The sequence below is a fragment of the Solanum dulcamara genome, chromosome 4 (assembly GCF_947179165.1).
Source record: "Solanum dulcamara chromosome 4, daSolDulc1.2, whole genome shotgun sequence".
Taxonomy (NCBI): domain Eukaryota; kingdom Viridiplantae; phylum Streptophyta; class Magnoliopsida; order Solanales; family Solanaceae; genus Solanum; species Solanum dulcamara.
The window spans coordinates 7974545-8045171 of record NC_077240.1 but is presented as its reverse complement, the minus strand read 5'-3'; the positions used below and the strand labels follow the sequence as shown (position 1 = coordinate 8045171).

Genomic DNA, 70627 nt, shown 5'->3' with positions numbered 1-70627 from the left:
AAACAATTTAATCTTTGGGAAGAGCACTTGAGAGTTCACCAGCAACCCACTTCTCTATATATTCAAAGCTGTACATATAAACAAATGTATACTACCTTTTAATAGATAAAATTCCTCTTAATAATAATAATAATATTTTGTGTGGTGAAGGTCAACCTATTCTTTCACATTCACAAAGCATTCTTTTTGCAAATTCTTCACATGTCAAACAAGAAATAAATAAAAAGTGTCAAAGGTGGATTCAACTTTTCATCTACTTTCTGCACCAAAAATATGGGCTTTTTTTGGCCATTTATTTCTAGGACTTTTACAGGAAGACCTCTAAATATGTTATCCAATAAAATTCCCTCTAAACATATATTATTTAAAATAAATATTTTGAGATAATTTATTTTTTTGTCGTATGAATGTTCAGTTTATTTTCCCATTACATGTTTGGTTGACTCGTGCATGTTACGTGTTATATTTGGAATTGGAAGTCAATAGTAACGTCTGGATCGGAGATTCTAAATATGAAACTTATTATATCATTTTTATATGAAAAATATTATTTTAAGAGTACGTATATATGACAAAAATGCATCCAATATTTATAAAAAAAAAAAAATTAAAAGGAGATTAAATAAGTTATTTGCTATTACTTTAATTTACAGGATTTGACTAGGTATTTCAGAATAGGAATTGAGAAATATTTCATTACTTTGTGAGTATATTATAAACCTAATCATGTTTCTTTTGTATACTTTTTGAAGTTGTTAATTGTCCTTTTAAAGTATTCTTCATTTTCAATGTTTTATTTTTTGGGAATAAATAAAGGGATTATATAGACAACCTCCCTATCAATTTTAGTTTCCGATTCCAATTAATTTTGTAATTGTAAATTCTTAATTGATTTCTTTTTCTCTCCTTTTCTTTTGTTAATCTTTATCGAATAAAGGGTGTGTCCAGAAATATTTTTTCTGTTTTCTCAGATTTTGTTGTCAATATTTTTTTAAAATATTTTCTTTAGAAAAATGGCTTTCCTAACGAAAACAGTGAAAACAAGTTTCTCGATAGAATTCTAAATTGATTGTCATCTCGTCTTCATCCTCACTCCGTAGACAAAAAAAAAAGGTTATGAACTATCAAGATCCTTTTCTTTTCAACAAGCCTAAAAGATCCTTTTCTTTTCAAGAAAAAAAAAAGGTTATGAACTATCAATTTCATGGGTGGGTACTAGAAAACTTTAGTACTAGGAAATTAGGGGAGTGATTTTGACAATACGTATTATTATGTTGAGAGAAAAAGATCAATTTTTGATTCATGTGATTTTGTTTTAATTTTATTTGGGTGACTGCATATTATTAGTACAAATTTAATTAGTGCCTTTGTAGACGTATGTAGAGTGTTCTATATATATATATATATATATATATATATATATATATATATATATATATATATATATATATATATTTGAGAGGAAGTATCTAGCCACCCAAATAGCTTTATATGATACAACAGTACTATGTACTGTACAAATAGGATTGTGCACATAGTTCAGAAATAATAATGCATATAATTTTGGTCAATATCATTCTCAATTGGTTTTTTCTTTTTAGTCTTTTTCTTTTCAAAGGGTGTCCAGATCTTATGGATCTTGTTTGGTACAATATTTTTACTTTTTAAGAATCTCATATGCACTCAAAATTCTTCGTAACACCTTCGTTTGTCTAAATCTTTTTTGGCTGCTAATGTTACCATAAAAATATATAATATGAAATTTCAGACAGTACTAAAAAGATCACTTGACTATATAATTATAATGAAATATTATTATAAAAAATGATTGTTATATATATAAGTGAATGGTTACTTAGCTAATTTTCCATAACTTTAGAAAGTGCAAAGTATAGCTAAGGTCTATGCACGTGACATGTCTAGAAAATAATCTGAATTTTTTTATATATACCTCCAATCCCTTCAAAAAGTAGAAGGGACTTTCTTATATATGTGTTAAAAAATAAAATCTTTGAAATTTCTAAACCGCAATTAATTAACCAGTTAAAATTAAAGATGATAAGTAAAACCTAATCTCCATTATGACATTAATTGATCTTAATTTGAGATCAAAATTTATAGTGTTAGTTGCTTCTTATAATTCAGCTAGTATTATGTGTCAAATAGCCCATGAACCCTATTCTTAACTTGGATACAAGTAAACTCAACTGATATAAATATGTAAGGAGTCAGTTGTCACAAATTAAAATTCATTTTATAATATAAATAGATACATTTTTACACTGACAAATATGTATAACTTACATTCTAGAATATAATGTCAATTTCACAGCCATTGATATTGATTTCCTTCCCTCTTATCAAGGAATTGGTGGGATCTTCAACATGGAAGTAATGTCACAAAAAAATATTCTTAGTGTAGCACAAAGTATTAGTGATGTTGCATTTAATTACATACACAAGGTGAGGTTGAAGTGAAAGCTTATGTTTTGAGTACATTTTGTTGTTCCCTTTTGTAACAATTTGTTCCGTCGTTATGAATAAGTCAATGGAGAAGAAAATTGGGCCAAAAAACTTTTGAATAATGACTTGAAAATATTGAGCCTAGGGCAGACTTAGACGAAATCTGAGTCGGTTGAGGTCTAGGGTAATCCTGTAATAGATGGGGGATTGAATTTTTTGTTTGATCATTGGAATTGATAGCCAAGACAATAGGAAGCCTGTACGAATTTACGGAATCGTATTCTGGCCAGTAGAACTTCGGTAATTGAACTTGGCGTGAAATATTGATTTTAAAACATCATGGGTTAAGGGTGTGTTGCAAAGGGGATCTTGGAACTCAAATACCAAGCATTTTATCTCCATGCATCCCGTCAGGGTGAGGCCGCTATGGTGGGATGGGGCCCACTGTGGTGGGCCGGGAAAAAAATGGAGGAAAACCCCAAAAACGCCATTATTTTGCAAAAACTATTTTCAAGAGATAAGAAATGACCTAGGGAAGTTCTCCATCGATTTTCCATGAATTTTCGCGCCAAAGGTAAGTTAATTACTCCCCTAATCCGTATTTCGATTCTTAGAACTTAGAGTCGTGCTTGTTTATCATTCGAAGGAGGGTTTGGCCTGAAATTAATGAGAAAATCCTTAGTTGGGCATTAGGATCATGGGTTTGGCCAAGGGTTGGTATTTTGTTATAATTCGAATAAGTTAAGTCATTTTATTGATCTTTTGCATATGTATGACTGTTTTTAGATCAAGAACAAATCGAAAGGCTTCGGAAAGAAAAAGCTCCAGCAGTTTAGAGTTTTCAAAGCTTGATTTTGAGGTAGGTGATGGTTTGTCTTTCCGTATGCATCACATAGGCTTGTTAACTGTTCCATTATATGCATATATGTATGTGAATAGGGAAAGATGAAATGAACCAAATGAAATGATGGTTTATGATCAATTGCATGCACTAAACCTCTTACTTGGTGTTTGTAACTTTTTGAGATTATTCATTGTGATTGTGTTCAGTTTGATTGGATCGGGTATCACGTTCCGACACATAATTGGATTGAATTTCACATTCCGACATATATTTGGATCGGGTGTCACGTTCTGACATAATATTGGACCTCGACATACTAATAGGGGAGTGTGGGTTCCATTAGAATACCATTCTTTGACTGTTGCATTGAAACTTAGACTGTTGACCTGTGTATAAGTATATGTACTATTATGAGATGACAAACGACAAAGTATTCTATATATGTGTGCTTACTGTGTTGTGGTTACCTATTATATATTTCACTTACTCGAATAGCCGCGTGATCCTACCAGTAAACCGTTATTTTGTGTATTGATACTGCATTTGCTCTTTCTTTGTTGAGTATAGGGCATCTTCAGGAGGGTGTTGAGAGGCCTCGAATAGTGGATCGCTGAGTTTACAGAATTCAAGGGTGAGTAGTTCTTTCAGGCTACCATGTGTTCTTCTCAATCTTGGTCCCTCATTTTCAGACTTAGATTTTTTAGACGTTATTTATTTTATGACTTTTTGGGTTGAATTTCCTTTCTTTATACTTGTTGTTTCATAAGAATTTTGGTACAATGACTTTCAGATTCTAGGGATATTTTCGCATGTTTTTAGTTTGAATTGGTTGAGTTTATGGGGAGTCAACACCTTTTTCTTATTTAACATTTTTTCACATCTTAAATTGTCTATTTTCTTATTATTATTGATTAGTCTGGGTTATAATAGTGGTTCTCTCATCGGAGAATTAGAGTGGGTGTCAATCACGGCGGGTCAGGAGAGTGACACTTTTAAATTAATTAAGGTTATAAAAAATAAAAAAGGAAAGTCAATATATGATACTCCCTCCGTGCATTTTTACTTGTCTATATACTAAAAATTAAATAAATATTCCCTTTTACTTGTTTAATTGGAAAATTAAGAGATAATTGACCATCTCATACCTATTTTACCCTATTATACTACTTCCTCTGTTTCCACGTGACATGTTAAAGACCACAAGTTTAAGGATATTTTAATATATTTGACATATCTTTAATTTAAAACCACAACATTTCAAAAGTATTCTTTACTTTCTTAAATTTTGTATCATGTCAAAACCAGACAAACCAATTGAAACATAGGGAGTAATTATTTTCAATCTTTTCTCAATGAGTGAATGACATATTATAATAATTAGGAATGATATAGTAAAATTACTTTTTCATTTACTGCTCATGAAAGAATGTGTCGAGTGAAACATGAACAAGTAACATGGGTGTTCATGGTTCGGTTTGGGTCGGTTATTGATTATAATCATAACCAAATCAATTTAATCGGTTTTTAAATGTCTAAAATCATAATCAAACAAAGTAAAATAATAACCACCGATTTGGTTATTGTCGGTTTGATTCGGTTTTTCGGTTTATGACTAGCCGGGACAATTCAAATATTCTCTCTCTACATTCTTCAAATTTCTTATTAAGTTCGTTTTTCCTCACGGCCCACAAGGGCGAACTTTGCTGCATATTGAGGGAAAGACATGCTAATGGCAAATCAGGTGGACCAAACTTGCAACGCAGTTTAGATTTAAAAGAACAAGTCAAACAGAGGTTTCAAAATACAAACAACTTTGTTCATTAAAGTAAAAAAAATTACATATTTAAACTAAACTAACTAGAGAATCCATAATATAATCAAAAGTACTTCGATCATCTTAAATTAATAATTAAAAGGTATAAAATATCTTTAATTATTTATGAAAAGCTAATATTATACATATAAATAATTATAAATTTTATGTATCTAATTATCGGTTTGGTTCGGTTATTTATTCGGTTATTTTTTATTATAACCATAATCAAATTAAATATTATCGGTTTTTCAAATTTAATACCAAACAAAATCAAATGTCGATTTTTTTATTCGATTTGGTTAAATTTTCGATTTGGTTTTGATTTTAACCAAAACTGTGAACAGTCATACAAGTAACTATTCACGGAGCTAGAGTATATAGTAAGTGATTTTTATGGAATTTAAGAAATTCCTCTTCATATATCCACCATATTATTTGCCACCTCTTGGATAGTTGGATTGGCCATTGCTTTTCTTGGTTGAAATATAATTTCAATCTATAATGCCCTGTAGTAGTAAAAATTCTTAATGACATCAAGACCTTGTTTTGACTTTTAACATTTCAATTCCTTCCTTTTTCGTCTTCCAAATTAATGCAAGTTTGACTTAAACATGAGGTTATAAATAATACAACTTCTTTCACAATAATATCCCCTTCAAAATATTTACCATAATGAGATGATTTTTACAACCTTATAATCATACTTTATAATGCATGTATGATGATTATCGAGGAGATTTTGTTTCGTAGTCCATTACAAATAATGCTATTTTAGTTATATGATCCTTTTTATAGATGTTCAATAAAAATTAATAGTATAAGAGATTTTTTCTGAAATAACGGAAATTTTTATAAAAATACCTTCTTCTATTTAAATTATAAGCAGGTACAAGATATCATTTGCTCGACCAATTGAAGCTAGGAGGTCTACAACAACAATAATTCAGTGAAATCTCACAACGTGGGGTCTGGAGAAGGTAAAGTGTACGCAGACCTTACTCCTACCAAGGTAGAACGGTTGTTTCCGAGAGACCCTCGACTCAAAAGAAACTAGGAGGTCTAGTTGTGCTATTATAAGGGTATGTTAATTCATGAATATACTAACGTAATCTTTTTCGTATGATATGACATTGGATTAATGCAATAATAAAACAAATCCCAGATATGACAAGATTATAATAAGTCAATATAAATATAAATCCACTGAAGAATATTTCCCATCAACACAATTGTTACAGTAAATTTAAATGCAAAACAAAATAAGAAATGATGAAAAGCATATATATGCATGTAGTGCAGGTACAACAAGATTTGCACTATGTACAAATCCCAGAAATTAATGACAAGATCTAATGTCTATTCAGAATATTCACTGATTCCCAATAGAACACAATTGTTACAGTAAAAATGATGAAATGCATATAATAGTGCACGAATTATTATATATGAGATCATAATGGAAATAGTTTGCGTAAATGTGGTGTCCACGTGTGTGTGCTCTTTTATTTTATTTTTAAAAAGTCATTGTTCGAAAAGGATTGCACCTCTTGAGAGTAATGTATATGATCTATTTTAATATAAATATTACTAGCTGTTTTCACGGCTTAAATATGTGACTAATACGTCAGAGAGAAAGACAAATTTATCTTTATCTTTATTTATTTATTTATTTCTCAAATATTTTGGTCAATGTCAACGTATCCTTGTCGGTAAATTGAGGGGGGAAGTAAGCACTGTTAGATTATATAAATCTTGTTCCATTAATACACTTTTTGAGGAATGTAGAAAAAATCCCATAAATTTTTTAAGATTAATGGAGACTTATATCATATTACTTGAAAAACAGGTGTTATATTAATTAGTGGAATTTTGGCTCATGGACTTTGGAATTGTAATGATTACTACTGCTATACAAGCAATTAGAGAAGCCTTCATTTTAAAGTAAAAGCTTTTTCTAAGTACAAATTATATAATAATGACTATTTAAAATTTGAATGCTTCAATGTGCGTATATTCAACAATTAAGTAGAAAGAGATGGAAGTGAGTGGAACGAAACCCAAAAAAAGAAAAAAAACAAAGGAGATTTTATATGTATTTTATAGTCTAATTAATTTCAATTTATGCCACAAAGCCTTGTTTTGAAAGTAAAACGTACCTAGATACACCATTACATAAATGATATTAACTAATTTATATAATTTTTAATCTTATTTCCCTCGTAAAATAAATATTACAATCTATGACATCTGCAAGTTTCACATTTAACTAATTAATACTTTCTTTAGTAGGCTAATCGTGGTAGGTCTATGAAATGTATACAAAAAGAATGATTAATCTTTATTCATATAATTTCCGCAAGCTCATAAAATACTCTATTTACCAGGCTCAAACTCACACTGATTAAATATAAAAGAATATCACCTATCAAAGCCTTTGACCTCTGAAAAATGGGAATTTGATGTGTTATATATGTTGAGTGCTTATCTAACTAACCAATTAACTTAACCTTTTTGACAATTTTGTAGCCCCAAGAGCAATATGTGAATCTATTATGAAAAGATTTGGTTGAATTGATTAAAAGTTTAAATCCATTTGCTTCATATCTGTCTTTTCCTAAAAGAAAAAAAAAATGAAACTACAAAAGTTGACTCATTGTGTATGGTGCTAATGGAATCCAAGAAAGCATCTTTATCCATTATCCAGTAATCCTTGTTTTTTTCTAAAAAACAGCAGATATGAGAAATTTCTTTTTATTTTATTCTACTTTTAAAAGTGGCAGGTAAATTCTGAAGTTTTTTAATAACATAACAAAAATAACATATCCAAATCTCACGAGTGGAGTCTGAAGAGGGTGAAATATATGCAGATTTTATCACTCCTTCATGGAGATAGAGAATTTGTTTCTGAAAGACCCTCGGCTCAAAAGTATCATCCACAAATAAGGGAGAGAGAGTAAAACCAATATATAAAGCATAACGGCAAAAACGAGCAGCACAATACAATAACAATAACAATAGCAAAGTAATGAGATAATCAGAAAGCACTAACAACACAATTATAGTGGCATAGACCTACGACCAACCCTAAACCGTCACAGGAAAAGACACTATTCTATCCCTAATAGCCTTCTACCCTAATCCGCGACCTCCACTTCTTTCTATCTAAGGTCATGTCCTCGGTGATATGCAGTAGCGCCATATCCTGTCTAATTACCTTTTCCTAATACTTTTTTCGGTCTGCCCCTACCCCTTCGCATAACCCCCAAATCCAACTACTCACACCTCCTAACTGGTGCGTTGGTACCCCTCCTCTACACATGCCCAAACCATATCAGTCTCGCTTTCCTCATCTTGTCTGCCACAGAGGCTGCTCTCACTTTTTTCCGAATAACCTCATTCTTAATCTTATCACTCTTAGTGTGTCCACACATCAATTTCAGTACTCTTATCTCTGCAACATGTACCTTCTGAACATGAGGGTTCTTGACTGATCAGCACTTTACTCCATATAACAACGCCGGTCTAACTACCATTCTGTAGAATTTACCTTTAAGTTTAGGTGGGACCTTCTTATCACACAGGAGGCAAGCCTTCATTTCTCCATGCTACCCCAATGTGATGTGTGACATCATCGTCGATGTCCCCACTACTCTGGATGATGGATCCTAGATATTTAAAGTTTTCTCTCTTGGGGATAGGTTGAATGGCAAGCCTCACTTTCATGCTCTCTTCATCCATCGCAACACTGAATTTTCACTCCAAGTATTCTATTTTGGTCCTACTCAATTTGAACCCTTTGGACTCCAGCGTTTGTCTCCAAACCTCAACCTATCATTAACACTGTTCCGAGTCTCATCAATCAAGAATATGGCATTCGTAAATAGCATACACCGTGGAACCTCCTCCTGAATAGACTGTATCAGCTCATCCATCACCAATAAGGCAAAAAGAAACGGACTAAGTACAGATCCCTAATGTAATCCCATCTCAATAGAAAAATGCTCTGAGTCACCTCCCACCCTCCTAACTTGAGTCTTAGCCCCAGCATACATGTCCTTTATCGCCCTAATATACACCAATATGACACCTTTAGCCTCCATACACCTCCAGAGAACATCCCTCGAAACTTTGTAATAAGTCTTTTTAATAAAATATCGATTGTAATTTCACAAGTGTAATCTCAGATAGTAGTGTGTACCCAGCCTTGCTTTTATCTTGTGAAAGTAGAGAAGGTGTTGTTGGTAAACCATATGCTCAAGTAAAGCATAATATCAGCAATAAATACATAATAATAAAAGCGAAGATTATGATAATAAAATTGCATACAATAGATCTTTATGGTCCGGCTTTTCTGAACCTCATGCATAGCAAAACCTTTAATGCACCAAGTCGTTTGTCCTTTTTAAATGAGATAGTAGAAAAGTAATAATAGGAACGGTATTGATACTAAGGACAACTAGTCAATGCAAGAGTACCTATTAACCCTCTATTTTAATTCTCGACCTCTATGCCCTCTTATCAAAGGTCGTGTCTTCATTAAGCTGTAAATATGAAATGTCATGTCTAATCGATCACATCTTTTCAATACTACTTCAATAGACCTATACCTCTCATCATGTTTCATGCCCATCATAGCCAAGTTCTCACGTCTCGAGAATCTCCCCAATTCTTCCTCGTGTATAAGAAATAATTTTTATAATCGTTCCGTTATAAGTAGAAGTGTGTGGCTGGTTCTGTTTGGGCTACTTTTTGTGAGAAATCTGAGAAATTGGTTATAAACTACTTATAATAAGATTATACAAAAATTTTGAGCAACATGAAAAAAGAAATTTTATTTTGTAAAAAATCTTGAGATTCTTAAATTATTATACTTGCTACACGGACACAGTAAAAACTAAAAAATCATTAAGTAAATAGAATCTCTAATCTTCAAAAGAAATTGCTATATAGTGTTAATTATACATTTCCCAAACAAGCCACGATTCTCAAGAGGTAAAGATTTCCACTTTTTTTTGTTTAATTTCATCAATTAAATCAGTTAAAGTATGCTCGTAACATCCATATATTCCATTCTCGATGTTTACGGTAAATCAAACAATTTAACTATTATTTAATCATAATTAAGCAATATATTTTACTAAAAATATTGAGTACGGGTAAATTTTTATGATACTGTTAGGTGGTAATCTTATTTGGGAGTATTCATTCAGAGGTACATAAAGAGAAGGGAATGGAAGGCTAATAAGTTAATGGGGATCTGCAGACACCACCTAAATTCAAAAGCAATGTCTCTTCCTTGTCTCCCACTGTCCCACATTGTCCAAATTTTTCCAACATTATACTGCATCATCATCATCATTCAATACCATAAAAGTTTTCAACAGATAACAATATAGGATTATAATATTTGATTACTACTTTTTGCCGACAATCCAATTGTTTATTGACAAATGTTGCCAAGAAGCTTTAATTAAGTAGGGGCTGATTTGTATTGGCTGTAATGCCGCCAAGTGTCAATTCAATTCACAATTTTCCTAAAACCTGTATGGGATATATGTAAAACATAGATACTCTAAGTTGATAATGGCATTTTCAATATTATCCCAAAGTCCACATAACCTCCCCTTCTCCTAATCAGCCCCTACCAAAAGAAAGAGATTAGCCTTTTGTGCTCAAAGGGAAGAAATAGATTGAGGGTGTTCGGCAGAAAGGAAATGTTTTCCTGAAAAATATTTTTTTAAGAAAAAATAAATTTCTTACATATTTTCTTGTGCTCAGTATGTAAACAAAAAATATTATCTTAAAAATATTTGTGTATAATCTAGAAAAATATTGTCGAAAGTAATGGTGGAGATGGAGGCTGTGGAAGTGGGGTGAAGATAGGGTGTGGAAGAGTATGGACGACATAATCAATGCGGAGTGTTAGTCGAGAAACTTGTTTTCTCTACTTCAACTAGGAAAGTCATTTTCTTTATTTTTTTTAAGATATTTTTTTCCTAGAGAAAATATTTTTTAAAAATTTTAACCAACTGAAATGAAAAAAGTGAAAACCATTCCCTACCGTACACACCCCAGGTGTTTAAATAATAAATCCATATTATACCTTCACCTTAATAGAAATACCAATAATGGCATAAAACAGCATCGAGACATGAATATGCACTTATATGGTTAAACTTAGTTGCACAAAATTGGCACCAGCATTGACACTTCACAACAAATCCTAATGAAGAGCAGTCTAAATTACAATTGCCAGCAAGAGAAAGGGAATGAAGAAACAGTCATGAGTTGTTTCTTCAAGACAATGTTCTCTTGTTGAAAGATTCAACAGTTAAATTGGCTGTGAAAGCAGGTATTGAGTTCATCCTTCGAATGAAAATTTCAACCTGCGAAAAAAAAAAGAATACCCCAACACTTTAGAAGGTTGAACACCTCTCCGCTACCCATTTTTATGTTGCTAAAAATGACAAAAGCTAGAATACACTAACTGCTCAATGATGAAAGCTGACAACGGATAAACAGAAAAGATTAATCGATCACAATTGTAGCAAACTGGAAGAATGACAATGATACTAAAAATTAGCTTCAAACAAAGGCTTTTCTAGAAATGGTTGTTAAATACCTGTTGGGATATCTCAGGCTGAGAGGTATACTTGTTCGTCTGAAAGACCAAAAAGAAGGAAAGTTTTATTATCATGCTTCTTCAAAAGTAAGAACTCAAAGGCCAACAATTGTTTAGAATATCTGTGAGTCATAACGTTTACATACTGTGCTAGCAATGTGCTGAACTAAAGCACAAAGGCATTGCATGAATGTTGAAATTGATGGTAACAAGTCTCAAATGCTTCAACCACCCTAAAGCACACAAAATGAAAACATGCATCTTACCAAAATGTTTGTGTTCCCTGATTCATATTCAAATTCAAGCTTTTCTTCATCGCTTTGAGCATAAATTGATTGAAGTATAAACCGTGTAACTGCTATTCCATCTGGACGCTGGTGATCATCCATCACAATCTAACAATATAATTCCGATTATCATTAGGTTGAGCAAAATGTGCTGAAATGATAAAAATGGTGCTAACTTTAGCTAGAAGCTTCTGCAATACATACTATAGACATTAACTCAGTACTTTTAGGTGACATTTAACTCAAACTACACCTCTTTCTGGTCCATAAGAAAGAACCCACAAGACACAAAATGCTTTTCATGAAACAATCTACCTTCTCAACCAATATTAAAGTAGAAGAAAATTATTGAGGAAGATTCACCGTGCACTTAATGAAAATGCTACTGAAGAAATTCCAACAAGATACACCCACCCTACCTCCACGCACAACCCCCAAACTTCTGTTCAAACTAGTGGAATTATAACACATTGGTTGAGATACCAACTAGACTCCGGACAATATCTAGTGGCAAAATATATTAGTTCGAAATATAGTCATAACCCAGGAGGCATGTAATACCTTATACCCAAAAAGTTCACAGCATGCCCTTCTGAAAACAGAGATCCTATCAGCAAAAACTGTCTTGTACCTGAAGAATGATTGAACTTAGTTTCCGACAAGAACAACAAATCATCGACAATACAAATGCTGAGAAATCCTGAAACGTTTACCTCTCCTCACGCTTTTCTAATGTTGCTATTTGCTCTTTCAACTGCATAATCTTTCCAGAAATATAAGAATCAACCAGTGTACCCGCATCAGCTGCATAATTGAAAGGTAATGAATTAGAAATAATAAAATATGACGAAAAGGTCTCTAAAAACTGATATGTCCCATTTGACACTTCAAATGCATTAAGCATTGGATAATACAAACTAACAAAAGGCACTAAAAATCTCAGAGTAAATAGACCAGAGAGAGCAGGAAGATAAGGGAGGCATAAAAAGAGAAAAAATACAGAATCACATTAATACTTAATACTGCTTAACAGCTCCAATGAACAGAGCATTAACCAGTGAGTTGTATACTTCTTTTGACATCTAGAAGTGTATTATGGGTGATAAATAGCTCCCTTTTACGATTCCAAACTAGTAACAAAGGATGATTAAGGATCAAGAAGAACCATCCATATTGAGTGATTCATACCTAAATCCAAAAAAAATTGGGGCTGAATATATGAACCCACTAAAACCATTCCGCTTCATAAAACTAATAACATTGTCTGCACAAATTTTTCCCAGACTAGACAGGATATTAGCACCAAAAATAAATAGAGTCCCTACATTCTCAAAACTCACAAAAGATATAGCCCTTAGTTACCTCCGGAGTTTTGGCCTAGGGGTAACAGCGAAACATGTGATGTGTGGGTTAGTCTCTCATCACGGGTTTGATAACCTACTCTAAGGAAAAGGCTCGTATTCAAGTGGAGAAGGGTTAAGGGGAAGGCCCATTTACCCACCAAGATTCGAACCGTGCTTCACTGATCTTCGAGGATTTATTTGTTATTTAAAAAAAACATAGCCCTTGGTTGCAATTTTTGAAACTGAAAATTTATTTTGAAACTGGAGTCCCTAGTTGCAATTCACCATTATAGTTTCTGAATATAAGCTATCATGTAAACTCCAGATTATTTTTTTTTTATCAGGATGTAAACTTCTTTACATATTAAGCACTAAATCCTACTGGAAGTAACCTAGAAACAGGTTGTTACTAACTTCCTATAACACAAAAAGCCTAATGTTTTAGATTTTCTCCATTATCTTTCTTCCTATCAATGTTTCAATGTCATAACTCAATTGGTGATGATATTTGGAAACATCAAATAACAATTCCTAGGGATCATATAAAATCTTTTGTTATCCAAAGATAAAAGAATTACATTTTGTCTTCTTTTCTTTTTCCTCTTCTTTAATCCTACATGTATCTTTTGTATTTCAGGAGTACTCAAAATTTTCTAACTGAAAAAGATTATTGTATGTCATTCACACACTGCAACAATGGTATGTACATTCCTAGGTATATCTATTTTTCTGAAATGACCTCTACCCCTCAATCACGAACTACTTGGTCTGCTATAAATGTCCTCAATATCCATTTGACTTGATTTGAACCTATTTCATTATAGTAATCATTTATTTATCTCTTTCTTTTTTAATAAAGAACCAGATAATTTATCTTTTGGGACAAATATAGGGTCCTCGAGATCTCTAAATTTTCTACAGAAATACAAACTCTGTAAACAAACAAAAATAACTCCTAACAAACTCCGAATAATATGTTAGCACAATTATGCCTTAATCACAACTACCTTGTACATTCTAATTGCTTTTGCTTCCATCCTGTTTTGTTCTCAGCTAAGTCTACATGGATTTGGAAATATTATGTCTTGAGACAACTTGCCATGTAAGTCTAGGTCTATTTGTGACACCTACTGGTCAATGCGTTTGGAGAGATAGCCCAACCATCTCACACAATATTCTCTCATTTTCGCTCTGAGTGCACTACTTATATTTTCTTTCACCGGTGATGATTTCTAGCAAATTCATCTTAATATCTATATTTTTACAAAAATTATCTTGTAAATATTGTTCAGCCTTGGAAATCCTAAAACTCACTAACAAAAACTGGTGTTTTCAAAATACAGATATATTATATCTCTACTTATAAGTAACAAACATCATTGTACTAAGAGTTTTAGGAGTCAACCAGCTTAAACCAGCCAAAGTAGATATATGATTTAATAAAGGGATACTTTCAAATATATACAATAAATTTATTAGTTTACAACAAATATAGCCATATTTTTATTTAGCCAAAAATCATAGGAAGTATACACTGATTATACAATATAGCTTACCTATACATGAGCTATGCTATACACTGACTATACATTATGATGCACTCAAAAGGAAGTAGTAGTGGTAGTAGTCGAATGACAACAAATCACAGGCATACATGAACTTAAAATTGAAGTTATGTGCACCTGACTGCCCTTTTAACTCTTGAACAGCCAGTAACTGCTCTTTTGTCTTCTGCAACTCATTCTGAAGAGCCTCTATTGTTTGTTTTGCCTCATTTTCAACTCCCAGGGTGTTGACCATACGCAAGACTTTAGTATTGGCTGATGAATAGTCCCCATGGCCTAACTGCAAGGGGACCAAAAGTAACCTAAGGATACTAAAAGTGGGTTACAGACTTATAACATTAAAATTATACACTCCCATACATGTGTGCATTCCATAACGGCATAAGAAATAAAAAAGAATACATTCTCAAAAAAAAAAAGAATAGAAAAGAAAGTAATTTCTGCAGCAGATTGCATCCTCATTGACGTTAAAGTTTCATTAGGTAGATAACAATGAATGCAAATGGATACTTGTAAGCATTGTACTCAAAAGCAGTTTTTGCATCGACATATATTACATAATTTCATCAGGCAAAAGGTTCACCTAGCAGTCAAGTAGACCTATAAAGCATAACAAAGAAACATAGGAGAAATGCCACTCCATCTTCAATGAAAGAGGCAAAACAAAGCGTATAATATCAGCATCATAAATGGGATTTAGCATATGATAAGATGGATATAAAACAGAAGGAAAAACAAGACATGAAAATTCTAAAATTATTTAGCAAAAAAAGATTATATTCTAACTCGCTCAAGTATATTGAGAAGTCATAAGCTGCATAACCACCAAACGCATGTACCAGTATCTCAAAAGGTCTTTAATAGATATCTAGAATATGAAATTCTTATGTGTCATGGATGAACAGCATCCCATTAGCATTTCTTGCCAGGGATTTGTCACTTGTCTGAAATATATATTTTAAGAAAAATAAAAAATACAACAGTACAAAATATGTAACCCAGTAGTAACCTTGGACTCCAAAAGAGCTATCTGAGAACGTAAGCCGTCACCCTCCCTCTCCAATGATTTTATTCTTCTAGCTTCATTATTTAGTTTCTCATTGAGAAACTTTATTTCATTGAGCTGACGAATATTAACTTCTTTTTGTCCAGATAAATAGCTCTCCAGCTCCTTTATACAGTTCTCTTTCTTGGCAAGAGATGCTTCAAGCTCCTGTAGTCAGGATATAACTACCACAATTAGATAAAGCAAAATCATAAGGTAATTTGTCAAAAGGAAAAACGGGCAGGGATCATAACCTGAAGAATAGCTCCACTGACCACTTCATGTCCACTTTCAACACTCTTCTGCTTCCTGAAGTCCTCAATGACATTTTTTAAACGGTCTGCTTCTTCAATAACAGAAGCAAGCTACAAAGAAATTTAAGATCAAATACATAAAAAGTCAAAAAAGAACACAGAAGGACAGGAAAAAGGTAAACTCTTAAACTAGAGGCATAGGATCAACAAAAGAAGGTATCCATAATTTTTATACATGCATTCCACTGTTTGGGTAGAGTAATATCAACACAAATCCTAATAAGGACTTGGTCTAACAAAACCTACTTACCTAAACTTCAAATCCATTTTTTATGGCAATACTTCCCAAGCTAGGAATCAAGAAGAAACAGAGACCACAAGGAAGAGGGAAAAGAAATTTTACAGTAACTAATTTCTGAAGTAGCAGATGCAAAATATGCTAACCTTCAACTCAATCCTCTTGATTTCTGATTTTGAAGATTCCGCCTTCTCCTTTGCAAGTACAGCCTCATTCTCTGCTTCCCTTTTCTCAAGCTCAGCAGAGTCAAGAGCCACCTCCATTTGTTTAAGTCGAGCCTGGATCTCACCAACCTTCGTCATGCTATCAAGCACTTCTCTGGTTCCCAGAAAAGGAAACAAAAACTCTTGAATACCAATTAGTTGGGGACGGAAGCAAGGGAAGAAAATCATGCAATTTCCACCCCAACACATCTGAGAGAAAGGGGATAGAAATATTTTCATCCTTTCTCCTAGTTCCTTTTTACAATAAGTCAAGCTTCAAATAAAGCAGTTGTATCTCTCAATACTAACTACTGTAACAAAAGACTAATGATAAATAAGTGTAGGAAATCAAGAAACTGAAATTATCTTTTTAAGGTGTGAAAGATGTGCATCATCTTATTACATCTATGAATGTTTCTACTCAATCTAGGTTATTTGGTGTCACTTTGCATGACAGTGCACATTATACTACTCAAGCAAAAACAACAATGACTACCCAAAGAAAAATAACAGAACTGCCAGAATTCGCTCTGTGAATTAGAATTAAACAATTAAGAGGAAGTAGTTAGACAAAACCTTTCCACATTAAAGTCAATCATAAAATCAACAAAAGCAACTCCTGATGGACCTACTATTAAGCATTAATGAGGAGCATGGAGTTAGAAACAGAGTTCATCAGTGACCATAGTTGCTTCAGAACGAGAAAAAAATTAGTTAGCACCAAAATAAAGGAAAAACTGAATCAACAGCTTACCTCTGCAGAGCGGCAAACTTGGGAGGCACATCAGCAGCACATGATGCACTAGGAATATCTTTAACCATTGATTTCCAAGCATTTAGTTCATCTTCTAACTTCTCCATATCTCCTTGAAGCGCTGCTAGTTTTAGTAGCTCCGACTCTGCCCTCTCTCTCCGGCCTTTTTCCTCAAGTATCTTTTCCTTCAACAACTCAATGTTTTCATGCGATGACTTCAGCTTTCTTGCTTCACGCACTTCAGCCTCCTGATGAGGAATCAAAATAAATCAATCAAACCTTTGCTAAACCAAAGTTAAATTTTCCGTTTTTATTTTTATTTTTGATCTATTATTTTAAGTGTATAAGTTTCAACTAGTTTACTGTTATTAGCAAAAGATGTAGAGATTTGAAGAACATAAAAGAATAAATAAGAAAAGAAGAAAGCAAAAATAACAAATAAAGTATAAGAATAATTAATTTTTTAAAAATTGAATGTAAAATGTCACATGGATGCTCTTTTTGACTTACCTTCTAGCTACCACACACTACAAAGAAAATGAAGTCATTCTCTATACCAGTTGGCACGAATGGGAGGTTTTAGATAGTATATGTTATAGTTCATGGGGTAACAGTACACCCTATAGTTTAAGCATTAAACTTGCAAAACATTGATAGTTCAGAGTGTTTTTTATGTATTAACTCTTTTTCTTTTTTGAGAAATAAACCAAATTTAAAATCCTTTATAGTAAAATGTGGCACTGAAAAGAAATGTTCTGATAACTGGTGGGATAGTAATGCGGCATGCCAGTTAGTTACTAATCCAGCATAACTAAAATATAGTAGAGCAAAATAACTTCAACAAATAAGATCAATCTTTCACCTCCTTTCATCAAAGCTAAAAGGAAAAGCTTCCTATAGTTTAGAAACTAATCCAGAAACTAGCAGGATTTACACAACTTATTGTGGAATTACTCTGTTTATAAAGTTATTTTCCCAATCATCATACAGTTAGCTTGAAACTGATTATCTTAGTCATGACACAGAAAACAGTGAACTCTCATTACTGTAAGTGCTAGTAGTAGCTCTCACTAGAACTTAAGACTCAAAGAACTAACAAAAAGCATTTAACTGCACATTGGACTATCACAAATGATGATGTAACTTACATAGCTCCTAAGTTCCTCCTGCAAATGTTTCACCAAAATGTTGCTGTCACTAGAACAACCTTCTTGAAATGTGAAACTTGACAGTTTCTTCTCTGCTTCGATTTTCTGCTGCATGCACTAGAAAAAAAAACAAGAGAAAATTGTAAGTTCATTATAATTCAATATTGCCAAAAATGATAAACTAACAGACAAAAAATGATGCAAATGACATAAAGAAAATAGACAGAAGAAAACATGCAAGACCACACTCTGATACCGCAAACAATGTAATTTATGCATGCATGCCCTTCAATTGTAAACCTACACAGGAAATACGGTATTAACCAACTACTAGGGCAAAACTTATTGACCTAGCAACTTACTATGCTGAGGAATCAACATTAAATACAGGGTAAATACATATTTAGTACATAAATTCCATATCATCATGCAAACAACTGCAACAATTCTAGGCGCATACTTTTTTTGTACATTTATCCCCTGAACAGTTTTTACACTTTATGCAAGCCAATATTTTCCAAGCAAGAAAACATGCGCGACTGCAAAAAAAAAACAAGAATCCACCATAAAAATCAAATATAAAAGACCAAGTACATCCGGTCCTACCCACTCCAAGTAATCGGGAGGAGTTATTTCGTAGAATAGTCACTCCATAACAATTAACACCTGTATTTTCTGTAAAGGTCGTTCCCATCTCCCAATTAGACCTTCACCTTTAAATGAAGCGGTAAATGTTACGTTGCAAGTCCATAGAGGATCGTCTGATGACATTCAACAACTTATGCAAGTATATTTTAAAATGTCAAAAGTCCATGAGGATCTCATTTGATGACATTCAACTTATGCAGTTATATTTTAAAATGTCAAAAAATAACTTCATCAAAAGAAACAAAAAATTGAAAAAGAATAGATAAGCCTCCACTCTCGTTGCTCCAGCATATGCTTGTGCAGACTCATGGGTGACAATTAAGACAAACAAAGCAGTAATTCTAGGATAGAAGATGCATTGACCTCATCAAGTCTCTTCCTCAGTTCTTCCAGCTGCTCCTTCAGCAGAACTGACTCTTTCTCAGCATTGGAAGCTCTGAATTCCATTATTTCAAGCTGCATAAAAGCATATTATATATTGGATATAACACCTTATTTTGGATATAACATTTCATTTCACTTAACACAGAGCAGGCTATGTATTAGTTACAAATCCAGCACTTATAGTTAATTTCACAGAACAGATTCTTACATTGTTACTTATTTTTGTGATAGAAAACTTGGATTCACTTTTGAGCTGCTCAAGATCATTCCGCAAACGACTTTTCTCTCTTTCTATGCTTTCCGACAAACTACTAAGCTTTCTCTCTAAAAGACTTGCTTTTTCTTCTGCTGCAGCAGCTGACGTCTCAGCTTTTTTACGAAGATTCATCTCGTTTTGGAACTTCACCTAGAAGACAATGAGATGGTAGATAAATAATATCATAGATGGCAAGAAGGAGATAATTAAGAGAGTTATACAGATTAAGTACTTCAAGAATTGATAAACGCTAACAAAGAAAGCCTCCAATAGAAACATGAATAACTTGAGGTATGTCCCCAACCATTCATCCAGCAATTATATGGTAAATCTCTTCCTTTGCATTTACACTCTGATGTATACTATGTTGCTATAAATTGTTGCTTAAAGAAGGAACTAACAGAAAACTCCTGTTTTCATTCTGCTTATATGTCTTTCCATACTTAAGCACTCAACTATTAGGACTTACGAACAAAGCATGACTTGTGCTGAGCATTGAGGACCAAGTCAGCACACCTCAACAAATGAGATAGATGTACACATTATTAGTCGCAAATCAGTGCCATTATCATGATAACTTGAAAATTATAGTCTCTGCTACTTTTCGTTTCTGTTGGTAAGAAAAAAAAACATGATAAAGTTTGAGATTCAGTCTAATCAGATTAAGATAACGTCTGGCTCGCTTCTTACAGGGGCCATGTTCAGTCTTGGTTGGTTCCACGACTTTGCAAGGTAAATGTGATGACTCCAGTTGTTGTGGAGCACAGAGCGCCAAAATTGACTTAGTTTCAAGATGTAGAATCTAATCAGGATCTCATTTTGACATATATTCAAAGTGATTTACAAGTGGAAACAGCTTATTGTCCTCAACAACATCATCATACCCAGTATAGCCCACAAGTGGAGTCTGAGGAGGGTAAAGTGTACGCATACCTTACGCATACCTTGGCAGGTAGAGAGGCTATTTCCAATAGATCAAACTGCTCATTGTCCTCCCGGTGTGATATTTTGTCTACAAACCAATAGATTGAAAAGTTCCACCGATAAATAAAGGGGGTACTAACTAACAGTTGAGTCCTCTCTGAATAGCAGGAGATAGTTGCCCACCATATGGCTCACCAACTTCACTTGCCTCTATGGTCACTGCAGAGAGGTTCAGATCACTTATACACGGGCTCTACAGAGGAAGGGGTTGGGTCAGGAGCGTTTTCAATATGATTCATTTCTTGTATTTGTTCGATGAGAAATGCTAGTCTATTTTGTCCACTTTCTTCATCCACCTAAATCAAAATGATCAAAAAGGAAAGCAAGCTTGCTTCTTATTCCCATTTGATCTCCTTCCATCTCTGTGACTAAGAATTCCTTTTCAAAAAGAGAGAGAGTCTCTCTTCCTAGGCATAAATTATCGCACTTACCAAATCAAATTGCCTTATATTTAAGTTCGATTACAGATTAGACCAAATTAATGATAATGAACTCGTACATCAGCATAAAAACATGATGTGAACCAAAGAGAGCCCATTGATTCTTCTCAAGAATGTGACATAAAGATAATGGGATATCACAATTAACATCTAGCACCTCAAGTTCAGTGTACAACTGCAACTGTTTTCTGAGCCGTTCTTGAGAAACGTTGACCTCCTTCATTAGTTGGTCCTGCAGAGCCTCTTCGCGCCCTTTAGCAGCAGCTAGTTCTTGCTCTGCATTGAGAAATTGATCACGAAATTTCTTCCTTTCAGCATCTGCACGTGTAATTCATGTCATCATGCAAATTAAAATCAATAAGAAATCGCAGTATACTTTCCAGAAAAGGTGAATTACAAACCAAATAGTCATTGTCCCTCCAGTGGAAAAAAATGTTAGTGGTGAACAGAAAGAAAAAAATACAAAGGTGATTAACAAAAAAGAAGAAAAGGCATGACAGTTGCTAAAAAGGAGTCAACACAGGATTAGGAGACAAAAAATACGAAGTCAAATAATATCATTCCAAGTAAAATCTGTTGTCCATAATAGTGCCAACTTAGAAATGAAAGCTAGAAGTTCCCCAAATTATGGTTATACTTATACAAGAAAAATTCTATAGTTAGCCAATTATAAAGTTTGCAAACCAAACTTTTGGTGTCTTAAGACATTATTAATATATGAATGTTCTTATTGATCAGTAGCGAGTGATTTATACTAAAGGACAAGCACGGCAGATGTGCTGGAGTTCCATGTGGAAAAAGGAATACGATCTAGAAGAGAGAGGGCAAAACCTAACTCTTCACACACCCCTAGGCACTCTCCAAAAAACAGACCGGGTCTAATGCAAAATTATTTCAATATGTAAGAAAGCTCAGCCAAGCCTCCAAAACATTTGCAATATAAAACTCTACATGATGCAGCGTAAGGTGCCCATTATTTTCTACAACCGAGGGTGTGGCCTGGTGATCAATGATGTGGGTTGAGAACCATGAGATCTCAAGTTCAAATCTCATAGAATGCAAAAACACCAGGTGATTTTCTCTCATCCAAGCCTTGGTGGATAGAGTACTCGATACCTGTGTTGGTGAGAGGTGGCAGGTATCCCTCGAAAATAGTCGAGATGCAGGCAAGCTAGCCCAGACACCACAGTTAGACAAAAGAAAAAGGTGCCCAATATTTCCACCTTCGCCTATTGATTGTCACCCTGACCCAGGATCATAAACAAGATTGCCTAAAAGAAAGTATAACCTAGCACATTTCATTAGCTTCCTAGACAAGAAGAAGCTTTTTTTCGTTTTTGCTAATCTGCTGTTAGTTTTTATGCAGTCTTTGTGCAATAAGATCCAATGAAATTTAGTCCTACTACTCTTTTTTTTTAAAAAGGCATAATCAAACAATAAACACAATCTATAAAGACAGAAACGAGGACCAAACATCCCTTTAATAATACAATGAAGTAAAACGTCATTAACAGATTCTTCTTCGCAATCACGCATGTAAGTTAATGTTAGCTAACATTCTATATCTTCTTTGTAAATTAAAATTATCCTGCGCCATAAAGTCGACTACTACGTCCAACCCAACATTTCAACCTCAATACTGTTGTATTTTCTTCAGACTTCTCTCCAAATGAAAGATCCAATATTGACCATTCAAGATTAAGTACAGAAGTTATCAGTAAAAACACCATCTTGAGGTCCTTTCTAAATAGAAAATCTCCAATTACCCATTGTAAATTAAGACGAAAAGAGAATCAAAAAGACTGAGGAGTTGAGGAAATTCACAGTCATTGCAAAGGTTATATTGCATACTACGGATAAAAAATATATATTCCACGATATACTGTTATTTTCAGGTTCAGCAACGATGAACTAGAAGGAGTATCCCAGCAACCACTTCAGAGCTTAATGCATGGCCATTACCAAGCACTAGTGTAATATGTTTAAAGAACTCAAAAGAAAAAGAAAAAACGTCCTCATACATAATGAACTTCACATGAGGTCCCAAACAGGACAGCATCCAGAAACTGAGAGTGGCTTTCTGCCATAAAAGTATAATATGTTTCCAAACACCCAGACGTTTCATGTGCACAGAAAGACACAAATGTGTGCGTGAATGGGTGTATGTCCGTGTGTATCTATATATGTATGCATGTATCCATTTATGTACACACATCTGTTTGTGTTGTAAAGTTGCTAAAAAAAAATCTGAAGTTGCTAGTTCTCACATATAAACTTTGAAATAAAGAAGACAACTTTTTAACAATTGAAATCAGGGGAGCAATTGAACCGTACAAAAAAGATTAGTTTAGCAAAGGAACAATTATAGTGTGCTCTATAGATGTTTCTACCAAAGAATCTTCATTCTCTGGCGCAAAAGTGTATAAAATTGAGCAGTCGAAGTAAACTTTTAAAAAGTCTGTTGAAAGGACAAGGGGAAACAAAATCATGTAATTAGTCAATCATATTTCACAGAATTGGATATTAATGACTCACCGGCTTTAAGATAATCATTGTTTAGTGCTACAAGTTTGGATTGGTTATCACGAGCTTGCTTTTCTGCACTGCTTAAGGCATCAAAAAACTCTGACTTCACCTGATAATAGAATTTGATTTCATATAGATATAAGCAAACTCGTGAAGGAAGTTATATGAACTGAGTAAAATAAATAAACAGGGAGCCATTGTCAGTCATTGACCAATATAAGAGACATAAGAATGCTAACTTGAAGGAATATATTATTTAGCTCAGAGGTCTTCCATCATCTTCTGTCATTCTATGTAATCAAACCTGAAAGGAAAAACTGCATGTAGGTCCCTCCGTTCAGACCGACTTGGAAGTCATATTTATCCTTCAGCAATACTCAAACTATCCAAATGCGCTAAATCAAGATTAGGTCAATTTGAGTCCATCTTAGATGTCCTCATAAGTTTGTTTTTTAGTAAAGTAAGTAGATTTGCGTTATCAAAAAAGATAAAGTAGATTATATTAATGGAGGGCATAAGACACCTGTATGCAAGTAGTATACCGGAGAGTAGAAAACAATGTTCTTATTAATTTACAAAAAAAAAGTTTTGCTTGTGATTAGTTCATTGTGAAGAAGCTCAGCCTCAAATTGACTCAAGAATCAATTACGATTTGGCATACACATCTAAGACCAAACTCACTCAACATATGAATAAAGCTTGAATATAAAGCTCATTAAGGAATCAACCCAAGTTTGAAAGACCATTTACCCATGCCTTCAGTCTTTAATTAGCACCCCAATAGCAATAAAATCACATAAACGTTCCTTCTATGGCACTGGAAAGTCTGGGAAAATCTCACTAGCGGACCAAGCGAAAAAACACCCACAGTCAAGGGTGTGGGTGCACCTACTGTCTCTGGTTCGAGATATACATAAATAGTTGCAATTTCCACTACCACATAAGAAGAAAAATAATAGGTAGGTGCCTCAATATGTCCGCACTCACTGACTTAAAACCTTGAATCCACTCTAATTGTTGAAATATAAATTCGATATTGGGATTGTAATGAAGAGAGTAGGGATGAATGAATACCATTTGTCGGCATTGATAAGTGCATAGCATTTGATCGGAAGATTCTGGGTGGTGGTGAGATGATTCAGGCAACGGCGTATCCTCGAAGATGACGAGCTGCCGATTGCCGGAGCTGGGACTACCATCTTCCGGTTGATTGCTCTGCGCCTTTCGCTTGAATGGTGGTGTTCTCAGGATCATGATTCTTCCTCTGCTAGGGTTTTGACAACCTCTACAGTAATTGAATCAGGTGCTGTGTGTATGTATAGCTCTGATGATGATTGATGAAGATGTAAAGGGGCCTTGCAGAGAACTGAGGCGCCAATTGGACTCAAATAATAGCGTAAGAGCTGACCCGAATCCCTTTGGGCAAGTGGTACACACTCGTTTGGGTCATTGCCACGAATGTCCTATTTTGGGTCCGTTTTTAATTGTGTGTAATTTACGTAAATCGCATACTAGTAAAAATTAGTTATAATATTTTTTTGTTCTTTTTAAAATTATAAAAAAAATTAAAATTTATGAATTTCGAATGTAATACTGAACTTTCGGATACATAAGAGAAAGATGTATCATAAAGGGGATAAAGATGTATCACAGAGGAAATAGGACATCTTGATACATAAGGGAGAGATGTATTCGAAAAGGGAGGAATGTATCAGAGATGAGAGGGATGTATACATGAGGGGGAGCGAAATAGCAGTGATTGTATCCGAGAAGAGATTTTTGATTTTTTTTTTAAAATAGTAGAAAATTTTAGAGATTATAATAAAATAATATGTGTATTTAGATAATTTTTGTTTTATTTTTTACTCTTTGAAATAATTAATGTTTAATTTTATTTTTAGAGTTTTAAGTCCAAGGCAAAAGAAAATCCATAAGATATAAGTTCAGTATATGATTTTATTGACGTAAGTTATGTCCCTAGGGCAAAAAATATGCCCAAATGCAAAAAAAATTAAGCTCAAGACACAAGTTATGCAACAAGATATAAATTTAATGACACAATTATGAATTCAACACAAAAATTATCTAAAAGTCTTGTTTGTGAATTAAATGTTATAGAACTTTTACTTCAAGACAGACATTCTCCGAATATATTTGTTTTGTGAAATTAGTTTTGCCTAACAAAGTGAGGTCAAAATTAAAAGTATGTAAGCCCATAATTTTTATTAAATGGGCAAAAAAAAAAATCACCTCGAAATAGAGGCATTTCGCGCAAAATCTTGAACTTGCGGTATGCATAACATAACTAACCACTAACAAGCACGCACGTGAGATTAATTAATAAAACAAGATTTAGAGTCTGGATGGCCTTGTAGCTTTTGACTTATATTTATTTTTTTAAGCTTAAAATAACTGTTTGAAAATACTTTTATATATTCAAACACTGCAAAAGTATTTTAACACCAGTTTGACTTAAAAACGCTTGAAATAAATCAATCCAAACACACTCTTATTGCAACAGTAAGTAATTTGTTAATGCTAATATTTATTATGTAGAGTATGAATGTTAGGCATATTGAATTTATATTTTATTTTTGGTTTCTCACCCAGTGTCCAGAACTCGTGAAACTCCGATTAAATTCAGATTGCGCACTACAAGGCCCATTCGGGAGTGGCGCTCCCAACAGGATTTTTTGCATACTCAGAGCTCGAAGTCAAGACCTCTGATTAAGGGTGAAGCAGTCCCACCACTGCTCCACACCTATGTTATTAGCCATATTGAATTAAGCCCAACAACTTCACAAATTTCATCGACTAAATATTAATTATTTACTTTACCTACTTAAACTCACTATCTATATTCAACATTAAATATATTTTTCGAAAAAACAACCTTAAAATATTATTCAAGCTCATACTAAAATGTTCCCTAATTTTCTCATAATTTCATGTTTGTTAATGCCTCTGAGCTAATATGACCCTGACATTTGAAAATTAGATATACGTGCCTAGAAATTTATTGGACGAAAAGAATATTTGAAATCTATTTGACTCCTCAACTAATAGATTAAGAAAGAAAAAATATCGCTTTATAGAAAAAATAATATTGACTTAATAAAAGTTGAAAATTTCATCGGAACACGTTTAAGCTGTTGCAACACAAATGTATCAGACTCTAATTTTTCGCGTTTAACAATTTTGGCAGCATTTTTAGACTAGCTTTTAAGCTCTTAAACAATATTAATCTTGAATTATAAACATGATTATTAGTTTTACAAACGTGTTTCTTGACCCAAATAACGAGTAACAATAATTTTTTACCTCAAATACTATCGATGGTCACTTCAACTAACAGTGAATTGGATAACACGTATATGAACCGGAAATGTAATATTTTAAAGAACAAATTAGGTATTTGATCGATTAAAATAATTATATTGTTAGTCAGACATATTCTTTTGTATCAAGATATATATATTTTATATATTATTGTATAATATACAAAATTATATATATATATATACACACATATTTGTTGACTATTATTTTAGTGGGCGACTATATAATGTAGTTTTCTTTTTTAAAAAATTATATATTTACGACGTACTTTACCAATTCAAGATGAGATGTGACAAAATTAGTATATGAAATCATTATTTGTTTAAATTTGAGTTGATTATTGTCCGTCATTTATTAGTTTAATCCATTAAAATTTAATCCATTAAATTTGGGATGAGATGTGATAAAATTAGTCCATGGAGTCATAATCCGTTCAGATGTGCAATGATTTGCATGAATACATTGTTTGTAGATATTTTATGAACTATATTTTTAAAATTTTGACCACACATATTTTCTTTTATCAGTTCAAAAAAAAACTCTTTTCAAGAAAGACAACTTTTTGTTTTCAAAAATGTTTTTTCTTTTTCCTTTATATAGCCGAAGTGGTAGAATAGTAAAGAGGTGGATTTACCTTATTTAAAATATTTTAACTATTTTATATTATCTGGTAATTCATAAATTTGAGCCCAATTATAGTGTGATAATTGATATTAAATTATGCATGTTATGTGTTTGATGGATCTAGTGAGGTGGAGCGTGTAGGCTCAATCCAATAAAACTCGTAATGAAAGAGCCTATTAGGATTTTTACTATTTATGATTAGATTACATTACCAACCCTATATAAGACATACACTTATCTTCTCGTACTATCATATCAAGATGCCATCATCTTGATGAAGGGTAATAGAGAGAGAATTATATTCCGTTCTATGGTTTGTGTTGGCTCAAACGAGTATATTGTTCAACCCTGCTGGTGTTTGCTTATTTTGTGTCCTATAATAAAATTCATTCTAAAAATTTACGATGTCAAAAAATTATTTTAATCCAGCTAGGTACGCTATTCAATCCTATTGATCTTTATTATTATTACATTCGATCTAAAAATTTATCGCGTTTAAAATTTATATTTGCTCAGACAAATACGCCATTCGACCCTACTGATCTTTATTTATTTTGTATCCTATTTTATTGTTCGATCTAGAAATTTATTATGTTAAGAATCTAACAATCTATTCCTATTATTATGTTTAAGCTTTTGCCGTATAAACTTTCTTTAGTAAATGTTCACTTCATTTATGTGTCTTCTCCATCAATTCACGTGTTGTACTATTCAAAATTATATTTTTCGTGCTATATAATTACTTCTCCATAATATATTAATGATTGATTTAGTTTTTTCATGTTCATTAAAAAATTATAATATTTAATTTTATCAAGCTACTATTATTTAATAAAAGTAAACAAATTCCATCGTCTTAAATACTGTGCAAAATAAGGACATATTTGAACAAATAGACACATTCGTCCTACATGACATCTTACATGATAATTTTGTGTCCTACGTGGCATCTTACGTGTATTGTGCTACGTAGGACACATGTATCTACTTATTTGATTTTATACAAGTTTAAGTACATGCTTGTGCACACCCAAATTTGGAGGACATAAATGTGAAATGAGGCAAAGTTAAAGGGCATATTAATGTATTATGCCCAAAATAAACCAACCATAAATAAAATTTGAAAAAAAAAGAATAATATTGATAAAACAATATGGGTACAATTTTGGTCCTTTCTTGATACTTTCCTCATGAGATTTCTCCATGATTCGAGGGTTGTTAGTAGTATTTCTCGAACGTACGATGATTTGGATTTGATTTTCATCATGATTTGAGGGTCGTTAGTGGCTTATTACGATGATTTAGATTTGATCTCCATCGTGATTCGAGGGTTATTAGTGGCGTATTTCTCGGACTAGTTAGGATGATTTGAACTTGATCTTCATGAAAGAATTTGTGGATCTTTTTGAAGTATTTGATTATCAAGAAGAGTTCGACATATTTTCATCTCTTTATAAATATTTCATAAATTTGTGGAATTTTTGAGATGACTTTTCAAGGGGAATATAATACCCTTTATATAGACATGAATTAGGATTTATGATAAAATAGCCTCCAAAAAAATTCTAACTAAAATAAAACTTGTCTAATCTTTCTTATAAAGTTTTGATATCTACGAAATTATAATTAATGATCATCACAACTAACCCAAAAAAAGTAACAAAAGTTGTCCAATAGAGACCCCAAAAAAGGCCTATCAAGTCCTTACCAAATTATATCCGTGCAAGATTGTCCATAAAAATGTAGCGCAAAAAAAGAAAAGAAAAGAAAAGAAAAAAGTAAAGATGGAGAATTTCATATCGGCCGGCAAATTGGTTACGTGGCAATTAATTTCGGTCAAAAACTCTTTTTATAGAAATATCCTAAATACGAAAGAAAGCTACTTGCCTCTTCTTATTTACCTGTATCGTATATTCCCCTCTAGTTAACCATGGTTAAGTTGTCTGGGCTAATGTAGGTATAAAGTTACAAATGTACCCTTCCAACAAACACATAAAAGTTTTGTCTAGTTACTTTGAAAGTAGCTAAGGTTCTTTTAAAGTTAACCCAAACAAACATGTGGAGTTCATTCCACGGCTCTTCTTATTGGGCCACGATTCCATACTTTCACTTCCATTATTGCTTCTCCTGCATCTCCATCCTTTCACGTCTCCTCTTTTTCTACCTACAAATAATTATTAATTAATGATAAGAATAAATTAGGAATTAAGTTAAAATTATTTTTTAATTTCATAAATTGAATAAATATTGTTGGACACATTTTGTTTTAGTATAGTAGATAAGTAAAAATTGTCAAAGGAAGTACTATTTGTTACGGGGTTATTGTTTTATTCTTCGTTTGATTACTAATTAGTCCTAAAAAATATGATATAATTTTATATTTAGTAATAATTTAATTTTAAAATGTTAATTTTATTTTTACTGAAATAATTTATTTTAGATCATAATTTTTTAAAAAAAATTATTTTTAAACTTCATGCAAAATCAAACTACATACATAAATTAAAACAGATAAAAGATACTAAAATTTGAAATTAATAATGGAATAAGTCATTTCTATTATATAGAGAAAGAGAAATAATAGTATCAAAATTAATCACCTAAAAATTAAATAATGAAAATAATTTAGAAACTTTTACTAAATAAGTGGATGAGTATTTTATAAACAAATAATTTCTTTTTCTAAATTATATAGTGCATATTATATTTGATATAACAAACTAAACATGACTTCAATAAAATGTAAGATAATAATAGCATAATAACATATTCAATATAATTAATTTCAACGTAAGTAATTCAAATTAAATTTATCTTCAAATCGATCGACCTCTTAAATTTTTAATTTTGTTTTGTGAGTTGGCTTTTACTGTTTGAGTGGGCTGTGCACTCAATTTCCCCAACTATAGTGGGACCCTTTTCCCCATTTCCTCCTTCTCTTATTAGTTCGACCCAATCCACTATAAGTTTTGAAGAAAATGACAAGATTAGGTTCTTTATAATTATAATACCATTTCCACTAAATTATGCTTAAAATAATTTATTATGGTGATTTGGAGGACAGACAAAGGAGTACGTAAATTTGATGGATGTATCAAATTTCGGAAATATAACGATGGGATGAACCTTTACTTCTTTAATCACAGATTATTATAAATTGTTACGATTAAATTTAGCAAATATAATAGTACATATATAAAAACATTTATTATAAGCGATTCGGACATTTTAAAAAGTAAAAAGATAAATAATCACTATAATGACATTGTATTAAGGAAACACAATTCAAGATACGAGTGTACTTCTCTCCAATTAATTTTTATTATTTTAAAACTTAAGTATATGAGATCTTTAAAAATATTTTTTATGTGTCTCCATTCTTCATTTATTTGATTAGCAGAAACTCAAAGACGACATTAAATGCCGTCTTAGTTGGATTATTCTCACCTTGTTAGCTGAGTAGTCGTAGATTTGAACCTAATTTGTTTTAATATTTTTTTTTTTACTAATAATAAATTAAATTTAAAAAATTAATTACAATGATCAGAGCGGTTCAAAACACCGTTATCACATAACAATTCAAATGTTTTACTTATATTTATTTGAGCTGTTTTGTTGAGTAGTGTCCTTTTTTTTAATTAATGGTGTCGAATTATAACACTTGAACTCACATGCCTTCGCCCAAAAAATGTATACAATATACGTATAAATAATAAATGTTGTCTTAGTGGATTGCTTTCACCTTATTAGATAAGTAGTATATAGGTTTGAACCTAGTTTGCTTCAATATTTTTTTCCAGAATAAACGCTAAATTAAATTTAAAATTAATTAAAGTGTGCAGAACGGTTCAAACCACCACATCACATGGTAATTGAAACGTTTTTTTCTGTATTTATCCGAGCTATTTTGTTGAGTGATATCATTTTTTGTATTCAATGTATATGTAAAATGGTGTCGAATCATACCTCTTGAATTGACATGTCTTCGCCCAAAGAAATGTACACAATATGCATACAAACAATAAATATTGTTTTAGTGAATTACTTTCACCTTATTAGTTGAGTAATACATAGATTTGAATCTAGTTTGCTTTAATATTTTTTCAGAATAAATGTTAAATCAATTTTTAAAAATTTATTAAAGGACGGAAAGTTGTTCAAATCACCGACATTACATGATAATTGAAACATTTTCCTTATATAATGTCAATTTTTTTGTATTTAATGTATGCATAAAATAATATTGAATTACGTTTATGAACCGACATATCTTCATCCAGAAAAATGTACGCAACATGCATACAAACAATAAACGTTGTCTTAGTGAATTACTTCCACCTTATTAGATGAGTAATACATATGTTTGAACCTAGTTTGCTTCAATGTTTTTCCAGAATAAACTTTAAATTATTTTAAAAAAATTAACTAAAAGGTAGATAGCGGTTCCAACCACCGACGTCACATGGTAAAACACATCGCTTATATTTATCTAAGTTGTTTTGTTAAGCGATGTTATTTTTTCTATTTAATAAATATATAGAATGGTGTCAAACAACAATGCTTGAACTGACATACTTCGCCTAAAGAAATGCACACAACATGCACAAAAATAATAAATATTTTCTAAGTGGATTACTCTCACCTTATTTGATCAGTAGTACGTAGGATTGAACCTAATTTATTTCAATATTTTTCAAAAATGTTAAATCAATTTTTAAAATTTAATTAAAGTGTGGAGAGAGATTCAAACCACTGACATCACATGGTAATTAAAACACACCTTTTATATTTATTTAAGTTATTTTATCGAGTAGTGTAATTTTCTTATATTTAATATATACATAAAATAACGTCGAATCATACTGCATGTACCAACACACCTTCGCCCATAGAAATATACACAACATGCATATAAACAATAAATGTTGTCTTAGTGAAATATTTTCACCTTATTAGATGAGTAGTACATAAATTTGAACCTAGTTTGCTTTATTATTTTTTCAGAATAAATGCTAAATCAATTTTATGAATTTATTAAAATGTAAATAGTGATTTTGCACTTCTCAATAAATACCATCTATTTTATTATTCTAAGTGGGGTTCAAACCATTGACATCACATGGTAATTGAAGTGTTTCACATATATTTATCTAAGTTATTTTATCGACTAATGTCATCTTTTTATATTTAATATATACATAAAATAATATCGAATCACACCGCTTGAACCGACATGCCCTCACCCATAGAAATGTACACAACATACGTACGAACAACAAATGTCGGTTTAGTAAATCACTTTCACCTTATTAGATGAGTAGTAAGTAAGCTTGAACCTAATTTGCTTTAATTATTATTTTTAGAATAAACGCTAAATTAATTTTTAAAACTAATTAAAGAGCGGAGAGTGATTCAAATCATCGACATCACGTGATAACTGAAACGTTTTTCTTATATTTATCTAAATTATTTTATCGAGTAATGTCATTTTTGTATTTAATGTGTACATAAAACAATGTCAAATCACTTGGCTTAAACTGACATGTCATTGCCCAGAGAGATGAACACAACATGCATACAAACAATAAACGTTGTCTTACTGAATTACTTTCACTTTATTAGATGAGTAATACATATGTTTGAACCTAATTTGCTTTAATATTTTTTTCAGAATAAATATAAAATTATTTTTTAAAAATTAATTAAAATGTGGATAGCGATTCAAACCGCCGACATCACATGATAAAACACATCACTTATATTTATCTCAGTTTGTTTTGTTGATTGATGTCATTTTTTGGTATTTAATATATATGTAAAATGGTTGTCGAATCATACCACCTTAATCGACATACTTTCAGAGAAATTAACACAACATGCACACAAATAATAAATGTTATTTTAGTGGATTATTTTCACCTTATTAAATGAGTAGTACGTAGTATTGAACCTAATCTGCTTCAATATTTTTTCAGAATAAACGCTAAATTAATTTTATAAATTTAGTTAAGTGCGGAGAGTGATTCAAACTACTGACACAACATGGTAATTGAAATGCTTCGCTTATATTTATCTAGTTATTTTAATATATACATAAAATAATACTATCGAATCACATCGCTTGAACCGACATGCTTTTGCCCATAGAAATATCAACATACATACGAATAATAAATGCCGTTTTAGTAGATCACTTTCACCTTATTAGATGAATAGTACATAGATTTGAATCTAATTTACTTTAATATTTTTTCAGAATAAACGTTAAATCAATTTTAAAAAACTAATTAAAGTGCAGAGAACGATTCAAATTACCAACATCACATAATATTTTAAATGCTTCGCTTATATTTATCTAATCTATTTTATCGAGTAATGTCATTTTTATGTATTTAATATATATATATATATATATATAAAATGGTGCCGATCACACCATTTGAAGCGATATATCTTTGCCCCAGAAAAATGTACGCAACATGCATACCTACATACTCCTTAATAACGATAAAAATGATCTTCAATAAGAAGATACATTTTAAATGTTCAAATAATGAGTTTTGAAATTTCAAAATCAAAATACGAATGTATTAATTCCTCTGTTCTTTTTTACTTGTCAAAATTTTTGATTTTTCTTTTTATCTGTCAAATTTGATAAATCAAGAAAGTATAATTTTTTTTTTACCTATTACACCCTCGATTTATTGAAAGAGTTAATAAATAAAAAAAAGGGCAGCCCGGTGCACTTAAGCTCCCGCTATGCGCAGGGTCCGGGGAAGGGCCCGACCACAAGGGTCTGTTGTACGCAGCCTTATCTTGCATTTCTGCCAGAGGCTGTTTCCAAGGCTTGAACCCGTGACCTCCTGGTCACATGGCAGCAACTTTACCAGACTGCCCTTTTTTTTTGAAAGAGTTAATATCTTTTGAATATGTAGAATTTCTTGAAATCTTAAATGATCAATCCATCTATAGACTTAGAGTATCAAACTATTTTGGAATTTGAATTATGACTTTAGTGATTAATAAAGATAAAATGGTAAACTCACTATATCAATAATTAATTTTTTAATAGATGTGTCAAGTCAAAATTTATCAAGTAAAAAGGAACGGAGGGAGTAGTATGTGATTTATACCTTTGCCCAATTACTGGAGTAGACTTATTTTCCCTTGGTTTCATAATAGATACATTTACAAATCTTGCTCGGTTGTAGATTAAATCAAAAGGGATGGGCTGTAGGCGATGAAATTGTTAGTAATCTGTATTGTAAAACGTTGAAATAATAACAATAATTTTTAAAAATAAAAGACAGAAACTGGACAGAAACTGAAAATAAGAACAGTATCTGAAAAATTATGTAAGAACAAAAATCGAGCCCACTAAATGCACAGTGTGTCCTTAAGGAAATTATCCCGTCAATGTACCCGAGGTTTTTTGGAATCTTTCCTCTCAGGATAGAACGATTTTACTCACAAAAATAGCGGTACAACAAATTAAGGTGTCTGCAAACTACTCAAAGGCAATATATGGCACACGATTTTTTTTAAGAAGTGCAGAAAAGAAGAAAAAGATGATTGTCAAATTTTTTTCGTAAGGAACATTCTGAAAATCAGCAGAAATATATAGCCTGTTTGCAACTTTTCAGAAAAGGTTGCAACCTTTCGAAAAATTCTGCCTGTTGGGAAAATGTTTGCAACTTTTTAGAAAAGGTTGAAAAGTTGCAACATTTCAGAAGGAAATATTTTAAATTAATCCGGGAAAGAAAGAAACGGGTCGGGTCATGGGTCAAGATTTTTAATTAATTAATTAATTAAATAATAATCAATTACAATTAAAAGAAATTTGGTCCAAAAAGATTATCAATCAAGTCATTTGACCAAATCCGAATTCGAGCTGAGCGACGATGACAGCGCGAGTAGAGACCCTTTTCTTGACCCTGTAGCAACATGAATGAGTGCTTTTACTTTTAAGTAGGAGACATTTTCTTTCCACCACCTATGTGGGACAAATGCTTATTTTATAAAGCAAGAGGGAACAACTCATTTTTCCCTCCACTTCTTTTTCCCTCCATTTCCTATTCAACCTATCAATTAAACCCAACATAAATCTCATACTCTCTCCGTTCATCGTTATTTGTCCACTATATTATTTTGAGATGTCTAACAATACTCATCAATTTTATGAAATTAAGAGACAATTTTACACTTAATTCCTAATCTACACTCATTAATCATAGCCATTTTTCTATTACATTTTTCAAGACATTATATTTATTACTTCCTCTATTTTATATTAGTTGAATTTTTAAGGTAATGCACATATATTAAAAAAGCATTCAAGGACAAAATTTGAACCATATTTTTCTCTATTACCCTTTTGTTTAATCAACCTCATAACGAAGATTAAATGTGAAATCATGAATACAACAAGTTATTTATTGGAGTATAACTTTGTAAGTAGTGTAGTTTAGCTTCTAGAAAATTATAAAACTTTATTAATGGAAAGGGTAAATGTTAAAAAAATTTCAAACATTTCTCTTGAACTTTTAATAATTCAACTATTTTGAACAATGAAAAAAACTCTAGAGGTTTAGTTAATATGGAATAGAGGGAGTATATTCAAAGAATTATACGGTAAAATCATCCTTCTACTTATGATTTCTTAATAAGTGTGCAAAATCGAAAGTGGACAAATATTGTTGGAGGGGAGTGAGATGTCATTAAATACCAACATAAGTTGTAGTGCATTAATGATATTGTTCCATCTTTAATCAGAGGTTTCGAGTTCGAGGCCAATATATGGAGTGAATGTTATTGATAGTATTACTTTTGAATGAGAGCAATGTGAATTTAATTGGGGCTCCAATATAAACTCCAAACACAAATAAGAAACAAAAAAAAATGTCATTAAAGCACAAAATATATGGACAATAATGTCAAAATCCCACTCAGTCATCATCAATAATGAAACACACCCACGCAATAAGCAATTAAATAAACAATTAAAAGCAGTTCCTATCTCTTTAGTTTAATTTAATTAATTAAAGCAATACTAATAAGTGTAGTAATGAAAAAAGAAAATTCTTCCAATTCCCGATAGAGTTAGCTTTAACGCGCGTGGACACTGGACGGGAAACCTGTTGGCGTTTCGGGGCACGCTTTTCTTCTCTGTTCCTTCTTTATTTAATTACATTTATTTATTTATTTACTTACTCTCCCCTCTATTATTATTCTCCCTCTACCCCCCCCCCCCGATCGGATCTAATTATGAGTACAAATGAATCCACTATTTTGACTTCATTTATACATTTATCAATACCCAATCAAATAAATTTTCAATCTAATGTAGTTAAAAATTCATTAAATAAATATCTTATTATCGATTTTATTGTGTTATATATGATTTTTATTTAAAGCTATTTTTTTTGTTTTTAAAAAATATTACCTTTAACCTACATTTGAAGTGGAGTAAATGAGACTGAAGCTTATGAGTTCGTATTTTAAATTATTTTATGTTTTTATTTCTAAATTAATAATTTATACATATTTTATTAATTTTAAAAGATAAAATACAAAATTTGAACTCGCACTATCGATGCACATACTTTAATTATTTATTACCAGGCTCAAAAACTCTAAGATTTATTTTCACACGTATATATTTTAATGTGTAGAATTATTTAATATTATTATGTTAGGAGTATAAAAATAAACCTCTAATTAACTAATTAAAATAAATGAAAAATCTATTCGAATATTATTTTAAAAATAGGGATTTTTTATATTTTTAGCCAGTTATCTAAAAAGATTGGGTAAAGAAATTCACTAGCTTAGTTATATTTATTTGTAATTATCATCGATCTATATTCGATAGATAACAAATGTACAATAAATTTATAATCTAAAAATTACACTAATAATACACAATCATATTATTCTTTATTGTGGAGTTTATTATTAATGTAAAAATTAATTATTAAATCTGTGTTTCTGTAATTATTTTGGATTTATATGTGTAATCTCCAAGTCCAATGTGTATTTGGGTGTTCAAAGTCTACTTGCTTGACAGTTGACACCATTGCTCCACACAGTCCAACATATAAACCCAAAAAGAAAAAAGGAAAAAGAAATTTGTAAATAAAGAAAAAAATAAATGTGTATACATATAGAGATACATGAATATTTGTAGAGAGAGAAACAAAAGGAGTACTGTCGGCTTCAACCAGGCAAACACCATCACCATTTTCTCTCTCTTCCTCCATAGCTTTACTCTCTCCTCTTTCTTCTCTGTGAAGAAGAGAAAACCCTAATTTCACCTCTCTTGTTATTCAGTTAATCGATCAATTTAATCTTCGAGCTTTCTGCTATGACAGAGTTTAGATAATTTTCTGAAGTTTTTTCGATTGTGTGTTGTTGTACATGGAAATGAATGTATTTTTGGTGAGAAATAGCGAAATCCGGGTGAATACTTAAGGTAATCTTTTGGTCTGCTTTGAATTCTGATTTTGTTCCATTTTTGATGCATTTCTTCTTGTTTTACATTGAAAAAATCATTGCTGTTATATATAGAAACCTTTGAATTTCCATATGGTAGGTGGTTTCTCTATGGATATATAAATATTAGCTGCCAGAGTTTGGGTTAGATCTCGGAGTTGTCTTTAAGTGTTTCGATCTGTAATTGGTTTCCATGTTTTTGAGTACAACTTGTTTGATTTTTTTTCATCTTTTCCCCTTTATAAGCAGTTGATGTGTGCTTTCTATGTCAGTCTTCATTTGTGTTGAGCTCTAGAATCTCCATTTTGCGATCTAATTAAGGCTTTAAGTTATGCCTTTGTATTTTTCAATTTGGGTGCTCTCACTTTTTACTGTAAAAGGGGCTAGAGAATATACTACATGGCAGGCGTTTGTGCTCAATTTTTTAAGTTATGCAGATTATTTGAGAGGGGGTAATTAATTTTGTGCTTTTGGAGAGATTTGTTGCAGAAGAGCAAAGAACAGTGAAACATTTTGACGCTTTTTAGAGTTCACATCTGCATTTGTTCACTATTACTTGGCGTATTCTGATTCTCGTGGGTTTTGTCAGTTGGATCTAATTAATTTTGCCGGGAATTCATTGAGAGGTATAGTCTTCTGAAGACAGATAATCACTAAAGGGTTGGTGACTTCAAATTGAATTTCTTATGGCACACCTTGCGGCAAATCACTTCGGTAGCGGTGCTCATCCAGGTTTAAGTTATTTCCTCTTTCAATTCCAATACTTTTTATGTTTATAATCTATAATAATTAGCAGTTTATGCTTAAGTATAGATATTGCTCACTTATTTTCCAAGTTCATGTACTGTGTGATGTACCTATTGTGGATCAATGAACTCATCAAGCTGATAAGCTGCTACCTGTAGGCTGTAAATGCTCTCTTTTGTCCATTATTTGCTTTTGTTCGGATCTCTCACTGTGTTGGTTCTCCTTGTTCCTATTTATCTTTCTCATCTGACATGAACCCATTATATGCAAGTTCTATTGAATTAATCCTCACTCGGGTTTGCTTCATATGAGTTTTTTTTCATTTGGTCATTTTGATTAGTCATGTATTTATAATATGCACATAACACTGTCCTATGTGTGTCTTCCTTAATACATTGACATCTATTGCACTTCTCTGTCATTTGTATGCTAGTAGGCCAATTCTTGTGCTATTGCACTGCGTAGTCTAATGTGTTACTTGTAAAAGTGAAAAATAACAATTGTTTGATATTTCTGTAGGGGCTTCTACAAATGATGCATTATACAAGGAACTCTGGCATGCCTGTGCTGGACCTCTCATAACAGTTCCTCGTGAAGGGGAAAGAGTTTATTATTTCCCACAGGGTCACATGGAACAGGTATCTTTTAATTTACATTTTTCTTCCCTCCTCTTTTATCTTTTTAGGTCTTATGTGCACTTTTTAATTTTCTCGTGCAAATGTGGAAGATATATAAAACCTCAATCATAGTGTGATGTTTCATACTGTATTTTTTGTTGCATTTTCTACAACAGTTTTATCAAACTAAGATGTGATATCTAATAGTTCTTTTCTCTCTCTTTCTCTCTCACATTATGATTCTATATGGTTGCAATCTGTTTCCAGCTTGAAGCATCGACACACCAGGGAGCAGACCAACATCTTCCTTCTTTCAATTTGCCAGCTAAAATTTTATGCAAAGTGATGAATGTTCAACTTCGGGTAAATATGTTTTTTTGTTTAAAGAATTCACCCTTCCTATAGTTGAATTATGGTTATAACTTATAAGTACCATTTTTAATTGTAGGCCGAGTCAGAGACAGATGAGGTGTATGCACAGTTAACTCTGCTTCCTGAACATGATGTGAGTGCCGCCCTTTAAATCTTCAAGGTTCTTTATTTTAATAATATGACACTTCCAAAACATATTTTTGTTTCGTTAACATCCTCCATTCTCCTTTTGTCTTCTGTGGATTTAGCAAGACGAGATCACAAGCCCTGATCCTCCTCCCCCTGAACCTCAAAAGTGCACTGTCCATTCGTTTTGCAAGACTCTTACTGCATCTGATACTAGCACTCATGGTGGTTTTTCTGTTCTCCGAAGGCATGCAGATGAATGTTTGCCTCAACTGGTAAGCTTGTATTTCATAATTATGTCTTGTCTTGGATTCACCCTTCTGAACTCCTCTACTCCTATCCATTTATTCTTCTCATTAATTTTTTCTACATATTCAGGATATGTCGCAACAACCACCGTGGCAGGAATTGGTAGCTAGTGATCTACATGGCAATGAATGGCACTTTCGCCACATTTTTCGAGGTTATATATCAATTTTTTTTTCTGTGGTTGGTATAACCTGGATATTCAGATTAAAGTTATTGTTGAATTGGGTCAGTAGAGTTGTTTGTAGAGGAGGGGGGGGGGGAGGAGAACAACTACTTTCAATCCAGTTGGTGACACTTCTATTAGGGTGTGGTGTCTGAGTGGGAGACTTGACTCTTTTTGTGTTGGTCAGTCCTAATTAGTAGACATCAGGCGAGAGATCCCTTTTTTGCTTGGATATTTCTGTCGGGAAATAGGCCTTTAGCTTTTTTGTGCTGCATATATCTCAAAACAGATGCAAGACCTGTATTGTATAACTCATGTTTTGTCATGTTGTAGTGCAAAACCTATGGTTATGGCATACAGATTCTTTCTTCATTACGTATAATCTTTTGTTAGTTCTCATAGTAAATGTTGACTTCACGTTCAGGTCAACCTAGGCGCCACTTGCTCACAACTGGGTGGAGTGTTTTTGTCAGTGCAAAGAAATTGGTTGCTGGAGATGCTTTCATCTTTCTGAGGCAAGTTTATGAGTAACATATCCAGCCATATTTTACTGGAAGTGTTTATAAAAATTCTCCTTCATAACCTTGTATCATTTCATTGATCTCTGCAGGGGAGAAAATGGGGAGCTTCGAGTTGGTGTTAGGAGACTCATGAGACAGCTAAATAATATGCCATCTTCTGTGATTTCAAGTCACAGTATGCATGTGGGGGTTCTTGCAACTGCGTCTCATGCCATCTCCACTGGGACCCTCTTCTCGGTGTTCTATAAGCCTAGGTAGTTCTCTCCCTTTCCATCTTGGGAATTTATCTCTATTTTATAGGATGAAGCTTCCTCTCTGTGCTTGTCAATATTGTTGGGTTCCTGTTCTACCAACGGTGATGCTAGTCTGATTTCATTGAGATTGGCAAACAACAAAATTTACATGAAGTAATTATTTGTACTGTGAGCATTAAGTTTCTCTAGTTCCATCTCTTTTAATTCTTGCATACAAGCTCTGTGGTATAAGAAATTTGAATTTCTTATTTTGCAGGTTTATATAATATTAGCTAGCACTAGTAGTGATTGATTTTATTTTAAGGGACTTGAGTAGCAGCATCCATTTTTTCCTGTTTCTGTATGCATGTTTTGATACTTGGTCTTATTGTCTTGCCAGTATCTAGATTATTTCACTTGCCATGTGGATATAACTGTACTAAAACTGCTGATTTCCAGGACTAGTCAGTCAGAATTCATTGTCAGTGTGAATAAATATCTTGAAGCACGAAATCACAAGCTTTCTGTTGGGATGAGGTTTAAGATGAGATTTGAGGGCGAGGAAGTTCCAGAAAGAAGGTAAAGCTTCAGAATATAATAACTTTCAGGTCTTGGAAATCTGTATTACATTCAGCTCAAATTGCTTAAAAGGAATATAAGGGGCTAAAACTCAATTAACCCTTGGCTACTTTGTCTGTTTTATAGGTTTAGTGGAACAATTGTTGGTGTAGGTGATAACCCATCATCTAGATGGCCTGATTCTGAATGGAGATCCTTGAAGGTACTTTTTTTTAAATTTGTATGAGTGACCATTCAAGCTTGCTGTTAATGATCATCTTAGGCCTCCGAGGTCTTGTTTTTGTCGTTGGATGCTGTTTAGAGGTCGTAAAATTTACTCACCTCAATCCACTCTGTTTTGTACTGTTGCCCATTAGACAACATTTTATGTTTTTCTTTATGTGCCCTAGATAGAAAGGGGAGCAATCTGTTTAGTTTTTAAGTATTTGGTGCTCTTCACATGATGTCATTGTGTTCTGTGATATCTACTTAGATATTACTACAATGTAGTTGACTAGGATTATAGAATTTTGCAAGTAGAGTTGTCATGTGTTGCTGTAACCATATTTTTACCTTCCTTCCCATTTTCTTTCTGTTCCAATTTTTGCCTCTTCTTCTCCCTTTGAATTAAACTTTTCCTTGCCATAATGGTTGAATTCCTATTAGTATCCATGATTTTGCTATGACTTTTTACTATCGTCCGACCGTTACTGAGGCTTTTGCTTCCACATTATCCTATAGACAATAGCTAATAAACCTACTTTGTGCATTTGACCTGTTCAGGTTCACTGGGACGAACCATCGTCAATTTTGCGTCCAGATAGGGTTTCTCCATGGGATATGGAACCGCTTGTCACAGCAACACCTACAAACACCCAGCCTCCTCAAAGAAATAAGCGTGCTCGACCGTCAGTTTTACCGTCACCAGTGCAAGAACCTTCTGCTTTAGGTCTGGAATCTTTCTCATGTGCTGTATCATTTTTACTTCTAATGTACACACATTCTCATTGGCAACTCTCATTTTGTAGGAATGTGGAAGTCTCCTGTAGATTCTCCCTCATCGTTCTCGTATTGTGATCCGTCTCGTGGGCGAGATCTCTACCCTTCACCCAAACTTTCTTCTGCTGCAAAAGGCCTGGGTTATGGTGAGAATGGTTCCATGCCTCTTTCTACCAAAACGATGTACTGGTCAGGTCAATCGGAGACATGTACAGAGTCTGTTGCACCTGCTAGTGAAAAGAGACCTGCTAATGGATGTAGGTTATTCGGAATTGAGTTACATCGCCCAACCATAGATGAAACTTCATCGGTTGCTATGCCAAGTGCTGTAATGGAGGATCAGCCAGCTCCATCTTTATTTGTTGATTCTGACCAAAACTCAGAACCATCACATCCAATTCCTTCAGTAAGTTGTGAGCCTGAAAAGTCATCTCTGAGGTCTACCCACGAGTCTCAAAGCAAACAAATCCGGAGTTGCACTAAGGTACTCTAACCTTGGTCTATTGTGTTCTGTTCGGAATTCTTTCTTTCACAAGTAAATGATTATCTGGATGGTATTTTTTCAATGTAGTGAATTTGTAATGTCAATACATAGAGATCAATGTTAACCCAATAGCTATCTCCTAGCTGGAGTTTAAAAGGAATTTGGTGTATTCCTTAATTAAAAAAAACAACAAAAAAACTAAAGGAATTTGGTGTATATAGATTTCTCCTGTATAAGCCTACTACAATTGCATCACTTATTGCCTTTCTGGTGAAGAAGTAGATCTGTTTTGTGGTGTTCTTGTTGTGCCTAATTGGAGTTCATTGTTTGAGTTGAGGTTCTTGGTATTCTTCTTAGGTGCATATGCAAGGGAAGGCAGTTGGGAGGGCAGTTGATCTCACAAGATTAGATAGTTACAAAGATCTACTTAAGAAATTGGAGGAGATGTTCGAGATTGAAGGTGAACTTCGTGGATCAACCAAGAAATGGCAGGTAGTCTACACAGATGATGAGGACGACATGATGATGGTTGGAGATGATCCATGGCAGTAAGTCTGACAACCTTAGTTATGTTTTCATTGTTCTATTTTGCATTACTATTTTGTGCTTAAATATTCAATCTTCCTTGCATAGAGATAGCTACTTGTATTTTTCGAGTAATGTGGATCATAGACAATAATCAGTAGCATCAGTTTTATTTCATATTTCAATCCACAGATATACTTCCATGCTTCTTAAAATTACTTTTTACACAGTTGGATTACAGAAAATGATTGTTGGAGTGTAGTTTTTGTGATTCTGTTGTGTCTTCTCCAGCAAATTCTTAGAATTGGTTAATTTAATCAGTAATTTGTCCAATGACAAGTCAGGCTGTCATAGAGACTTTGACAATGATGATTGAAAACTATACAGTAGTTTCCGTGTTAATATCTTTTTCAGAAACATCATTTCCTCTCAGTAAAGAGAACGATAATGGCCTTCTGTTCTTGAATTAGTTGTATTATGAAGTAGTTAGACGAGATATAGTTTCTTATGTCCTACTGACTTCAATTCTTTTGGTGTAATGGAAATGTGGTACAGTGAATTCTGCAGCATGGTTAGAAAAATTTACGTCTATACAGCTGAGGAAGCCAAAAGACTTTCACCAAAGATCAAACTTCCTGTTGACGACTTGAAACCAGGCAAACCAGTTTCAGATGCTGTAACTCTTAGCAACGAGGAGAAAGCATAGGGAGTGGGTCCAGCTACTTGATACCCATAATGTGTAGAGGAGTGGGGAAAGATGGATCTGACATGAGTCAATAGTTTTGGTTTATTTTGGGGAATGTAAGTAATGGTGTGCGTGACAATTAGCCCATACTGGCATGGGTGGTCAGTTATGGATGCTGGCTGGCAAGACAAAAAGAGATCGGCTTTTCATTTTTTATGTATTTTCTGAGGAGAGTGTTGCCATAACAGATAGGATTCTCCATCCTAGTATTATCTTATTGTTATGATTTCGCCAAGAAAAGGGGAATCTTATGATGCTTTGCTTGTTTGGACCTCAGATAGACAGGAAAAGTTTGTCTGCACCCATCTCTAATGGGAGATGTGGAGAGATACTTGGTCTTACTTTCTGTTGCATTTCTTTATCTTTTTTATGCCTTTTTGTTTAAATATAAAGTCATGTTATGACAAAGATGGTTTCTGTATATATTATTAAAAAAATAGCCTTTGCAATTACATTCTGGCTCTGATAAATTATCATTTGTATTGAGGTATCTTTTTCATGATAATAGGAGTATTATTTATTCAAAAGTATTCATTCATGGGACAATATTAATTAATATATAAAGCAATGTCTCTCTTCTACTTTACACAAGGCGGTTCTACATATTTAGTTGAATGGATCATGGTCAAATATTCTTGACACATATATTAGCGAAAAAAATGCAGTAACTGAACATTGACTAATTGGTAATAGGATATCGTTTAGCACATGGTTGACAAAAACAGAAGAGTCATGAAATGAGGATTTTTGTAAAAAAAATAGAGTATAGAAGAAGGTTATAGGAAATATTCAGAGAATAAAGGGTATTACAAGTCACATCTCACCAACCCTGCAACTTCCTAAGAGAAGTAAACAAGTAAGACTAGATGTCGGCTCCGGTTTGTGCACTTCACTAATAAAGCAATCAATGATTCACATTTCACACAATACAAATAATTATTCAAAGAAAAATAACACCTTTCATCACATATTTATAATTACACGTTTCAAAATATTAGAATATAAATTTCTTTATTAAATTTTATGTCAAATTACATATATGAAAAATAAAGATGGAGGAAGTAGCAATTTTGACAAAATACTATTCTAAAAGGAATTATGCCATTAAGGTTCTATAGTCAAAGGTTTTTTATGGTTTCCGCGTCAATATATGATTTTATTAATATATTTTGGAGCGTGGAGAATGTGATAGAGAAAGGAAGAGAACTAAAGGGATGACATATGGTGTGATCAAGTTAAGTGGCACATAGAATTTCTTTTTATAAGTCACGTCGATTTATTGTCATAATTCCATTTGTTTACATGTAATGGGCATAAAGTTTTGAGGTCTTAGTAAACATAAATTTCTTTGACAATAATTTTTTTCTTTTCTTTTATTTCTATTTCTATTTAATTCTTATTTTTATATTGAGATGGAACTACACCAGAAATAAGTTCTTAGTCCTTTTCTATTTGTCTTGGTGATAGATGAGTTGAAGCGGTATATACAGGGGAAGGTCCCATGGTGTCTGTAATTTATGGACGATATGATATTAATTGATGAGATACGTAATAGAGTTAATGCGAGGATGGAGGTGTGCAAACAAATTTTGAAGTCTAAAGGGTTCAGGTTGAGTAGGATCAAACAAAATATTTGGAGTGCAAATTCAATGTTGCGTTGAATGAAACAGACGTGGAAGTGAGGCTTGCCACTAAGACTATTCCTAAGAGATAAAGTTTTAAGTATCTTGGGTCTGTAATCTAAAGAAGTGGGGATATCGACAATGATGTCACACATTGCATTGGGGTGGCATGGATGAAATGAAGGCTTGCCTCTGGAGCCTTGTGTGATAAGAAAGTACCACCTAAACTTATAGGTAAGTTCTCCAGATTGGTGGTTAGACCGTTCTTGTTGTATGGAGTGGAGTGTTGGCCAGTCAAGAACTCACATGTTCAGAAAAGACATGTTGCGAAGATGAGAATATTGAGATGGATTAAGGGCACACTAAGAACAACAAGATTAGGAATGAGGTTATCCGGGAGAAAGTGAGAGTGACCTCTATGGTGGATAAGATGAAGGAAACGAGACTGAGATGATTTGGGCATGTGAAGAGAAGGTGCATAGTGCCCCAGTGAGAAAGTGCGAGAGGTTGATTATGGGGAGTATGAGGAAGGGTAGAGGTAGACGAAAGAAGTATTGGGGAGAGGTGATTATACAAGACATGACACAACTTCATATTATCGAGGACAAGACTATAGATAGAAAAAAGTGAATGTCGCGTATTAGGATAGAAGGTAAGTAGGGGTAAAGTGTTGTTTTTCCTTGTGAGGGTTTATACTTGATAGTGCATGTCGTAGTACTAGTCATACACTTGTAATTCTTGTTCTTATTATCTACCATATGTTGTTTATTGCGTTTCACTCCCCACATTATTTTGTTGCTGTTATTGCTTCTTTTGTCGATTGTGCAATGCAATCTGCATTCCTTTCTCCATTGTTTTCCTCTTCCTTTACTTGAGTTTGATGCACTTGAATTGAGGGTATTTTGGAAACAACCTCTCTACCTCAACGAGTAGACTCTACCCTCTCCAGACCCATTTAGTGGAACTTCATTGGATATGTTGTTATTATTGTCTAATTAATTCTTTTTTATTGGGAGAAAAACTTATAAGGTGAGAATCAAACTATGTAAAATCTTGAAAGTTCAAGTAAGCAACTAACTTTACAATTCCCATCCTTTAATAATTATATTCTTAGAATAACGAATTATAGCTACTAGCTAGAAAGCCTTTTTAACATGATTCTAAATATAATTTCACGGATAAACAATTTATGCTTTATGCCTTACCCTTTAGAACTAGAGGTGAATCCACAATTTGGAGTTTATGAGTTTTCTATAGCAATTTCAAGTTAATATATAATAGTATCTGGATTAAGAGACAAATATTTAAAAATATTTAATAGATTTGCTAATACATATACATAGTGTATATAAAAACTATTAAATTCACGTGAACTCATAATGACGCTCTTGATCTGCCCTGCTCAAAATCTCAAAAAATACAACTTAGGCCTTATACTTGAACAGTTGAGCCCATGATTGAATTTGGGCCATACAATGCAACCTCAGTCCACAAAGAATGGGCCTTTTTGATAACCTTGATCCATAATTATTATTTATTGAGAAATTGACATAAATAAATGTCCATCAAAATAATAACCAACAAATGAAAAGAATAGTGCATTAATTTTTGTAAAAAAAAAAATCCATAAAAAATAGATCCATATTTCAAAGATAAATTTTGTTTTCAAAACCTTGATCTATAATTATTTATTGAGAAATTGACATAAATAGATGTCCACCAAAATAAAAGCCAACAAATGAAAAGAATGGTGCATTAATTTTTGTAAAACCCCCCATAAAAAATAGAGTCATATTTCAAACATAAATTTTGTTTTCATTTGCAAAAGAGAAAATATTATCAAAAAAACTATTAATTTAGATTTCAATAAATAGACTGTAACTTTAGTTTTTCTTAATTATTTATTATTTTAGTCCAATTATTATGTTTTCTATATATTTATTAATCTAAAAAATTTTAGCTAATATTTTATTTTAATCCTTCCAAAATAAAAGGACAAAATAATAATTAAAAAAAGGACAAAAAAAAGAAGAAGACAAAAACTAAAAGAGAACACAACACACAACCCAGCCCACGTGCAACACATACAAATAAAAGGGAAAAAAACAACAGAAAGAGAAACTAATCAAATAAAAGTAAGAAAATTAAGAGACAAAAGGACAAAAAATTACGGCATTAAATTCGCTGAAAATTTTGGTCCCAAAATGATGAAAGTGACTTGCTAAGGGCGTTCAAGGAAATTCTCAATTTACATGATATTTTTTACATTTAATTAACTTTTGAAGTTAAATTAGATTATATAAATTCAATGTTATAAAATTAAAATTTATATATTTAAAAATTATACGAAAAGTATTATAAGTTGTAATTTATTTCATGTTAATATGATTAAATAAATTATTTAAAAATATTGATCAAACTTAATATAGTTATCTCAAAAAATAAAAAATGTCAAATAAATTGAGATAGAGAGAGTAATTAATAAGAGAGGGGGCCAAATCAAGGTAATTAATTTGCTTTTAAGTGTGTGTACCTTTCACTTGAAATTAAAGTTGGGAAATTTTACATAAATGTACTACATTAAGAAAGTATTCACCATTTATATCAATAATATTTTTTTTTCACTGAACACTTATAATACAATTTTAATACATATTAGCGAGAATAATTTATAAAACTCATATAATATAAGTTTTATTCACGGATAATATATTTATCACATACTTTAATACACTTATAATATATTGTGTCAATTTCTTACCAAATAAGTATAATATATTTTAAAACACTTATAATACATTTATATTGCATGCATAATTCACTTTTAATACTTAGTAGATATATCATAATATTATTATATATTGCTATAAATGATAATAAATAAAAAATATCGCTAAAATCAGTAATTATTTATTAAAAAGTGTTTTTCCTAGTAATTTTTCCATTAAAGTTTGTGATTGTTTTTTCGTTATGGGCTCCTTTCTGAGGCTCAAGGGATCCAGTGTATCTATCATCTGTAGCCTATGGGCCAGCACCCACTATTCTTGTCAAGGCCCAAATACCCATTTTTTAGTGGGAAAACAACACTTGTACCCACAAAAGAAAAATCGCTATCCCTTACTTTCATATGCCCTTATTTTTAACTAATAATGCACGTTTACTGCTTGATACCACCTAAGTATATATATATATATATATATATACTCTAATGCTATCAAAGAGAAAGAAGCAGTGGTTTAGTGAAAATACTACTCAGTTACTACTTGATACCGTTAGAATATATATAGAACTGCTCCATTACTCACTTTTTAGAGTTGTATGTAAATGTCAGTAAGCCATAGTAGTTTACTCACTTCTAGACTAATTTACCAATTTTTGGTGGTAACGTGAGAATAGAAAAAATGAACTAAAAAAATACGTACAACTTAAAGTAGCTCAACTTATCTTAACTATATTTTAAAAAGTCAAATTCTTGATACACTGTTAGATCAACAACTCCAACCATGCATATATTCAAGTCAAAAATAAAACATATAACACCCAAACAAGTATATAAATAAACATAACATTATCAGCCAAGAAAATCAAAGAAAAAACCACAAAATCAAAAATTACGTATTGAAAAATTAATGGAGATGAAATATTTTACAACGATGATGATCATAGTATTGTTTTTTGGAGTCATGGTGCAACAAACATTGGGTCAAAATAGGGATTCATCATGTATGAATAGGTTACTCCCATGTATGAATTTTTTAAATGGAGCAAAAGGGAATCCACCAGAAAGTTGTTGCAATCCACTAAAGGAAGTAATAAAAGAAATGCCTGAATGTTTATGTCAAATGGTAAGTATTAAAGGGAGTAAAGCAGCAGAGCAAGCTGGGATTAATGTTAATGATGCACAAATGTTGCCTGCTAAATGTGGACAGCCTGTTAATTACATGGGATGTCTAAAAGGTACGTCACTCGAATTAGAACAGATTCTGTGGGTTCAATTGTATAAATAATTTCGTGACTCTATTATTATAATTCTTATAATTGATTTGGAATTGTATTCTTGGTTTCAGGAGCATCAAATTCTGCTGGCAACCCAATGGGTATCACTATAAGCATGAAAATATTGTTGGGTGTTGCTTCTATGGTTTTATTTCAAGTTTTGTGACTTAAAACACTTTTGGTTTTAGTGATGGGTTTTGTTGATAATCATCATTATATTTTTACCTTTTTGTATTAATTGTTGAATATTGAATTATTATACATTTTTGTTCACTTTGGTGTTATATTGATATCTCCCTTGTATTATCTATCAACATGCTTTCTCCATTTTTGTAAAGCAAAAATTGTTTATTATAGACTTAACAGGCCCTTTTGTCAAATAAACTGTTGGCAAGTCTCTAATCTTGGTATAAGTATTCCATACTAATGGAAAATGGTCAAATATATCTCTTAATTTTGTGATTTAGAAAGGGTATATTCTTTGTTAGAAAAAATGATGCATACATATACTTGCCGTCTAGCAAATGATATATATATATCTTCGTCATCTAACAAGTAATACATATTTACCCTTTTCGTTAATAAACCTATATTAATAGAATTAAAAAAATTAAATCCTAAAGTTGATTTTTTTTAATTCCAAAATATTTACAAAATTATCTCATCCATTTTTTTCTTACCCCTCCACACACACCCGACCCAAATGAAAAAAAATTCAATCACTAAACACGATCATCCATCATCAAGACCACAAGGTGATAACTGCATAAATGAGGAATTGGGTTTTAAAAGTTGGGTCGGGTTTGGAGGGGTAAAAAAATTAGTGAGACAATTTTTTAAAGTCTTGGAATTAAAAAGTATATTCGTTTTAAATCACAAAATTGGGGGTTATATTTGCCCTTTTTCCTAGACAAAAAATAATAATCCAAGATTAGCACTAAACATTTACTAGTATTTTCAAAAAGTTGGAGGAGCTATAGCTTGGCAAAAAGGATAACGGTCATAAAATTTGAAAAAATAACTCTATGTATCATTCTCTTTTTAATATAAACGGATAGTATCATTTCTCTACAAGCCACCACAAAAATCACCCTCTAAGCCTATGAAATTGACAAAAGCCATGAAGAAGCTAAAGTTCTGGTCAAAAAAGAAGAAGAAAAAGAGAGCTCCTCTCCTTGAACAACCACGATCACCGCCACCACCATTCCTCCCTTATTATTATCACTGCCCTTATAATTACCCAATTCAGCCATCAGCACCGCCCTTGCCACCTTGGTTCGAGTACGAGCAGCAGCAACCACATGATGACTCAATTTTCACAACAGAGCAAGGTTCAGGTTCGAATCAACCTCATGGTAGTAATAATGCACAGCACAACGATAATGTTGGTGAAATCAATCAACCAAAATCAACAACATCCGATAAAAATTTGCCTCAACAGTATATGGTTCCGAATCAAGTGTATGGCGTACCTATAATATCAGAAGCAAGAACAGAGAGAGCTGCTGGAGCTTTTGGATGTGTGATCAATTTTGGAGCTCATTTGTTTCGTTGCTTCTTTCCTTGCTTCCATATCCGAGAATTGAAGTAAGCTTGTATAATGGACTCAGCAAAGCTAAGATTTGGTTTGTCTTTGCATTTGCCCCTTGTCAACTCTTTCAGTTATATATTTATAGTAATAAAAACAGTTGTATAAATATATGGTTGGTAAGGTTGTTTTCTTGTTTATATAATTGTCAAGTCTCATAACCAGATTTCAGAAAAATACTGTCTTTAGCTCCCAATAGCTTGAAGGAAATAAATTAAAAACAACAAAATTGAAAGAAAAAAAGATCGGTTCTAAAATGACGTAGTTAATTTGGTTTCGATTTAGATAAAATATAAATAACGAGCAAACCATACAACAATTTAAGTGCATAATGTAGTGGCACCACACTCATCTAACCTAACCTTTGTAAATGGAGCATTGGAGAAATGTTTCAATTTTTGTATCTACAAATACAGAGATGCAGCAAAGACAATATCCCTTTTGATCTTAGCAACAGCCTCTTCAAATTTTGCCTCAAGCACAATATCCCCAATGGATTTTGCAGCTTGTATTAGCTGCTGAAGAACTTCCTCCAATCTCCTAATAGCCCTGATTAAACTGCCTTCAAACACCGGAGTCATTTCCATAATCTCATAAAACTTAGATCCTTTAGCCCAAGCATAGATGGCCTCCATGATATCAGGTCGGAAAGAACTCACAAAGTTCTCAACATCTATTTGGACCTATTGAAAGCACAACAGAGTAAGACAAAATCGTATACAAGAAATCTATACTTGACATAACTACAATAGTTACTCTTTTGAACTGATGTTACGAATTCAAAGCAGTTTCTCAATTCAATTGAACTGATGTTACGAATTCAAAGCAGTTGTGATGTAAACACGTTCTCAATTGAATCCAAAAAACTACAAGATAATGACACAGTAAAACATGTTCATTCAGCTATAGTTCTATACCATAATTATCAAAGCTTGATCAGCATAATCATTCAGATGACGCATACCTTGCTCTCGAGCTGAACTTTTGCCACCTGCCGAGCTGTATCCTGTAATTGTGCAAAGAGCAATCCAAGCTCTTCCCTGGGCTTTTGAGCATCCTGAAGCTTTTCTTGCCACACAAAACAAGAGAGAACAGAGACCATCTCCTCCACTTTGATATTTCTGAAGGTCCCATTCAACATCAGTTCAGTCAAGGTCAACTCATCTGCGCTGCTGATTTCGCTGGCTACCTTCCCTTTCTGCTCCACAACGTCATCCCTGATATATCTGCATAACTCCCAACCTTATAAACACTTTCATGCAATCCACCAAAACATCAAAGTCATAAAGAACAGAAGAATTCCAGAGCAAGAAACCGTGAGAACATGATGAAAAAGCAAGTACAATACCAGAGGGACCAAAGTGCGTTGCAGAAACAAAGATGGCTCAATAACTCTCTTGAGGTCTCTTGCATTGATTATTATCCCAAGTCAAACAACATTTGCCTTACCACATAGAAATAGGATAACATCATTTCTCCACATGGTTTTCTCTTCAAAGAAGGCTACTTCTTTGTGGCTCATTTTCGACAGTCACAGCCAAATACACCCACCAAAGAATGACATATCAAAGGAAGGATCAGAATTACAGTAATTATTCGGGGAGGTGACGGGCTTATTACAACACTGGAAACATTTTCTATGTTACTACACCTTAGAAAGGGCAAAACGAATTTGCAATATAATTCTGAAGTAGAAAAGAAAGAACAAAAAGAAAGAAAAAAAGAAGCTAAAGCAGTTCACCGATGGAAAGGTATCAGTAAGATATAAGAGCAATAACAATATTAACCGCATGTATACTCCTCTAATTTTGACAGATGCAATAGCCAACACAGCACAGCTTCAAAGAAGAAGCAGAGTCAGTCGGCAAAAACAATACGAGGTCGGTAAGATAGATAAGTAAATTTACCCGAGTCTTCTAAGAGCTCTTTTCCTTGATTTAAGTTCATCTTTGAAAGCTAAGGCAGTTGAAGTACGCACTGCTCTCTTGATTGATTTGATTTTGCCAGTAAGTTCTTTCTTCTTATGCAAAACCTTAAGCTTCTCTTTTATAAGCGGAGACTTCGCGAGCTCATACTCCTCAAACAGATTCTCCAATGCCTCTATCCTACTTGAAGCCTTCCTGTATGAGCTAATTTGAACCTGCAGAACATGCATGGAATGAACACCAAGCTAATATACCAGCAAGTGGGAAAGAGAGACATAGACTGCGTCTGACCTTCATGTCATCTTCTGGGTGTAAGAGAGGCATGCCCTCTTTTGAAAATCTATTGAGAACTTCAGAAACCTTCTTTAGTGTATTTTCTCGAACTTCTGAAGGCAAAAGATCCTTTGGTATCACAAGACGGACACTGCTCAAACTATCAATCTGTCAATAAATTGTTTAGCAGGAAATACATTAGCTCAGCCACACAAGCAGAACAACAAGCATACATTTAAGTTGCATGATTGTCAGTGTAAAAGACCGTAAATGTATGTCATCGACTGTTTCTATATTTTCTTTCATGACCTACCAGATAGAAGATACATGCAACATATGAATAGATGAGAAAAAATCTTCAAAATCTATGAAAATCAACGCTTCACATGCAGAAAGAAGCCAAAAGGCATGCAATTGAAAGTAACCTTTCCACCAAGGATCCTTTCTGTTCACAATCCAACCAAAGGTGCAAGCACTGAAGGTGCTCCACCAAATCCCCACCTTTATTCTTGTTGTTAGGGTCCGGTAATGGTAGCTCTTAATTCTTGGCCTTCCTCCCTTCTACTGGGATTTAACCCCAGTTTTTCATAGTTTTCATCCCACTTCGCTGACTATTTGGCCACACCCTTGGTTGTGTAAGTTCGAAGTTATCCGAGTAGAACAAACATGAAGGCTTGGTACAGTTTCAAGACTATTGTTGCAATTGATCATCTTAAATTACAAAATCTAACACTCATTATCAGATTTTCTAGCTGCCAAATAAGCCTAAGGAGCTTACCTGGGATAAAGGAAGAGAGACAACAGCTGGTTCCCCAGCATCCTTCAATCGGACGATTTTAATTGTCTTTCTACCAACCTCATCCTTCCGCACTATACATCTCGTGAGTACATCTACTGTATAGTTCGCGTCCTCCGGTTTTTTGTTTGCATCATCTGAATATGAACATTGAACTAAAGGTCAAGGAATCTAACTAACAAGAGAACTCAACTGATGCGTAATCAAATCCTCACCTTCAGAAAGCCCTTTCACCCTTTCAAAATTAATTATTACTCCCCATGTGACCTCTTCATTGATGGAGAAGGTTGGAACATCAACATCAACCTTTGTACACTCAATGCATACAAGCCTACCAGGCTGCAGGAAAGGTAAGCAATATTTTGGAGAAAAAACAATGCCACGTACATCCCTTTTCAAGCTCTTATATTGTTCTAGCAGATTATAATATCTCTCAAGGCTGTCTTCTTCTTCAATCACAATTGAGTTTCTCTCCTCTTCAAGAATTTTTGCTTGTTTCTGGCAAGAAAAAGGAATGAAAAGCAAATCCCAGAAGAACTTCATCGAGAGAGAGAGACCGGAGTTGAGTCAATTGACTTTGATATTTAAAAAATAAATTGAGTCAATTGACAAACCTCAAGATCAGGAAGTGCACGATCTGCTTGAAATTGATAAAATGAGTTACGGAGCAGATTTTCAGGATGACCGTCTTCAGACCGTATTTGATTTAAAAGCATGTTATAGCTTAAATGGAAGGCACTGACATACACAAAATAGAAGTCAAATACAAAGCTGAAAGTTCTATACGACGATAAAACAACTTTTTTTGGTTGGGTTTGAGGTCAGACAATGATAAAACGGCTTTATTCATTTTTTGTTTGTTTTTTTTGTCACCAAGAAATCTCAGGGGCTAATGGCACACACTTTAAAATTTGGGGGATAATGAGCTCGCCCTCTACACGGCCATACTCATTTATTTAACCAATTATTCATTTTTCAGAAGTGCCAAATAGAAGAACAGTTGTCATCAATGCACTATTTACCGTCTCTATCTTTTTTTCCCTGTACGTTGAAACTTCTTAACATGGGGAAAAAAGAGAACATATTTCTGATCCTCCAAAGAAAAAGAAAGATAATTTTTTCAAAAGAGTCTCGACTTAAATGAGAATTCAAAATTGGCACCTGTTTAATGCATCAGCACTTCCTTTTAGCATGAATTTAGCTGTAGAAGGTTCAAGCTTCTCATCAACCATAAGGATGCAGATCCCACGATCATCAATCCCCCGACGACCAGCACGACCACTCATCTGAATATACTCACCACTGGATAACCACCTAAATTTGTCTCCATCAAATTTACGAACATTTGTGAAGACAACAGTTTTTGCAGGCATGTTCAACCCTATACTGAAGGTCTCTGTGGCAAACAAACACTACAAGAAAATCATATAAAGCAACATGATTAGAATTGAGCTTAGAAGAGTCTCTTACAGAGGAATTAAGTATATACCTTAATTATTATGCATACATAGGTGCAAACTTTGCATGTGTAAGAATTTGTGTATCTATGACTTCAGAAGAAGTCTTTAAAGATGAGGCAAACAAATCTGAAGAAAAAAAACAAAAGAAATAATATATACATTCCTCTGGCACCTATTCTTTTATAACCGTTCCTCTGGCACCTTTATAGAATGATGGCAGAAACCATATTTCAGATAAAGAGCCTAAGCTAGCATTGGACACTTAAACAGGAGTATTGGTCCCAACGGGTATCCGGTACCCTCTTTTTGGGGTCCGATAATCCGGATTCGCGCTGGAAAGTCCCACTTCGGGGGTAAAGGTCTCCCTACCAAAGGCAACTCCATACTCGAGGCTCGAACTCGAAACCTCTGATTAAAAAGATGATAAGAGTTACTTACCACTCCACCACAACCTTTGGTGGTATGAACAAGAACTTTTTCACCAAAACTGAAGGTCACCTCAACAACCAAAGCATCATTCTGTCACATAGTTAAGCTAGTAGTACTCTATTAGAGGATTAATAAGTTCACATATTTTGAGCATTCTCATCTACTCTACAACTGCAGCAAATTTCAGGACACAAGACAAGTAGATCTTTAAAAGCAAACATGAAGTTAATCAACTTCTTCTTGGAATGAATGAAGTCAAGTTGTCACATAAAATCCTTCTCCTCATAGGATTAATTCTTTGAAGCAATTAAAGAAATCTTTTCTCCAACCTTGATGAATCCTTCTTGGAACAGGATTTCAATCACTTCTTTCAATATAGGAAGCAAACCAGAATGATGCACACCAATTCCACGTTTTAATAGGGGAAGCATATTTGAAACCTGCAATTTCAAATATAGAAATCAGTTATTAGAAAGTGTTCTTTCCATAGATCTAAAATATGAAACAATAATCTTTTCCCATAACTGAACCAACTGCAATCCCTGATACCAGGGAGATATGGTGAAAGAGAACAACGGTAGAAAGTAGAAACTGTAACCACAAATAAATCTCAGCTATATGACTAATCAAAAATAAATATAAGACGCTCACCTGAGGCAGCTTTTTATCATCATCCGACAACATGTCCATGGCACTCCAGAATATAGTTTCAATATTCACCTTCTCATCATCATTGCTTAGATCCATTTTAGCCATCTATTCCATATTCAAAAGGCAGAATAGTTAGCCTATTAACCCAAGAACCACTGTTTTTAGACAGACCTAAATGTTCTCATGTGCCAACAAATAAAAATTCCATATACTCTAACACAGAGAGTTGATTTAAAAGTGGATGGAAAAAAAATATACTTCTACAGTACGGAATGTCATGGTCTGTTCCTCTCAGAACCAGGTGAAAAAAGGGGGTATAATAGAGAAGTCAGGAAATTCGTACGCTGGTTTGCCAACCTCATAGTACAGCAATATAACCATCTAAGAATTATCCGCTTCAGCAAAATACACAGAAAACATACCTGCATTGCTAGAAATTCACATTCTCTTTTGCTGAAGCTGAAACATATTACAGGATCATATTGCCGCTGGATAATCATTTTAACCATCTTGAATATGTCACTATCCTCACCAGATTTGCCAACAACCAGACCCTTCTGCCACTTGCCATTTTCTCTTTTTTTATCCCCTTCATTGGCTGGAACAAGAGCATTCAAAGCTTTCTGAAAACTATCCTCACGAAACTTCCCTTTATCATCAACCACCAAGTATAACCCATCACCACCAGAAGGAAATATATAATGCTGAAGTGGTGTGGGTCTATAGTCCGTATAAACAATGTGACATGGTTGCTGATGGACCTGCACTATGACAAACCAAATTATTGTCCCACCATAAAATTCAAACAGTTTAAACTTTCATAAATTAGAATCTCAGCAAAACAAGGATAACTCAAGATTGCTCTTTCTAAGTGCTGAAATATTCTGGTAATAAAAGCTCTCCTCATTGCTTGCCATTATGGATAACTTGATGCCTTAGTTTGGACTAACCAGAGTAATTGGTAGATACAGCTATTTATTTGCATGCATACAAAAGAGGAGAGAAATTCAGGAGACATGGGATTCCTGAAAAGGTAGGGAAAGAGACGCAAAGGATTAGGGGAACCAGCGTTCCAGCTGGGTCTAAATAATCGCTCCGTACCCCTATGTCAATCTTTAGCCCAAAACTCTTTGCTTGGATTCTCTCTCAGAGCACCCCAATGTCAATCTTTAGTCCAAAACTCTTTGCTTGGATTCTCTCTCAGAGCATCATCCTAGACTAGCCCATACCCCACGCTACATATTTATGTTCTTCACTAAGGGGAAATGAACCTAAAATGCCCATCAGATACTTGGCCTTCCGTAAACATCCATAATACACATTATACAACAGGCAAGCATTTTTTGAGAACATATAAATAAAGGGGAGCCTTGGAGTAACTGGTAAAGTTGCTGCAATGTGACCAGGAGGTCACGGGTTCAAGCCTTGAAAACAGCCTCTGGCAGAAATGCAAGGTAAGGCTGCGTACAACAGACCCTTGTGGTCGGGCCCTTCCCCGGACCCTGCGCATAGCGGGAGCTTAAGTGCACCGGGCTGTCCTTTTTTTTTTATATATAAATAAAGGAGAAGATTACACCATTTTAATGGAGTACCGTTTGGTCAGTGAGGATTCATATGGCCGACCCAACTTGTTAGGATTGAGGCAAAGTTGTTGTTGTAGGCAAAGATTACAAGATTTTTTTAAAACCTTGACGGTAACATCTTGTAAATCAAATAACAGCCCAAGATTGCAAGATGATAGATTATTACACCTATGTTTTACGTTGTAAAAGAATATGCTAGTTCACTACAAAGCATATATCAATCAATCATCTATGCATCAATCCAAACTAAATTGCATTTCAATACAAAGTACAAACAAGGTTTAGAGGACACAAGCTAGAAACATAACAATTTAGGAGTTCAACACTGAGTCAGAAACACCATAAATATCATATTATTTGCACTTCTGATGAACAGAATCAAATCCCCTTGATCCTTCAATACATAACCCTACCATGTGTCGTCATCCCCAGCATCTAAAGACATGCAAAACCTATCTACTTCGTGAAGTAGTTTATAAGGGCAGCAAGTTTTTTCTTTTATACTACTTTCAAGAATTAGAAGGGGAGCCTTGGAGTAACTGGTAAAGTTGCTGCCATATGACCAGGAGATCACGGGTTCAAGCCTTGGAAACAGCCTCTGGCAGAAATGCAAGGTAAGGCTGCGTACAATAGACCCTTGTGGTCGGGCTCTTCCCCGGACCCTGCGCATAGCGGGAGCTTTAGTGCACCGGGCTGCCCTTTTACTACTTTCAAGAATTAAGCAGCCGCATTATGATAACAAGTTCTTAAAGACCAAAGGCAATCAATAAATAACATTGTTCCAAATATATCTCAAGAACTCCAGTGAACTTTCAATGAAGGTCATTTTAATAAAGTAAGAGTCATAACCATGAGCATATCAGATGGTTTCTAGCATCAAGCATACTGATCAACTTCAATGAGTTTAAACAAGTACCTTTGCAACCCAATCCGCAAACTCTTTAGCATTGGGCACTGTGGCTGAGAGGAACACAAAGCGGGAATTTTTCGGGGCCATAACAATGCTTTCCTCCCAAACCACACCTCTTTCTCTATCACGCATGTAGTGTACCTCATCAAAAATAACCCAAGCAACCTCCCTTGTAACCTCTGATCCTTTGTACTGCATACTGCGCCAGATTTCTGTAGTCATTACCTGAAATCATATCACACTTTAGCCTACTGAAACCCAGGACATATAAGAAAAAACTACGAGCAAAAGCATCAAGCAGAAACTGGAATACCAGGCAAGAAGCATTTGGATCAATAGTGACATCTCCGGTCATCAAACCCACATCTGAAAACTCCTCTTTGAATTCTCTGTACTTCTGATTACTAAGAGCCTTAATTGGTGAAGTATATACAACTCGCTGGTTATTCTTCAGCGACATGGCAATTGCATACAACGCCACAACTGTCTTTCCCGCTGATGTGTGTGCTGATACCTACAGGCAAAACTTCCAATTCAGTCCCACCACTGTTAAGTGTACAATTTTTCTAACTAAGGTCTACTTGAGATAAGTGTGAACTTTCTAGAAACTGAAACAACCACACTTTTCCATAAATGACAAAATATTTATTACTGGAATGATACAGGGACCCCAAGAAAGAGTTTAATATTAAGAACATCAAGAAGATGCTTTGATAGATTGATTCATCTATTGAGGATAAGGCAAACTTACCATGACGGATTCACCATTATTGAGGCAGTTGATTGCTTCAGATTGAAAAGGGTCGAGGGGAAAAGGGAACTCCTTGGCAGGTTTTGAATCTTGTTGAGGCAAAGTAGAAGTTGAAGCAGAGGGAACATACCCTTCTGGATATGATACATCATGCACACATGCTACTGGCTCACCCACACCAAGTAAATCATTCTGTTTCAGCTGTTTACTTGGAGGTATATGACTCTCATTCGAGAATTCTTCCGACTTCCTCTTAAAAGAACCCATCTTTCACTGTAACTCCGAAAACCTAAAACAATTCAATCAAAAAAAAATAAATTAAACCACATTCAGTTACATTTATCAACTTCAATGAAAAACCTAAACTATTTCACAACATGTAGGGAATATGATTTTACAACAGATACCGCCGGCCGGCGATTGTACTTAGCGGCGCTGGGGGCGGCGATTTTCCTCTGTCTGTTCGTTTTAGTGAGGCGGGGAGGGGAAAAAGAGATTTGAAAATACCGCAGGTTTGCCTACTAGTAAACCTCAGGGTGTTTAGGTGTGGTTTCACATGAAACTTTCATTAAAATTTTAATTAATAAATAAATTGTGTAAAACATTTAGGAAATTATAAATATGGAGCACAATAAAAAAAATTATTATAATTATCTTTAAATCAAAATATAGCTTATCATTCTATCATCTTGTTTTCTTAATTTCTTTTTCTTTCTCATTTTTGTGGACAGGAAAATTCATTTTGAGTCTTTGATTGTAGTTTAATTGATCTAATAATTATTATAAACGAAAGCAATTAAAATCGAAACACATAATCATTTGTTACGGTTTGCATATGATATACATATGTCATAATTTGGACTTTATTAATAATTTTTCACAACTGATGATATTTAGATCGAAGCTTAAATTTTTAATTGACCAGCAATAATAATAATAATTGAAAACTTAGTTCATCGTGTCAAAGTTAAAGTTTGAGCAATTTAGTTAATTTGAATTAGTGAAAGACATGAATATAACAACCTAATTTTGACCATTTATTTTCTTTTAAATTAGTTTATTTCACATTATTATTGTTGTTATTGTTATCAGAAAAGATGGAAAGAAAAAAAATCATACGCAGAGCAATCCTAAAATTAAGGAGAGTAATAGTTAACTTTTCTTTCACCCATAGATATCAATATAAAAAAAAAGAAGTGCATTCAAAACACAAGCGTATTGTAACAGAGTTAGCTCGGTCCTTTACAAAGAAAAATTTACAGATATATCAACGGTACGAGGTTCAAATATTGGTCACATAAAATTCGTCAAATTAATATTTCCGTTGTGATGGTATATTCTATTGAAGACTAAAATTTGTGGGTTTCAAAATGTTTTTTGTTTCTTTTTAATGACAGTAGTGTCTGACAAAATTTGAACATACCTCTACTAATTTATCAAGCGATCTGCTATAACCCACAAGCATAGACGTCGAATATCTTGTGCACCAGGGCTGGAGCAGAAGGCTCGCACTGAACATTGTAATTGAATTGAACCAATACACTGATCATTTATACTTGCAGACAGATTTTAGTTACTTTTTAACTAGTTATCTCTTGCTCTTGAATAATCAGAACTTTAGATTAACACCCTAAGGGAGGTGAACAATGTTAAGTAATTCTGCATCCATTGGAATAAATGGCAATTTCCCCAACTGAAGTTGGGAATGCATCAGAGATCAACCTGATCTTCATTCAGACAAAGTAATACTCGACTATTCACAATCAAGGTCAAATTTAGCAAAGGTTGATGCACGTAACGTCATTCATATGTCACCCTCAAGTTCTTCCCAGCATTATAACTGGTTGTCTATGGTATGAACCTCGTGAAAATAGTAAAGCAATGGCTGCCTTACGAGCTTAACTTAAGCTGCTCGTGGCCAGCATAACTCCTGTCTTTTTCATTGTGCTCCCTATCATTCTCGTTAGATCTTTTCGACTTCTTTGAAGAGTCCATCCTATCCCTGTTCCCCCTCCTTGTTTGATTGAATAAGCTGCCACTCCCCTTTGTTGTACTACCACTATAGCCCCCATCATCATTCAACTCAGATTCCACATTGTGATCTTCAGAATCATCAATTACAGACTTCTTACTACTTTTAGAGTCTGTTCCAGTAGCACCTTCATCAGGTTCCCAGCGGCCTCTTTCCCCAATGTCTTCTTTGTGGTGATAATGGTAATCCGTATCTGAATCGACACTCTTGTCAGAACTTGGCTTTCTTTTATCTGTGATAGCAGCAGTCCAATCTCCAGTGGTATTACTATCATGGCTTCCGCTTCTCTTATCCCAGTGATCAGGTGATGATGAAACACTGTTATGACGCCTAGACCTACTTCTTCTTTTCTTGTGATGCAAATTTCTGTCTCGTATCTCATCCACCCACTCACCGCTGGAATCTGTACTATGATCTTCCTTCCAATGTCTTGAGCCCCTCTCCCTGTTACCAGATCCTGCATCTCCATATCTCTTCTTTTCTGGCAAATCATCACCAGAGTCGGAACCGCTAACTCGTTTTTTGATGTCACCGATACGATGTTGACGCCCCCTTTTTTCATTGTGGTGGTTTCTTGATCTTCTCCTTGTGCTATGGCGGCGCCTATCTCCCTCTTTCTCTCTGTCAGATAAATCCCAATCAGAGTCACTAATGTGGTATCTATTTTTACCATGTTGATTTGTTTCCTCTTCATGTTCTCCTGTCCCCTCTTCAAATTGTTTCTTAACAAGAATTTTGCGCCTTTTTTTATCAGAACGGCCGCTTCTCTCTTGATGTGTCCTCTTATGAATATCATAATCCTCATAATGGATCCTTGAACTTCTGTTCTCCCTTGAGCGAGACCTTCTCTCCCTTGAATCGTACATTATAGAGCGATGCCTGTCTTTTCCAGAAAATTTAGCAGAAGTTTTACTTGAACATATTATAAATATAAAAATTTAAGCTAATAAAAAACCTACACCTTCTCTTGTCAACAATATTCTCTGGTGCAAGAAAGACATATATTGTGCATAAATATTTTCAAAAGGGTGTTGAAATCAATGTTAAACCATGCTTTCTGCACTCAATGCTTATATTACAGAAGAAAAAGGATAGTTTCATGGTTACCAAAAAAAGAGGAGAGAGCCTGCCTATCTGAGAATGCGCAGATGACAAGAGAAAGGGTACAGAAATAACTTTCAATATGAATAGTAAAAATCATGTCTGAACTAAGCCTTTTATTATTTGTCTTTTTAAAGCCCTTCACCACTTAACAGACTGTTAGTTGAATCCTTTTTTTTTTTTAATCATGTCGATTGGTTTGGGCTCATTTGCATGTCCACGGTTGGTTGCAATCTGGTTTGATTTTTTTTTTTCACTGTAATACTGGGAGTATCGTTTAATCATATTTTTACAAATATCAAGATATGATTCAATACGTTATCAAGTTCACATGAAAGATACCAAAAACTAACAGACCTGTCAGAATCAGCTGCCAGCATCTTGTAGGAATTCAACATCCATTCTGAGTTTTTCCGTTCAAGCCGTCTATTATAGACAGATTCACCAGCATACCCAAACAAAGCAGCCATCCTCGTAAGCCAGTATCTTGGTGGTGGTTTGTCCAAGTCCGCCCATTCATAATCTCCACCAGGATTGCGGAAACAATGGATGAAGTTGCATGCCGTTCCGCGGGAGCATGACTATCAACACATAAGTGTGAAATTCATGTTAAAAGATAGGAGGTACAGAAGATCTTAATTTTAGAATCAGGTAAACAGTAAAGATGTTCGTTAACTAATCTACTCCCTACAAGTACTGCTGACAAAAAACAGAGAGTAACTAAGTCATTAACACAGAACTCAAGCTAGAGTAGTGAGATTCAAGTTGTACCTTAAGCTTTGATTTCATGAATTCCCCACATATGGCAACCTTCCATTTGGTTACGCTAACAAACTCGCACGTGATCTATCAAGAATCAAACATGCCAAGAAGAAAAAACAATTATCACTACATTCTAGCCAAGTGGTTCAAATGCAAGGAAGCAAAGTGCATATATAGGCTATAGTGACCTAGAAGTGTGTATTTTCATGCGTTAGGATGTTAGTATTATCAACGTTGACTCTTCCAAGGTAAAAAGAAACAATATGCTATAACCAAAAGGGGAATTTTCATATGCTTCCACGTGCTCAATTCTCTTGAAAGAAAATTACTAGAATAACAGACAGCAAAATGCGCATCTCATTTGAACTGCAAACCATTAATTTAAATGGAATTCAAGATACCTGTTTGCTAGCGAAGTAACGTCCATTTATAGAACGATAAGCAAGCACTGCAGAATCTATATCGTTGTAGTGTACATAAACGTTCCCTCGCAAATGAGATGAACTGTTTCTACACACCTAAATATGGAAAACATATTAGTTGGTTATGCAATTAAAGGAGAATAAGACGCAAGCCTTACTAACAGCATTGTGTTGCAAATAAGACCTTTCATTGTTGTGACACAGCTCTACAGATTTTAGATTCTTAAGGCTCCTTTTGGATGTCAAGATAGTTTTTTTTTGTGTGTGTGCTTCTTTCTTTTTTTTTTTTTGGGGGGGGGGGGGGCAATTTCCATGCCTTGATTTTATCAAAGGAAAAGAAAAGTAAGAATGAACCATTTTTGTTTTTAAAAAAATAAAAACAGGCAAATTTTGCAGGATTTATTTAGAGGAAAGTTTGTCCTGTGGAAAAGTCATTACAATTCCCACATTGTTCCTGCTTACAAACACACCTAAAGCGCAGAGCAATTAACTTTCTAACACTTCCCTTTTGCTTCTTTGGGAACCAAACATACCTCAAAGAAAAGGTTAGAATATTGTAAGGCACCTTAAAACTCAGCCTTTGACATCATTTTTCTTTCAGCACGGAGTAGCTAAACTGTGTTCTATAATTTGCATGAGTTCTTACTATTTGCAACATACAGGGGAGCAACATGATTTAAAAGAATAGAAAAGGACACTGCTCACTTCCAAGAAACATTCCTGCTGTGACTGATTTTGGAACTTACATCCTAAATTGAGGACATAATTAGCAACAAATCAACAACAAAAAGAAAGAGAATTCACTACCTTGAAATTAATAATTTCTCCAAACTTCAAAAATTCCGTGTGAACATCCTCATAAAATTCCTCAAAACTACATTCAACTTCCTCATCTGTGTACTGTAGAAAGAAGAGCAGAAGACAACAATTGATTGCATAAAAATATGCAGAGTATATGAAATACAAATAGAGGTGCAAATACGACTAGCAAGCACTTTAGCAACTAAGTAACCAACAGATAACCAACAAACACTAACATAAATTGAAAAAACTCTTAAGATTTTGCAAATTGAAACTACATAGAGCTACCCAAAAAAAGTTCAGAAAACATTCATGTACGCATAAAGATTATGCAGGTATAATGAATTAAATCCAATAAACGAAAATCCGCATTTGAGCATTTAGTACTGGACAAACTACTATTTTCCAGAGATAAATCAATAACCCTCAAAGTTGCTAAAAATAAAGCAGAAAATATAACTATAGTGAAGCTTATTGAATAGAAGCAAACTTGTAATCAGGCAAAGAACAAAGCTCTAACAAGTCCCTTTATGCCAGTTATCCAAAGAGGAATATACTCTCCTAGATAATGGTAATACAGTTTCGGATGTTTAACTTAAGATACAAAAAATCTGACACTAAAACCACTGCCATCTACTTGAAGCTATTGAAAAAGAACCTAAACGTTAAGTAATTGTGAACTAAGAATTTCCCGCAAAATAGTCACTGCATATGTAAAATGAGCAAGAGAATCAGAAGCTTGATGACTAGATTTTTGGATGATTGTTAAGACATTAGATAGCTCCTTAATTGGCTTGACTGTGGAAAAAGGGATCTTTTCAATCATCAATGGGTACCAAAGAGCTACATAGGCTGCACCAGGTACCAAAGAACTTTTGTCAATCCCAGATACATCTCTAAAAGGGCATTTGATATTTCTCCAAAAAAAAAAAAAGGGGGCCAACCCACGGCTTCATCACTAATCTCTAAATAACCAATTACACACAATAGTAATACCTATTATGCAAGATAGGCAGCAAAAATCCAATTCAAAAAAAAAATCGTGTTTGTCTTCTGTTACTTTATTACTAAAAATAGATCGGTAAATAACATGAAGAAATGCAAAAAATAGAAATCACAAACATACAACTGTTATATTCAGAATTCTTTAGCTCACTTTGCAAAACAGGATACAGAGTTTGCTAAGAGTCTCCAGCTGGATCAGCGCAAGAAACACGTGCCTCCAGAATTTTCAGGGCAGATATTCTGTTTTAAGGGAGTTAAAGAACAAACAGAAAGCTTCTACTGTGAAGAAAAATAAATTACTTTTTGACTATAAGAATATATTACAACTTAAACATAATCCACTACCCATCACTTGGATAAAAACATAATCCATTACCCATCACTAGGATAAAATGATATTATCACACTTAAAGAAAAGGGAATAGGATCAAGAAGAAAATAACCACAAAGAGAAAAAGAGGATTAATGTTCTAGCCACATCTTGACATAATGTTTCATTACTCATTGACAATAGACAACCAACACTGATCAGTACTAATTCGGGTAAAGAAGCAAAAAAGTAGACATACCCAAAAATTGATAGATTTATCTATTCAGGCCATTGCTTTTTCGCTTTTGTAAAAAGAGAAGCATAAACAACCTAAGGAAGAACTTAACAATAATTTCATAACAGAAGTTCCAAAGAAATCTGAAAACTACCAAAGATTAGCAAAATTCAAAACCAGGATACTAGAGCCACATGAAGACTTCATTAACAGACCTCAAGCCCCTCATCCTGCTCCAAAGCAAATCCAGGTCCACAGTACATGTTCTTCATGAGCAAAGTGCAGGATTTATCGGGATAAAAGTGAACCCTACTGCAGCGTGAACCAAATCGACAAGCCCCAGTTTTTAGGTGGAAAGGACAATGAGCTTTATCCTGCCATGTGATAACCAAGAAAGCAGAGGGTCATGCTAGAAAATATGAGAGGATATGAGAGACTACTTATTTTGAATATTAGAAGTTTAGGACATAAGGAAATAGCAATAAACTGTCATCACTAGTTAGGCAGATCTACGCACAGAAGACAATATAATTAGGATTTATGGATATTTACTTGCTCAGTTCCAAAATTCGGAGTTTGAACAGCGACATTCTCCAACAACTGTTGTGCTGAAAGAGATGAAGAATTCTTGTAGTCAGCATAGACTTCAGATTGTGGAGCCAGTGGATTGGATGTTGGCCTATTGGGATCCTGCATGAGCAAAGGATAGTCTTTACATCCCATTCATTTTGGCAATTGCTAGGTGTTAGCATTGTTGAAAGAGAATTACAGATTAGTACCTCTTTCACAATCACAGGATCTGGATCCTTCTTTTTCACTTTCACTTTATTCCTCTTCACAATTATCTCATTTCCTTGCCATATAATTTCAGGAGGCCCATCTTCTACATATTCCCACTCGTCATCTCCATCTGGCTCATTCTCAAGAGCAACCTGCTAGGATGTATGTATATGAAGAATATCAGTGGACCATGAAAATAGCAGCACTTAAGAAGCAAGACGGACACAACAGGTCTAGGTAGGTAAAGGAGAAGGAGGGGGAGATAGAGAAAGAGTCGGAGACATTTGCATATGCTGCTAAATTATTCAAACCCCCAGAGTGAAAATTTTAAGAAACAATACAAGATTGGGTGTTTTTGAAAAGAACCGTGTCTTTTTTTAGGCCTCTATTTGGTATATCTCTTGTAAGTGAGAGTTTTCCCATATTTAATGAAGCTATTCCTTACTTGATAAGAAAGAATAATGATTTGCGAAACAAGACATCAGAACTGTCTCAACTAACCAAGAACTAATTAGTTGACCATGTTAAACAGGGTAGCATGATTTGGATCAAAAGGATCCATACCTGAATCTCTATGCATGTCAAATAAAGGAAATTCATGCACACACATATTTAACCAACACCTGATATACTAGATGTGGCAATAGAACTAACTTTGCGTGCAATTGTAAGCTGCTGGCTGAGATCAATAATCTGGAAAACACAAACTAATTTATGCAGTCAAAGAAGCACGTGATATGCTATATTTTCCACTCAGTTTATGTACGTATTCAAAAGTTAGAACTAAATTAGAATAGTTTGTTTGACAATTTGTCTCCAATGACCAACTCCTATGTGCATTCTCTCCGCATTGCAATCTTTGTTAAACCAGAACATGCTTCTGCATCTCTAGAAAGCATCCACCATAATGTCTCCAACTGCTACAGACCTTAACCGAATCCCCAAAAATGCAAGATTCTCTATGCTTAGAATTGACTACCATACAAGGATTGAGAGAGTAATCACTTCAGATTAGCTTTTATAACCAAAGAATGCTAGCAAACTTCTGACTTATTTCATTAGTTCCTCAACTTTGCTTACGTCATGGAATGTCCATTGTACAAACATTCATTAACTTTCAATTTAACCCTGTAGTAAGCAATCCTAACCAATAAATTAAATACACAATCCACATAACTCAAAGTTCACTGCTATGTAAAATGTTTGATTGCATCTGCATATATTTTTCTGAACTAATAAAGAGGATGTGAAAGTACGTTTGGCGCGAATGATGTGTACCTGGCTTTGTTTCGCCTTTTCTTCCTCATCTTCCACTCTCCTTTGTTCTTCTTCTTCCTCCTCTTGAGCTTTCTTTCGAGACAGTGCTTCGAGAAAGTGCCTTTCTCTCTCCTCAAACTCTCTCCTTTCTCTCTCTAATCTCTCCTTCTCTTTCTCCTCCTCCAGCTGAACCCTGCGAAGCTCCTCGGGATCATTCAGCTTAGCCTCCTCTTCCTGGCGCACCTTCACCGCTAGTTCCTTCCTTTTCTGCTTCCTCTTCTCCTTCTTCGTCAACTTCCTTTTCTCCTTGCGATTGTTGCATATCTGATCCCCCGCCTCTGCTGCTGCTGAGTCCGAAATTGGTTCGCCGCGTCGTTGAAGTTCCGGGGCTTGCTTGTCGTCTTCTTTAACTGATATCGGTTCCGTCATCGTCGACGTCTAGGGTTTCAATAGAGTGTTAATCGGCCATTTCATGGTGCCAGACTACAGAAAAAAGGAAAGAGGGACGAGAAAATTTAAAAGAGCAGAAAAAACAAGTTAATATCTCATTCGTTGTCCATATTTCTTTTCTTATTATTGACACTATGATATATTGATATTTATCTTTAAATAGAAAATACTTTTACAAAATTACGTGTGTTCAATTAAACTATTTTGTGCATTTTTGAGACCATTATTAAAAGAATAATTAAAAAACATCATATTCCCTTCGATCTTCATAAGTTAAAAAATTAAAAGCATTTACTTAAAAAAAAATGTATGATTGGAATAAAATTTTGAAGGATCACAACTATTTGTGGTAGCTAGTTATTCATATTAAGATAAATCAATCTTAATACGAATAAATATTTAAATAGTTAGTTATGTACAACTCGTATATTTTAAATTAATTAATTAAAAAAAATATTGTATTTTGTATATGTAATGCTTTCTTCGATAAAATAAATTGAGTTTCATTTTTCTAATTATGCTCTATTTTCATTCTCTTTTGCAAAGTCAAAGGGTCGAGAAACTCAACGCCATTATTCTTGAACAACTTGGAGCCGGGCCTTTTTTCGCACTATTACGGATATGAAAATAATGGGCAAAATCAGATTCAATTGTCAACTGTCCCTATCGGAAATAGGATTGACTACCGATTCCGAAGGAACTGGAGTTATATCTTTTTTCTAGTCAACTATGGCAGTGACTGAGGGGGGCTTGTT

The 70627-nt window shown here is 33.6% G+C and overlaps 6 protein-coding genes across 10 annotated transcripts; 3 read left to right on the top strand and 3 right to left on the bottom strand.

Annotated features, from left to right (window-relative positions):
* Positions 1-11236: 11236 nt before the first annotated feature.
* Positions 11237-25277, bottom strand: LOC129885947 (mitotic spindle checkpoint protein MAD1). The gene is made up of 16 exons (XM_055960441.1): positions 24955-25277; positions 23890-23989; positions 21512-21672; positions 19883-20080; positions 19654-19746; positions 18643-18759; positions 17495-17742; positions 16684-16855; positions 16240-16350; positions 15950-16153; positions 15058-15220; positions 12746-12836; positions 12594-12663; positions 12012-12140; positions 11746-11784; positions 11237-11509 (listed from the first exon to the last, which is right to left on the bottom strand). The coding sequence occupies exons 1-16, from the start codon at positions 25132-25134 to the stop codon at positions 11420-11422; spliced, it is 2166 nt and encodes a 721-aa protein (XP_055816416.1). The 5' UTR covers positions 25135-25277; the 3' UTR covers positions 11237-11419.
* A 12728-nt stretch (positions 25278-38005) lies between these two features.
* Positions 38006-45185, top strand: LOC129885946 (auxin response factor 1). 3 transcript variants are annotated; one of them, XM_055960437.1, is made up of 15 exons: positions 38006-38314; positions 38924-39066; positions 39601-39719; positions 39966-40061; positions 40147-40203; positions 40319-40471; positions 40575-40659; positions 41093-41183; positions 41279-41443; positions 41882-42001; positions 42128-42203; positions 42764-42929; positions 43009-43463; positions 43821-44011; positions 44544-45185. In XM_055960437.1, exons 2-15 carry the CDS (start codon positions 39021-39023, stop codon positions 44692-44694), a joined length of 1971 nt encoding a protein of 656 aa, XP_055816412.1. In that variant the 5' UTR covers positions 38006-38314; positions 38924-39020; the 3' UTR covers positions 44695-45185. The 3 variants fall into 3 exon arrangements, with proteins under 3 accessions (XP_055816412.1, XP_055816415.1, XP_055816414.1); XM_055960440.1 differs by having other exon boundaries at positions 38024-38314; positions 38967-39066; XM_055960439.1 differs by lacking the exon at positions 38006-38314 and having other exon boundaries at positions 38901-39066.
* A 4750-nt stretch (positions 45186-49935) lies between these two features.
* LOC129884616 (non-specific lipid transfer protein GPI-anchored 30) lies at positions 49936-50695 on the top strand. Its single transcript, XM_055958898.1, has 2 exons — positions 49936-50312; positions 50423-50695. The coding sequence occupies exons 1-2, from the start codon at positions 49985-49987 to the stop codon at positions 50515-50517; spliced, it is 423 nt and encodes a 140-aa protein (XP_055814873.1). The 5' UTR covers positions 49936-49984; the 3' UTR covers positions 50518-50695.
* A 535-nt stretch (positions 50696-51230) lies between these two features.
* LOC129885945 (uncharacterized) lies at positions 51231-52050 on the top strand. Its single transcript, XM_055960436.1, has one exon. It carries the CDS (start codon positions 51454-51456, stop codon positions 51940-51942), a length of 489 nt encoding a protein of 162 aa, XP_055816411.1. The 5' UTR covers positions 51231-51453; the 3' UTR covers positions 51943-52050.
* Positions 52051-52196: 146 nt separating this feature from the next.
* LOC129885943 (DExH-box ATP-dependent RNA helicase DExH9) lies at positions 52197-61229 on the bottom strand. Of its 3 annotated transcripts, none has more exons than XM_055960434.1 (15): positions 61095-61229; positions 60718-61006; positions 60280-60480; positions 59973-60191; positions 57896-58234; positions 57474-57578; positions 57152-57262; positions 56095-56345; positions 55548-55671; positions 55149-55431; positions 54916-55070; positions 54156-54305; positions 53847-54079; positions 52904-53165; positions 52197-52622 (listed from the first exon to the last, which is right to left on the bottom strand). In XM_055960434.1, the coding sequence occupies exons 2-15, from the start codon at positions 60982-60984 to the stop codon at positions 52344-52346; spliced, it is 2979 nt and encodes a 992-aa protein (XP_055816409.1). In that variant the 5' UTR covers positions 60985-61006; positions 61095-61229; the 3' UTR covers positions 52197-52343. The 3 variants fall into 3 exon arrangements, with proteins under 3 accessions (XP_055816409.1, XP_055816408.1, XP_055816410.1); XM_055960433.1 differs by having other exon boundaries at positions 61116-61229; XM_055960435.1 differs by having other exon boundaries at positions 61125-61229.
* A 1137-nt stretch (positions 61230-62366) lies between these two features.
* On the bottom strand, positions 62367-69964 carry LOC129885942 (zinc finger CCCH domain-containing protein 5). The gene is made up of 9 exons (XM_055960432.1): positions 69444-69964; positions 68165-68317; positions 67938-68075; positions 67601-67759; positions 65842-65934; positions 65014-65130; positions 64622-64696; positions 64208-64431; positions 62367-63628 (listed from the first exon to the last, which is right to left on the bottom strand). The coding sequence occupies exons 1-9, from the start codon at positions 69849-69851 to the stop codon at positions 62608-62610; spliced, it is 2388 nt and encodes a 795-aa protein (XP_055816407.1). The 5' UTR covers positions 69852-69964; the 3' UTR covers positions 62367-62607.
* Between the last annotated feature and the right edge of the window lie 663 nt (positions 69965-70627).

What these genes read in the sequence shown, in the direction of transcription:
- LOC129885946 (XM_055960437.1), top strand. Translation starts at nt 39,021, where the DNA reads ATGGCACACCTTGCGGCAAATCACTTCGGTAGCGGTGCTCATCCAG. An exon ending in CTCTGCTTCCTGAACATGAT is followed by an intron (nt 40,204 to 40,318) that starts GTGAGTGCCGCC and finishes CTGTGGATTTAG; the next exon opens with CAAGACGAGATCACAAGCCC. An exon ending in GTTGGAGATGATCCATGGCA is followed by an intron (nt 44,012 to 44,543) that starts GTAAGTCTGACA and finishes AATGTGGTACAG; the next exon opens with TGAATTCTGCAGCATGGTTA.
- LOC129885947 (XM_055960441.1), bottom strand. Translation starts at nt 25,134, where the DNA reads ATGATCCTGAGAACACCACCATTCAAGCGAAAGGCGCAGAGCAATCAA. An exon ending in AGGAGGAACTTAGGAGCTAT is followed by an intron (nt 17,743 to 18,642) that starts GTAAGTTACATC and finishes ATTCCTCATCAG; the next exon opens with GAGGCTGAAGTGCGTGAAGC. An exon ending in CAGGGAACACAAACATTTTG is followed by an intron (nt 11,785 to 12,011) that starts GTAAGATGCATG and finishes TTGGTCTTTCAG; the next exon opens with ACGAACAAGTATACCTCTCA.
- LOC129884616 (XM_055958898.1), top strand. Translation starts at nt 49,985, where the DNA reads ATGGAGATGAAATATTTTACAACGATGATGATCATAGTATTGTTTTTT. An exon ending in TTACATGGGATGTCTAAAAG is followed by an intron (nt 50,313 to 50,422) that starts GTACGTCACTCG and finishes TCTTGGTTTCAG; the next exon opens with GAGCATCAAATTCTGCTGGC.
- LOC129885942 (XM_055960432.1), bottom strand. Translation starts at nt 69,851, where the DNA reads ATGACGGAACCGATATCAGTTAAAGAAGACGACAAGCAAGCCCCGGAA. An exon ending in TCATGAAATCAAAGCTTAAG is followed by an intron (nt 64,432 to 64,621) that starts GTACAACTTGAA and finishes ATGTGTTGATAG; the next exon opens with TCATGCTCCCGCGGAACGGC. An exon ending in CTGGCAGCTGATTCTGACAG is followed by an intron (nt 63,629 to 64,207) that starts GTCTGTTAGTTT and finishes TGGAAAAGACAG; the next exon opens with GCATCGCTCTATAATGTACG.
- LOC129885943 (XM_055960434.1), bottom strand. Translation starts at nt 60,984, where the DNA reads ATGGGTTCTTTTAAGAGGAAGTCGGAAGAATTCTCGAATGAGAGTCAT. An exon ending in TTGCGGATTGGGTTGCAAAG is followed by an intron (nt 58,235 to 59,972) that starts GTACTTGTTTAA and finishes GTCATAGTGCAG; the next exon opens with GTCCATCAGCAACCATGTCA. An exon ending in ACCCAGAAGATGACATGAAG is followed by an intron (nt 54,080 to 54,155) that starts GTCAGACGCAGT and finishes CATGTTCTGCAG; the next exon opens with GTTCAAATTAGCTCATACAG.
- LOC129885945 (XM_055960436.1), top strand. Translation starts at nt 51,454, where the DNA reads ATGAAATTGACAAAAGCCATGAAGAAGCTAAAGTTCTGGTCAAAAAAG.